Raw genomic sequence first — 71656 nt, 5'->3', positions numbered from 1 at the left:
TTTTTTGAAAATTGCATAATTGTTCTATACAGCTGAACAAAATTCCATTGTGTGTATGTACCATATTTTCGCTATCCATTCATCAACTGATAAGACATCTGGGCTGACTCTGTTACAAGTAGAGTGCCAGTGAACATGAATGTACAATTACCTCTATAGTAGGACACAGAGTCTTTTAGGATTATGGCCAGAAGTGGTATAGTTGAGTCATATGGTAGTTTTTTTAGCCTTCTGAGAAACCTCCATAATGATTTCCATAGTGGCTGCACCAGTTTACACCCCTGCCAATGTGACAGTGAGCTGTGATAAAAATCTCCTACGCTCTAAGAGACTAGAACTTTTGCTAGCTCTCACAGTCAGAGGTAATATTTCAACTTGAGATTGCTATCCTACTCTTTACTCAGCCTGTTTGTTTAACTGGGCTTTAAGAGAACAATCTAACAGCCAACCTTCCTTGCTTTGGGCTTCCCATGTGTGGTGGTTTGAATAGGTATGGCCCCCATATGTTCATATGTTTGAATGCTTGACCCATAGAGAATGACACTATTGGGAGGTATGGCCTTGTTGGAGGAGGTGTGGCCTTGTTGGAGGAAGTGGGTCACTGTGGGTCAGGCTTTGAGGTCCCATATGCTCAAGCTACAGCCATTGACAGTTGTTTCTGCTGCTTGTGGATCAAGATGTAGAACTCAGGCCAGGTGGTGTTTAATCCCAGCACTCAAGAGGAAGAGGCAGGTGGATCTCTGTGAGTTTTAGAGGCCAGCCTGGTCTACAGAGCAAGTTCCAGGACAGCCAGGAACACACACAGAAAAACTTTGTCCCCCCCAAAAAAATGTAGAACTCTCAGCTCCTTCTTCAGCACCATGCCTACCTACACGCTACTGTGATAATAATGGACTAAGCCTCTGAAACTGTACCAAGCCTCAATGAAATGTTTCCTTTGTAAGAGTTGCCGTGGTCATGGTGTGTCTTCACAGCAATAGAAACACTAAGATACCATGTAATCAGTTTTTACAACCTAAGCTAATGCACAGCTGTAAGCTTAAGTTGTGTATTTTTCCATGCCCCTGACTCAGATAATACACGTGTATAATTAGCTGAAAGCAGCAAAAATAGAGGTTGAAAGCAGTCTTCTGAAATGAATGATGAAGATCCACCATGATTGTTGAACACAACATTTGGATATTGGTTGGGATACAGTGATGTCTGGATACTGTTTATTGTCTGATTCAGTTGGGGTCGGCTGAGGTAGTGGCTTAGTCCTTTATAAAACTCTGTTAAAGATTTCTGTAAAGTGTCTTCCCCCAGGTGATGCCTTCTGTGCTGTTCAATAGATACAGAGCAAAGCCCTCTGTGAGGGACAGACATGCACACACAGAGAGTCATACAGACACACAGTCACACACACACACACACACACACACACACAGTCACACACAGTCACACACCGACACACAAGCACAGATTCACAAGACAGCCTCCAGGCAGGCACAGGTTCAGGTTTATGCAACAGACAAATGGAGGCTGTGTGACAGGGAGCGTGAAGTAGAGAATTCAAATCTGGATTCACTCTTGGTTAAATGACCCCAAGGGGGAGTGATTTGATTTCTTTCCTTAATACAAAACTGATACATTATTGGTGACTTGGATTTATTATTAATGTCTTTAAACCAACCACACACCAACCATGAGTGAGGGTTTCTCTCTCCCCACATCCTTAACAGCATTTGTTGTCCTTGGTTTTCTTGAAGATAACCATTCGGACTGGGGTGAGATGGAATCTCAAAGTAGTTTTAATTTGCATTTCCCTTGATGGTTAAGGAAGTTGAACAATTTGAAATGTTTACCAGCCATTTGTATTTCTGCTTTGGAGGACTTTCTGCTCAGATCTCTAGCCATTTTTTAAATTGGGTTGTTTGGGTTTTTGTGTGTGTGTGTGTGTGTGTGTGTGTGTGTGTGTGTGTGTGTGTGTGAAGAACATAAGTATTTTTATTTGTTCAATAATGTAAAATGAACATGTTAACTGATACACATTCATACATAACTCTCCCCTCATATTCATAACTCAACAGATGGGTGAATCTAACAGAACGACCATGATCATCATATGAAGCAGACTATATTAACATTTCCAAAGTTTATTCCAATCCATTTCTTCTTTTCTACTCCAAAACATCTTCATTATGTTGTTGAATGAGATAAAACCACAGGAAAACCGAGGTGCCCAAGGCCAGCCCAACTCTCAGCCAGTTAGGTTTGGCATTGTATGGCTCCCGGATGTAGAACTTGGACCATGCAGCCGCGAGAACGGAAGCAGGACCGAGGACGGCGCCATATTGCCCCACAGGCTCCGCCTCCTCTCGGTGTGCTTGTTTGTTTTCTTGATGTTTAGTTTCTTGAGTTCTTTGTATATTCTAGATACTAATACTCTGTCAGGTATATAGCTGACAAGGATTTTCTCCCATGATGTAGGCTGCCTCTTCACTCAATTGAGGCTTTCCTTTGTTATATAGAAACTTTTTAATTTAACAAGGCCCCATTTGATGATGATTGGTCTCATCACCGTAGTGACTGAAGTCTTATTCAGAAAGTCTTTATCTATGTCTCTATCTTGGAGTGTAAACAGAGTTTTTCTGTCCTGCCAGTCATCTCTGTCCTACCAACCAGTTCCCAAATAACCGCACAGAGACTTATTATTAATTATAAATGCTTAGGTCAATAGCTAAGGCTTGTTACTAACTAGCTCCTACAACTTAAACTAACCCATATTTCTTATCTACACTCTACCACGTGGCGGTACCTTTTTTCAGCACAGTGTGTTCATCCCCTCTTCCTCTGTGTCTGGCTGGGGACCCTCCCTGTGCTCTCTTTTTGTCCACAAGTCCCATTTAACCTCTACCTACCTAGCTACTGGCCATTTAGCCTTTTATTAAACCAATCAGAAGATGTCTCAGCAAAGATACATCTTTACAGTGTACAAAAAGTTTATTCCATAACATTGGAGTGTATACTCTACTTCTTTCCCCTAGGGGTTTAAGAGTTTCAGGTTTTATGTTGAAGTCCTCGATCCATTTGGAGTTGACTTTTAGGCAGGATGGGAGATAAAGATCTAGTTTTCTCCTCCCACATATGGCTGTTCTGTTTTCCTAAAACTCTTTGTTGAAGATACTGTCTTTCCTCAAAGAATGTGGTTTTGGCCACTTTGTCAAAAGTCAGACGACTGTAGGGGCATTGGTCTCATCACCTCTAATCCACTAGTCAATGCGTCTGGTTTTGGGCCAGTGCCATGCTATTTTTATTACGATGTCTCTGCAGTATAACTCAAAATCAGGTATAACGATGCACAATACCACCAATACACTTTTTGCTCAGGATTTCTTTGGCTATCTGGAGTCTTTTGTGTTTCCATATGAATTTTAATATTTTCCCCTATTTCTATGAAGAATAATGATGGGATTTTGATTGGGATTGCATTAAATCTTTAGATTACTTGTGATAGCATGACCATTTTCACAATATTAATTCTTCTGCTCCATGAGCATAGGAGGCCTTTTGTCTCCTCATGTCTTTCTCGATTTCTTTCTTCATGTTTTCATTGTGGAAGTCTTTCACTTCATATGGTTAGGTTTCTTCCAAGGTGGGTTTTTGTTTTTGTTTTGGGCTATTGTGGATGGGTTTATCTCCCTGATTTCTCTTATTTATATATTTATCATTCTGTAAAGGAAGGTGACTGATTTTCTGTGTGTTAATTTTGTATCCTGACACTTTGCTGAAAATGTGTGACACACACTGGTATTCTGAGAATTTTCTGGTGGAGCACTTAGTATCTCTTAATGTATGGAATCAATCATATCATCTACAAATAAAGATGCTTTCTTCTTTTATTTGTATCTGTCTTATTTGTTTTTCTCGTCTTATTTCTCTCACTAAGATTTCTGTTCTGATATTGTAAAAATTGAGCTAGTGGACACAGTTGTCTTGTGTGTGGGCATGGTTGCATGTGTTCATGCATGAGCACATGCCAGGGTGTGTGTGTGTGAAGTTCAGGGAAAACTTTCAAGAGTTGGTTCTCTCCTACTGTGTGTATCACGTGAATCCCGGGTATTGACCTTGGGTCATCAGGCTTGCTGGCAGGTGCCCTTACCCACTGAGCCACCTCACCTGCCTGAGTTTGGGATTATTAAGACTTGCTTGACATCCTGATTTATGATCTGGTTTAGAGAAAGTCCCATGGGCTGCCGAGAAGGATGTGTAATCTGTACTGTTTTGGGTGGGATGTTCTGGAGAGGATGAAGATTTAAGTCTCCATCTTTTTTGTTGTTGTTGTTTTGTTTTTTTGTTTTTTGTTTTTTTTTTTTTTTTGAGACAGGGTTTCTCTGTGTAGCTTTGCGCCTTTCCTGGAACTCACTTGGTAGCCCAGGCTGGCCTCGAACTCACAGAGATCCGCCTGCCTCTGCCTTCCGAGTGCTGGGATTAAAGGCGTGCGCCACCACCGCCCGGCTATAAGTCTCCATCTTATGATATAGATTTATCATGTCATAACAAGGATGGAACTGGAAGGAAGAAGGATATCAAAGGTTCCTTGGGAGCTGGAGCTGGCGTTGCGGGCTTGGGCTGGAGTAGCTACGATGGGCTGCATGGAAATGGATTAACACACATCTGGCCTGCAGCTTGAAAGCTGAAGTGGGGGCAGTTAATAAGATGCCTTGTGGACATCTGAGCAAAGAAAGAGCGATTTAAAAGGATGCTGTGTGACAGGGCAGGACAGTGCTGAGGCTCCTTCATCTTGTGCTCTGGCTGAGGCCATCTCAGGCTTAACTAGGATTTGATTCTCCTTGATGGAGAATCCCCTGGAAAACTATCCAACTCTATTCTAGGACCGAAGGCCAAGATGCCTAGCTAACTTATCTCAGCTTCTGCTAAATTGTTTGCTTATGTAAGCCTCTCCCTGCAGCTGCTAAGCGAGACCCCAGGATGTGGTTTTTGACTTTAAAAGCTTCTTGGTCTAAATCAGCAGTTCTCAATCTGTGGGTCGCAACCCTTTTAGAGTCCAATGACCCTTTCACAGAGGTCGCATATCAGATAGCCTGCCTATCAGATATTTACATTATGATTCATACCAGTAGCAAAATGACAGTTATGAAGTAGCAATGAAACTAATTGTATGGCTGGGCGTCAGCAGAGCATGAAGAACTGTGTTAAAGGGTCGCAGCCTTAGGAAGGTTGAGAACCACTCGTCTAAATGCTCCGGGCTACACTTAGGTGCTGAATACCTGAAAGTCCCAGACAACTGGAATAAAGGCTTTCTATTGATTGTAAACTGTGTCTGAGTGGTCATCTCTGGTGGGTTTTCCAACAACGGTTACAATTTATTGTTTGAAAATGTATCAAGAATGGAAAGCACCTCTCCCCACTCTCCATTTTTCTGTCTGTAAAGTGGAAGATAGTACCTTTGGACAGTCTGTTGTAAAGAATAAAGAGAAAATATTGGGTGTGAAAGTACACTCCAGTAACCCCAGCACTCAGGAGGTAGAGGAAGGAGGATCTTGAGTTTGAGGTTAGCCCAGGCAACAGAGTGCTACCCTGTCTCACCAAAACAAACAAAACCCAAAAGGAACTAAAATGAACTTAGGCTGGAATTGGTCCACAGGGAGTGCTCACAGGCCACAGAGGTGGCTGGAATTATCCTCTGAGGGACGGAGAGGAGAGAGGCCGAGGTGATAGCTAGGAAGCATCTTGCTGTGGGATGGTCTGTATGTCAAATGTGTTGTTCTGATTGGTCAATAAATAAAACACTGATTGGCCAGTGGCCAGGCAGGAAGTATAGGCCTGACTAACAGAGAGGAGAATTGAGAGAACAGGAAGGCAGAGGGAGACACTGCCAGCTGCCGCCATGACAAGCAGCATGTGAAGATGCCAGTAAGCCACGAGCCACGTGGCAAGGTATAGATTTATAGAAATGGATTAATTTCAGATGTAAGAACTAGATAGCTAGAAGCCTGAGCCATTAGGCCAATCAGTTTAAATAATATAAGAGTCTGTGTGTTTATTTTATAAGTGGGCTTCCAGGACGGGTGGGATTGGCGGGAGCTGGAGAGAGAACTCCAGCTACAGCATCTCAGTGTTGATAGCAGTGGCACCACAGGTCAGGTGCTCATTGTGCACTGGGCACACCCTCAAGTGCTTTATAGAAAGCAACACCTAGCCAAGCAGTGGTGGCGCACACCTTTAATCCCAGCACTTGGGAAGGAGAGGCAGGCAGATCTCTGTGAGTTCGAGGCCAGCCTGGGCTACAGAGTGAGTTTCAGGACAGGCGTAAGGCTACACAGAGAAACCCTGTCTCAAAAAACCAAACAAGCCAAAAAAGAAGGAGGAGGAGGAGGAGGAGAGGAGGAGGAGGAGGAGGAGGAGGAGGAGGAGGAGGAGGAGAAGAAGAAGAAGAAGAAGAAGAAGAAGAAGAAGAAGAAGAAGAAGAAGAAGAAGAAGAAGAAGAAGAAGAAAAGAAAGCAACACCTGAGCCCTCATGACCACCACAGGAGGTAGGCACTGTCAACCCCACTGGTCAGACTAGGACTGAGGACAAGACCGAGGAAGGACCAGTGACACAGAATCAAGCTCCCAGTTTGACTTCAGCTCTCGTGTTTTCTTGAGTCCTGTGTCGTGGAGTGCTCCCACAAACACACAGAGATATGTTGGGTGTTGGGGGAGAAACGGAAAGGAAAGGAAAGGGCGGATAAGAAACCGGCATTGTCTGGGAAGGACGTGTGTGAGTAGACAGCCCTGGATGAACAGAAAATGTCCAGAACACCCAGGGCTGACGAGGAGCCTAGAGGAGTGCTGCATCCTAGCTGGAAAAAAAAAAATAGTTTGTGCTCAGCTGAACATCCTTGAAAAATTTAAGGTTTGATCAAAATCCCTCAGGTCATTAGGAGCTCCAAAGATTTACTTTGAAAAATAAGATTGCTTTATGTTCTTTGAACATGAAGAAGGCTGAGAACTGGTCACTTGACTGTATTGTGTGTCCAGTGATTAGTTTTGTCCATAGATGAGCTTTTCTCTCAAGTAGCACGTGTTTAAAGATCCTAAGTGCCTTTTCCTCACACCCCATTTAATCTGCGTGGCTTTTACCTTCCTGCACAGATGGCAGGCTTTTCCTCTTCCTGAGCTGAGTTCTCCCTGAAGCCAGGGAGTGCAAAGTGCCCAGGAGAAGCCTCTGGAGTGCAGGATATGGGACGGGGCGTCAGATGGTGCTGTTAGTATCAGGAACCTGCAACGGAATGGTTCTGAAGTCATGAGGTCATGCATAAAACATAAAGAAACCTTGTTGGCAATGTAGTTGGGAATGGGAAGCTTCAAGTGATGGCAATTGAAAATAAAATAGGAAACTTGTACATTAGCCTGATTTCCAAATGTCAGAATTCAAAATGTGCATGAATATAAAAACCTTACATCTCTTAAAGGGTCTGCTTGTGAAGAAATGAGGAAAGAGAAACAACCCCTTATTCACTTCGGTTGGAGTGCAAACTTGTGCTGCCATTATGGAAGTCAGTGTGGAGATTTCTCAAACACTTAAAAAGTAGGGGGCTGGAAAGATGGCTCAGAGCACTGGCTGCTCTTCCAGAGGACCTGAGTTAGGTTCCTAGCATCTACCATGGGAAACTCACAACCAGCTTTAACTCCAGCTGCAGGGAACCAAGCCTTCTGGCCTCCACAGATCATGATTTACCCACACACACATACACACACACACACACACACACACACACACACACACACACACACACGAAAAAAAATCTAAAACTAGAACTATCATCTGATATATCTAAACCACTCTAGGGTGCATACCTAAGGGTCTCTAAATCAACGTACTGCCGAGGTACGTGTACACTCACGTTCATTGTGGTACTGCTCACAACAGCCGGGAAATAGAGCCATCAGTAGATGGATAAAGAAAATGTGGTTCTTATGCAACTGTAAAGAAAAATGAAATCACGAAATTTACAGGAGTGGAAAACATCACATTACACGAAATAAACCAGATTCAAAAAACAAATACCGAGTAAATTCTCTTGTGTGCAGGACATGGATTTTTTTTAAATACATGTGTGTATACAAATGAGTGTATTTATTTATGTTATTAAACTGGAAAAGGGATCGTGGGAAGGGAGGAAGGAGAAAACCCGCAGTAATGAAATACAAATGATGAGAAAGAAGAGGGGAGATTGGGGGAAGGAAAGGAACTAATGACGATGTATAACGTATAATTAAAGACTCATGATGAAGCTCGCTACTTTGTATGTTAACTTAAAATAGTAGTTTTGACTCACTGTCTAGGGGAGGCATGCTTTTGATACATCAGAGCAAAGGCTCATGGGTTGTTACCTGGGATTAGGAGGCACTGCCCCCTAGAGGTCATCTACATGATGTAAGCAGGCTGGCTTCCTAATCCCACTAGAAAATTGCAGAAATTAAACTCGGATGGAGGGTTCATGAGAGATGTCAAGCTGCATTTTCTGATTTGAGGGGATACAGGAATTCAGTTGGAAGTGATAGATAATTTATCTTATAAGCGATCGTACATTCGAGCTGGATCTAACCTGAAAGCGTCCTTCATGCATTCTAGTTTCCTTGGTACCAGAAAATACTATGCAAACTGCCAAGGGAGGGAAGCAACACATAGTCCTACCAGCTGCGACTCCTATGGACCACAACAATGACCGGCAGAGCAAGATCTCTGTAAAGGTGCAGAAGTGCCTCTTACATGTCGGTGGTAACCAAGAGCTGTCTAATTGGACTTAATGCCCTCTCAACAGGAGGGCAATCATGCCTGGCACTGAAAATCTAGCTGTCTTCCCAGAGCTAGTGAGGGTGTGGATCATAGGAAAGCACCTACTATCGCCACTCTGCTAGATAGCATAATTCCTTCCTACATCCTAAATCTTATCCTTGTATCGACAGACAACGGTGGCTGCCAACTCCCACCCAAGAAGGCTCTCTTTACAGCAAATGGAGACCGTTCCAGAAAATAACAATGGGACAAATGCAGCCCCAGTGGAAAATCTACATCACAGTTCCTGCACCTACAGATCAGGAAACATCAGGAAGAGTGTGTGCAAAGAGCCTGAATACCAGGAGGTCGGCTGTGAAACAGCCTCTCCTAGAATGACTGCATAAACAAAACCAGAATGGCAGTATCAATGGACATGACAATGGGGAAGGGGAAATTTCACAGGGTCCATTCCTGGCAAAGAACTCCAGGCAACTAACGACTGCTGAAAAAGAGAGAATTAGCTTCTCCCAGGGATGAGTCCCCTCACTGGCTGTCCAATGCAGCGTGTATTTGTACCTAACAATAATAAAGAAAAAGAGGCCGCCAAATTGAGAGTGGGAGGGACTTAGGAGGGGTTGGAGGAAGGGAAGAAAGGAGGAAGTGATGTAATTTTATTTTAATTGAAAGAAAAAGGAAAAATGGATTCTCCAATGTGCAGAAAGTTTTAACGGTAAAAGAGAGAGCCTCCCACAAAGCGGGGAGAGGGAGGAAGGAAGAAAGAAAAGGAAGGACAAATGAACTAAGGAGGCTTTGAAGAAAAATTCTTTTTGGTTAAATGTGCAATCTAATGAAAGCTTCAAGAATGAAAGGAGCTGGCATTTTCCTGTATTGTTAAGGAGAAAAGATGTCTTTAATGGTGTCAAAGACCTTGATGGTGTGGGGCGTGACTCATCTGTGGCAGCCTTTTCCTAGAAGAGCTGCTTGGAAAAGCAGATGTGCCCAACCTACTAAGAACGACGCATGACCCAGAGCAGGTGGTAGTCAGTGGACAACAGAGTGATGGCTTTGAAGACCAGGAATGATTGAAGTGATAGCCATGGAGGTGGGGACCTCTGTCCCAGGCACCTCTGATGACACAGGAGGCGGTGGGTTGACCTCTTGTCCACTGCTGCCTTCTTTAAAATTGCTGCTCTGGATCCGTGGGCTTCGGAACCAGAATCGTCAGTAAAACAATGCCCAAAAGCCTTTGGGAAGAAGATTCTGGAAAGATGACAGACTAAGAAGCACCACCACCATCATGTCTCCCGGTTCAGACAATCATCTGCACTCACTATCTAACCAGTCTGGTGGTGGCGCACACCTTTAATCTCAGCATAGGCAGAGGCAGGTGGATCTCTGAGTTCAAGGCCAGCCTGGTCTACAGAGTGAGTTCCAGGACAACCAGGGCTACACAGAGAGACCCTATCTCAACCTGGAAAAGAGAGAGAGAGAGAGAGAGAGAGAGAGAGAGAGAGAGAGAGAGAGAGAGAGAGAGAGAGAGAGAGAGAGATGCAAGATCCATTAGCTAGGTGTGGCTGCACACATTTGTGACCCCAGTACTTTGGGAGGCTGAGGCAGGATGGCAGGATTCCAAGATCATCCTCTAGTAGAGTGCCAGGCCAGCCTGGGCTTTGCAAGATTGTCTCTAAACAAAAATAAACAAACAAACAAACAAACAAAAACTCATGGAGGGTATGAACAAAAAAGTGTCTTTGAAAACCATTTAATGAAAAAAAATGAAAATTTAATAGTAGATCTACTAGACTCAGACTTTCAAACCCCTGCCTTATGAGGCAGGCATCTTATGGCCAATGGACTAAAAGAGGATATGTAGAATCTCACAAACAAATAAACCAACACCCACACCAAAAACAATCGAACAAAACAAAAATATTAATAAAGAGATAGAAATTTAAAAAGAGACTCTGGAGCAGAAAAGTACAATAAATAAAAGAAAGAAAATAACATCGGGGTTGGGGGGCTGTCAAAAATACATTTGAGCAAGCAGAAGAAAGCATTGGGGAGCCTGCAGATAGGGCGAGGGGTAGTGCAAGTCCTGGGTATAGAAAGAAAACATTGGAGGAAACCCTAGTGAGTATTAGGAAGAAAACCTGGAGTCCAAGGACCCATCAATACCACACTAAGAACATAGAAACAAAGAAAAGGAGGCTGGGAGGGCAGCTTTTATTTACTTCTGCCAAAGGATGTGGTGGTTAGTTAATGTAGCAAACACACAGAGCCGGAAATGTGATGTTTTTTTTTTTTTTTAAATATTTTTTTAAACTTTATTTTATACGCATTGGTGTGAAGGTGTCAAATCCCCTGCAACTAAAATTCCAGACAGTTGTGAGCTGTCATATGGGTGCTGGGAATTGAACCTGAGTCCTCTGGAAGAGCAGCCAGTGCTCTTAACCACTGGGCCATCTCTCCAGCCCCGGGTTTTTATTCTAATGTGAGGAAACTGTGCCTTTATAGTTTTTTGAAGTTGGCTAGCTTTTTAAAAATCTGAGATATGGAGATGGAGGAAGGGATTGGCTGCTTCGGCTGCTCCTGAGCATCAGGTTTCAGGAACCACCAGAGAACACAGCAGGAACATCGCATCGCAGACAATAAGCTTGACGAGGTGGAAGAGGTTTCGAAATAGCACTACAAAGTCACATTCCTGGGGTCCTTCTTTTGATATAAAAGATTTTGATTCTTTCTAATTATTTCCCTCAATTACCCCCTCTTTATTATACCAGCAAATTCTTCTTCAACTTTTACCGTCCGTTCTTGCCTCTTTTTTCTTTGTCTCTGGTAAGGATGGGTGACTTTGATGAGGAACGGGAAGGAGACTGTCCAGTCAAAACTGTTTCTGAGAGTCTCTGGACTAAGTCAGGAACACTTAGGGGAACTATGTCGCATCCTCCGAGAATCATGACTCCAACTGTTACATTCAAGGACAGTAAAATGACATCACTTTCCCCTCCCAGTGACTGAACCATTGTGCCACTAGATAGGAAAGGGGTCACCTCTCTCTGAATTTTCTGCAGGTTCATTAGGGAGGTCATTGGGACCTTGGAGAGCCTTCAGTCATGGTCCCATCTGGGATGCAAGTACAGTATTATCCTCCCAGCATTACACAGAGGCCGCCTTCTAAAGTCACTTCTAACATTAACCTATTCTCCCAAGCCGTTTTGCTCATGGGGCCAAGTGGCTCACCTATTCCTCTGACAGCATCCCAGGTATAGTTAACAAACCTTTGCTGGTTGTGATAAATAGAGCTAATGCAATCTACACTTTTATTAATGGTCAACCTTACCCACACACAAGGTCTGCTCAAAACCAGCAGCCATTTGGTTTCTGGCTTTGAATTCATTTGTGACCTCCCAGGTTACTCCTTTAGTATCTATGTGCATATGGGGATCGAATGACCCACTCCTGGGGTCAGTGGCTCTCCTGGGTTGGGTTGGAATGTCTACATGCACAGCGAAAGGGATCGCCAACTAGACTCAAGTACAAGCCATGCTGCAGCTGACAGGCAAGACTTCAGATCAGGGCCCTCCACCTCACTTCCGGATGTCGGCTCCCGTGACCACCAGGGCTGATCGGCTAGTCATCACTCTAAAAGACTGGCCTTCACTGCTCCCAGTGACACTGTTCACTGGAGTCAATTGCTCCCCCACCCAGGGAGAGCATGCGAAGTAATTTTATTCCCGGGAGATGGCGACTCTTTCAGGGGGAACGGTAGGACTCCGCCCTAGGCCTCTTGGTCTTGGGAGAGAGCTCACGCAGTGCGTGCCGTTCCAGTTGGTCCCATTCCTGGGAAGGGAACTATGTGAGCCTTGGGTCTCCCAGCACGCGTGCATAGCAGTTGCTTTATTGAGTGTGCAAAGGAAATATTTCATCCATTCAGCCAAGCATTTGGTCTCCACGCCCTGCCTCAGGTCTGTTTCAGGTCTTTAACTATAGCAATTGGTACCTAGGTGGGGTCATTCCTAAAAGGCTTGGGAACATTTTTGGGTATGAGAGAAAGGGGAGGAGCCAGAAGTGGAAGAGGAGAATCTGGGGACAAGAGAGAGTCATTGACGTCTCTCTCCTGACACACCAAGTCCTGACCTTTGCTGATGGTAAGACATCATTTCTGCCCAGATTTTTCCAAACATTTGGGCCACTCTAAAAGTGTATTTGGAGTCAGCTTGGTTAAGAGTGAATAATTCACACATTTGTGCTGACCAGGTATTAGGTAGTTTGCACAATTCCCTGATGACTAACTCTTCTCCATCCATCATGGGACAGTCATTATGACTCTTTCCCTTCATGACTCAGGAGACCCAGCTGTGAAGAGCTTGAATCCTTCCTGGAATAGAGCTCCAAGATCAGGCTGGACTAGGGTCTGATATCCATCAGGACTGTGCTCCAAGGGTCTCATTCCCTGCAGAGAATTCAGCAGGATTGAGGGAACTGTGGATAGTAAGGGATCAGGTCATTTTTTTCCTACATATCTGAGAACTCGAGCCAGCCAGTCAACCATTTTTCCACCCTCTGGTTGAGGATAACGCTAACCTGGTGGTGAACATTAACCATCAGGAGACCCCCAAAAGTCAACTTTTTGGCTAAAAGGTAATGGCTGCCGTTGACTGGATACATCCAGGCCGTCTTCTGGTGACAGGGTCTAGGAGTTTAGCAGTAGGCTGCCTTTCCCCCTCCCGTGTTCTTGAATTAAGATCTCAGAGCTGCTCCCTGTTTATATCACAAACAAGGGGGAGGGTCTTCCAAGTGAGAAGTGCTAACACGGGTTGAAATAAGAGGTTGTTGAAGATCCTGGACTTGATCTCTCCTGGGGCCATAAGAGACCATTGGGTTTGCCTTCCAATAAGGAGATAGAAGTTCTTAGTTCTGGGGACATAAGAGTTTATCGACGGGACCTAAAGAGAGAAGCAATCTGAGAGAGGCAAAAAAAAAAAAAAAAAAAAAAAAAAAAAAAAAAAAAAAAAAAGAGTTTATCGAGGGACTGGAGAGAGAGCTCAGTGGTTGAGGACCCAACTTCAGTTCCCAGTCGGTCACAACACACAGCAGTTCACAACCTCCTGTAATGTTATTTCTAGGGATCCAACGCTCTCTTTTCCTCCACATGCACTCTTGTGCACGTACCCATACACAGACATACCACACAAATACAAAGAAAAGAGTTTATCCAGAGTTTACAATATCCAGCTAGTCCCTGGAATTTTCTACAGTCTCTTTGTTGTAGAAGGAAGAGGTGAATTGGCAATCCTTTCTATTCATCAGGCCCCAACCTTCATTTTCCTTTAATGATTAAGTGTCCCGAACAACAAACTTGATTTTCAACAAATTGTCATTTATTCTGGGAGACTCTTAAACTTTGTCGATCCAGAAAATTAAGGAGAGCAAAGGTGGCCTGAGTGGTCCAAGTGAGCTCCTCCTTGGTGGCCTCTGACAACCAAAGATCATCTCCCTGTGGGATGTGGCGAACTGGAGAAGGGAACGCTAGCTTTTCTAACAGTTGTTCCAGAATTTGTCCAGATAGGTTAGGAGAGACAGTAAGTCCCTGGGGAAAGAACTGTCCATCTGTGCTGCTTTTTTACTGAGATGGTTGGTCCACTCAAGGGCAAAGGGTATAAACTTGGTATAAACTCTAGACTCGATCCAGAGACCTAGACAGGGGTGAGCCTTCTGAGGTCACTGAACACTCAGAACTGCGGCTCTCCATAATCAGTTGCACATCTCATTCACTCTCAGCTTCTCGAATGGCCAAGGCAGTACTCTGTCATTCCCATGACTTTTCTTCTTCTCTTCCTCCTCCTCCTCTCTTCCTCTTCCTCCTTTTTCTTCCTCTTCTGTTTTACTAAGAAGTCTTTCTGTGTAGCCTTGAGTGCCCTCAAACACACTGAGATCCACCTGCTTCTGCCTCCTGAGTGCTGAGATTAAAGGTGTGGGCCACCACACTGGACCCCATGGAGTTGTCTTACCTTGGTCTGTGCACAGAGTTGCCTAGTAGCCGGGGTGCTTGCTTGGGCCCTCCCCTACATTGCTGAGAGTTTTTCTCTTTCTGGATCATTACCCTATTGTCTTAGTTAGGGTTTCTATGGCTGCAATGAAACACCAGGACCAAAAAGCAAGCTGGGGAGGAAAGGGTTTGTTCAGCTCACACTTCCTCATCACTGTTCATCACTGAAGGAAGTCAGGACAGGAACTCAAACAGGACAGGAACCTGGAGGCAGGAGCTGATGCAAAGGCCATGGAGGAGTGCTGTTTACTGGCTGGCTTTCTTATAGAACCCAGGACCAGCAGCCCAGAGATGGCACCACCCACCCTGGCCTGGGCCCTTCTCCATCAATCACTAATTGAGAAAACGCCTTACAGCTGGATCTCATGGAGACATTTCCTCAGCTGAGGACTGATGACTCTAGTCATCAGTGTCCAGTTGACACAGGAAACCAGCCAGTGCACTTATCTAGGAAGTACCGATTGCCTATGCTGGGGTTTCACCACAACAGAGTCCTGGGACATGTCTCTCAAAAGCTATGATTCTTTACTTCTTTGCAGACAGAATTAGGATCCTGGATGAACCCCCAAATTGTTGTAAATAAGATCTGGTGCCAAGGATCCCACTGATAACGTGCAAAGAGTACAAGTACACGGGTTCTTTTGTTTCGGCAACCTGACATGATAGAGTCACCTGGGAAAGGGGACCCTCAGCCGAGGAACTGCCTCCATCAGACTGGCCTGTGGGCATGTCTAAGGCTGTCTTCTTGATTAAGGGTTGGTGAGGGAGGGCCCAGCAGACTGTTGGCAGGGCCACCCTTGGGCAGGTGGTCCTCAGTTGTAGAAAAAAAGCAAGCTGAGCAAGTCGTGGTGAGCAAGCCAGTTAACAGCATTCCTCCGTGCTTTCTGCTTCAAGCTCCTGCTTTGGCTTCCTTTGATGATGGACCCTCACCTGTAAGATGTAACGGCTCCTTTCCTCCCCAGCTTGGTCAGTGTTTCTACAGCAACCGGAAAGTGAAGTAAAATGATGGGAACAGAGCGAAAAGAGTCCCCAAGGCAGCTTTTACTTTGGCAAAGGGGTGGTTGCTTCAAGCACATGGAGCAGGACAGTGATTCGTTTTTTTTTTTTTAATCCGGATGTGCTGGCACTGTAGCTTCCTTTTCCTTGGTGGCTGGGGTCTAATCTCAACCTTTCAAGGTTGGGTAGCTTTTTAAGGATGTTGCGAAGGAGATGAGGGAGAAATGGGGGGCTGGGTTGGTTGCTCCTGGCAGTCAAGTTTGGGGAATGCAGAAGCTGTGTAAACAGAAATTTTTACAAGGTGGGGAAGGCTTCAAAATGGCGTTACCGAGGTTACATTCCGGGGGTCACTCTTGTGATAGAAACCATTCGGATTCCTTGTCATCATTTCCTTCACGGTGCTCGCTTCAGCAGCACATAGACTAAAACTGGAACAATACAGAGAAGATTAGCATGGCCCCTGCGCAAGGATGACACGTAATCATTTCCTTCACAAGGTAGGCTCTACCACCAGTCTTCAATAAGGTAATTAAAAGAGACAAATTAACAGGGAAAAGCAGAGAGGGAGATTTATTCTGTGTTGTCCCACTGGGAAGAGGGACAAAGAGATTCTGTGGCCACCTCTTTCCCTGCTCCAGTTTGGTTTTGGGGTCCTGACATGAGATTTGGACTGAAATAGAAGACAAGAGGTATGTGTAGTTAAGAAGTTACATTTGGGCTGGAGAGATGGCTCAGCGGTTAAGAGTACTGGCTGCTCTTCCAAAGGTCCTGAGTTCAATACCCAGCAACCACATGGTGGCTCATAACCACCTGTAATGAGATCTCTGGTGCCGTCTTCTGGTCGCAGACAGAACATTGTATGCGTAATAAATAAATAAATCTTTTTTTTAAAAAAAGTTATAGTCGATGGGCAGCAGTGGTGCACATCTTTAATGCCAACACTTGGGAGGCAGAGGCAGGCGGATCTCTGTGAGTTCAAGGCCAGCCTGGTCTACAAAGTGAGTTCCAGGACAGCCAGGAATACACACAGAGAAATCCTGTCTTCAAAAACAAAACAAAACAAAAAAGAAGAAGCAGTTATAATCAAGGTATGTGCCCATCCATCCATTGTCTTGACTCCAGTCTCTTCAAGGTCCTCAGACAAGGTGAGAATCTTTCCTGGAGGCAAGTCCACCCTCTGTCTGAGTCCAGGCCTTCATGAGATTCTTGGTGAAATTCCAGTTTCTTTGGGTCCATTCTTTCAATGGCCTGATAGTCAAAGGGAGGGTCCAAGTATTTCTTCAGAATATCTTTCTGCAAGGATGGTTGCAGAACTCCTGGGCCACCATGAAGCAGGTTAGTGTGAGCATTATCAGAGCCTCAGAACGAGGACAGAAAAGGGAACACAGAAAATACTTGAAAAGAAAAATAATGACCAGAAAAATTCCAAATTTGACGAAAGACATGAATATAAATATCCCAGCAGCCTGGGCATTCCTCAAGATAGAGACTCTCAGGCTGGAGGGATGGCTCAGTGGTTAAGAGCACTGGCTGTTCTTCCAGAGGTCCTGAGTTCAATTCCCAGCAACCACATGGTGGCTCACAACCATCCATCCGTAATGAGATCTGGTGCCCTCTTCTGGCCTGCAGGCATGCATGTAGGCAGAACACTGTAGACATAATAAATAAATAAATAAATAAATAAATAAATCTTTTTAAAAAAAAAAAAAAGAAAGAAAGAGACTCTTGAGGAAAGACAGAGAGGACAGAATAGAATTAAACTGGTAAAAGATGAAGACAGAGAGGTGATCGTGAAAGTAGCTAAAGGCCACAGCTTGTCCCATGCCAGGCAGCCTCACCGTCAGAACCAGACTAGATGCTGCCCAGGTCATGCACATCTGCCTCTGTGTCTCTCCTTCCTCATAGCTGATCCTGTGTTCAGGGCCCATACCTACATGCAGGCGGAATACCTATACACATAAAAATGCAGATTTAATTAAATTAAAAAAGCAAAACTTTCAGAGCTGGAAAGATAACTCAGCAGTTAAGAATACTGGCTGCCTTCCAGAGGTTCTAAGTTCAATTCCCAGCAACCACATGGTGGCTCATAACCATCTGTAATGAGATCTGATGCCCTCTTCTGGCCTGCAGGCATACATGCAAACAGAACACTGTATACATAATAAATAAATAAATCTTTTTTTAAAAAAACTTTCAGTAACCACCCACTGCCTTGGTCTGAAACCCTAACCCAGCCCTAGCAGTGTGAGTGGCCCTATTTGTTAGTAGATGCTCTACAGACAGCTGGCTAGCTTGGGTACCGCACCTCCATGAGATTTGCCAGCTTCTCTGTCTATTATCTGTTCCCTGAAGTCTCCAGTACTGCATTTTCTCCAGAACCTTCGTGTCTGGAAGAACCATGGGCAACACATAGACTTTCCAGATCTCCCAGTGCTCCGAATGGCATAAGGCATAAACACAGCAGTAAGCATGTGGAAGGGAGGGCTCTGGTAGGCGTTTCTCCCAGAGTGCACCCCTGCAGGTGTCCCAAGCAAGGAGACTGAAACCCTAGCTAGAGCCATCAGTCAGCTAGTCATCACTTTCCAAGTGTGTTTACCCCACCAAGACCTCTGTTCCCTGCCTATCTCAGAGCCCAACCTCAACAGTCTAATGATAGGAGGCAAATTCAGTATAAAATGTAATTCAAAAAAATAGGAATAATCAAAACATTGGGGTAGGCATGGTGGTATACACTTGTAATCCCGGGGCTTGGGATGCTGGGAGCCCACCTGGGTAACATAAGAAAACAAGCACACACGTGGAAAGCGGTAGCAACAATAAAACAATGACAGCCAAAGAGTGTGAACAATAAAAATATTGGTGAGGATGGAGAAACTGGAACTCTTGTGTGGTTGGCAGACATACGGACACCTGTCGGTCCTTGATACGCACACCGGGTGGCCAGATGACAGGTCAGTGTGGGCCTTCAGAGAAACTACTTTTTACAGTCTCTAAGTTACAATTGGGAGTAACTTACAGCAGGGCACAGCCTGGCCTCAACAGTCCACCTCCTAAGGGTTGAGAGTTCAGGTCTGTATCACTACACCTGGCGTCCTAAGTGGTATACAACTATTTTGGACAACAGTTTGACCATGATTGTCAAAAAACAAAAAGAGTTGTCATGTGACCTAGTAATTCCCCTCAGTATGTGCCCTAAGTCAAGAGCACAGTGCCCACAAAATCTTGTACCTGAATATTCACAGCTACACAGGCCAGAACAGTGGAATCAGATCTCTATCAGCCGGTGAATAGATGAACAAATGTAACAAATTCACACAAGGCATGCCACCCAGCTCTACAGAGGATGACATAGTCCCAATAAAGAAATGATGAATGTTTGAGGTGATGGACATGGTAATTACTTAGATTTCATCATCATATTACAACACATATTGAACAATCACACAAAATTTTTGAGTCAATTTGTTGCTTGTTGTTTTTGTTCTTTTGAGGGGCCTGCCACCCAGCTCCCAAATAAATCACACACGAAGGCTTATTCTTACTCATGAATGCCCAGCCTTAGCTTGGCTTGTTTCTTGCCAGCTTTCCTTAAATTATCCCATCTACCTTTTGCCTCTGGGATTTTCCCATTCTCTTACTTCTGTAAATCTCACTCTTACTCCGGGGCTGGCTATGTAGCTGGGTGGCTGACCCCTGGAATCCTCTTCCTTCTCTGGCTACTTCTCTTTTTTTCCCCTCCCAGATTTCTCCCTCTGTATACTCTCTCTGCCTGCCAGCCCCGCCTATCCTTTCTCCTGCCTCACCATTGGCCATTCAGCTCTTTAGTAGACCATCAGGTGTTTCAGACAGGCACAGTAACACAGCTTCACAGAGTGAAACAAATGCAACATAAACAAAAGCAACACACCTTAAAATAATATTCTACAACATCAATTAAATTTTTCTTTAAAAAAATCGATAAGGGGGCTGGAGAGATGGCTCAGCAGTTAAGAGCACTGACTGTTCTTCCAGAGGTCCTGAGTTCAATTCCCAACAACCACATGGTAGCTCACAGCCACCTGTAATGAGAGCTGGTGCCCTCTTCCGGCTTGCAAGGACGCATGCAGGCAGAATACTGTGTACATAACAAATAAATAAATAAATAATCTTTTTTAAAAAAATCGATAAGGACTGAAGTTTGAGACATGCCACAATGGCGAGCTCTCAGAAACACTGTGCTAACTGGAAGATAATAGTAACAAACGACAGGCACTGTTTGAACTCTCTTATGTGAAACATCCAGACAGATAAATTCATAGAGGACATAGATTAGTAGGTGCTGGTGTCCCACGCTTTACCGGTGTCTCTTTCCTGGCTTTGCAGCAGAATTCGTCACAGGGGGAAGTTCTCTGTCCCTTACTCCTCGATGCACACAGCAGGTGACCAGATGACGGGTCGGTGTGGGCCTTCTACAAAACCACTGCTTTATATAACTGGGGGTAACTTACAGCAGGGCGCAGCCCGACTTCGACACCCCCCTCCTCAGGCCTGCAGCGCTTCTCCTGGCTCTCACGATCGTCCTGATCCAGTCAGTCCTTATTCTCTGGGCTTCCTACATGAATGGATGAGGATGGGGGAAGCTCGCTGCTTTTACAGCTCTTTGCTATTTGTCCTTTAAATGTTGTTGGTAGTTGGCAGCTGCTTAGACACAGGGCCAGGTTCCTGGATCTAAGGGGAAATTCCTGTGAACTCTGCAGCTGGGTTTATCTGTTTTTATGTTTATTTTTTTATTTTGGTCTGATGAATGTGGCAGGGAGCAGAATTTTACAGCCCAAGTTAACTTTAACTTTCTCACTAACTTAATGACATGTATTAGGCATGTAGCCTAATCAAGAAGCAAACTTAGATTAAAGGAAACTGCTGATGTTCTGAGGAGGTTTGTTCATTTGTGGATTGTGATTTGTTTGGTCAGAGCATAAATAAGCCAGTTTCGAATGCCATGGGAATTTGTTTTAATTAAATTCCCATACTATGACAACGTGGCAGAAAACTGCTACACAGCCGGACGGTGGTGGCGCACACCTTTAATCCCAGCACTCGGGAGGCAGAGGCAGGCGGATTTCTATGAGTTCCAGGAAAGGTACAAAGCTACACAGAGAAACCCTGTCTCAAAAAGCAAATAAGCAAAACAAACAAAAAAGAAGAAGAAGAAAAAGAAAGGAAGGAAGAAAACTGCAACACAAGGTAGTATGTGGCAGAACACACGGGTGGGAGTGAGACCCGTGGAACAGAAAGTGGTTGTTAGAGGGTGAAACATTCTTCACAGTGTGCAGGCAGGCTTGGGGTGGCAAAGCCTTCAGATGACACTTTCCTTTCCTGAAGTCATGTAAAAGGCATGTGGCTGAGAATATGTAACCTTACAGGAGGAGATCAGAAAACAGAACGTCAGTCTCGCTGCTGGGTGACGGCTGTTTGACAAGGTAGCATGAGGAAAAGATGGAGCTAAGCGGGTGGCGCACACCTTTGACCCCGGCACTCTGGAGGCAGAGGCAGGCAGATCTTTGTGAGGTGGAGGACCGCTGATCTACATGCAGAGTTCTGGGCCAACCAGGGCTACAGAGGGAGATCTGATTTCAAACAACAATAAAATTAAATTTAAAAAAAAAATTGGGGAGGAACTCAGAGAAGAACTGGCTAGTTTGCAAGCCAAAGGGCACAGAGCGTGTCCACTGATCTAGAAATGACGTTCAGCACTGCAGGCGACAGCCATTTCTGTGCCTCGGCGGTAAAGGGTGGCACGCAGGAATACTCCGATCCCATCACACGTTCCTACAAGAAGGATCAAGTCAGGGTGCCGCCGCCTCGGGACGCTTGGTTAACGGTCTCCTTGGGGATGAAAACGGCACCTGCTTTAGCTTTTTGATCGGCTTAAATGGTTCAGACTAGAAACATGAATAAAAACTAACGATGTGGCTCTCCCTCTGAAGTGAGCCCCAAAGTCACGGCTACTAAAAGGAGGGATGGGAGCGGAGAGGGGAAACAGAAAAAGAAATCGGGCAAATCCACAAAACACCGAGGATGATAGGAGAGTTGTACTTGGGTTTCAAATGAGGAGATTACATAAACACGTGACAAGTAGAAGTAAAAGAAAAATATCAGGTAGCCGACAGACGGAAACAGCAGATGAAGAGCAAAGCATCGTCAAGTCAAGTGCTTGCACCATCCAACAGAAACGCCCCGGGGAAGCCTTGCTGGAGCTGCTATCCTGGAGTTCCCAACTAAGGGTTTCCAGAAAGCGTTCTGTTCATGGGTGAGCGTCCATTCCTGTTCCACTGCAGGTGTTTTATTGCCGTAGAATAAACAACTGCCGACCCTGCTGCTTACCGTTGGCTGTTTGCCTTACCCCTTCTCCCTGCCATAGCTGCGGGAGCAGCCTGCCCCAGGAAAAGGCCTCGGAAACATAGGATAGACAGACTTGAGTCTGAGATCTTGCCCTTGGGGTCAGTTCTCCACAAGCGTGAACAGCATGTGATATTTAACAGCCATGTTCAATGTTACATCAGCCAAAGAGAAATGAAAATCAATGTACATGTGAAAGCTTTAAAAAAACGTTTACAGCGACATTATTCATAATGGCCAAACATGTGGAAGCAACCCAAATGTCACTTGACGGATAGGCAAATGAAACATATTCACATGGTGAAATGTATTCAACAGTAAACAAATTAAATGCAGACACACCAACACACAGATGAATCTTGAAAACACCATGCTAAGTGAAATAAGCCGCCTGTGTAGTGTGTGACTCAGTTTCTATAACATATCTGTAATGGATAAATAAAATAAACAAATTAGATTGGTGGCTACCTATATCTCAGGGGTAGAGTGAGGGTGGGATGGGGTGGGGTGAGGAATGGTGAAAGTCTATAATTATTGATTGTTGTACAATTTTGTGACTATACCAAAGCCTACCGAGCTATATTTTTTAATGGTTGAACCATTTATACAGACTGGTATATACTATATCTCACGATGCATCTGTGAATGTGGTTATTGGCAGAAGGGACCGACTGAACCCCTCTGAGAAGATTTCTGAGTTTTGGGGAGTTAAGTTGATAAATGACCTACTAGCCTAGAAAGAGAGAACTGTTCAGAATTGAAAACAAGCCTTGACCTAGCCCACTATGAGTAGGAATCGGCTAAGAAACCTTCCTTAGCCACAGTAAAGGTGTATTTACTATTCCCATTTCTAATGAAGTCAAGAGACTATCAGAAGGAAGAAAAAAAAAAAAACAGAATCTTGATGAGTGTTTATTCAAGGGCTGTGAAAATAAGTGGACTGAGGAGTCTCCTGTGGAGAAGAAGCAGAGTGGGAACTTAATTAAGAAATTTACCCTACCTCATGGTTGCTAGCCTTCCTGCAGGTGGCCCGGCAGGATTTTAGCCATGGTGTGGACTCTGACTTCCAGAGCGGGCAGTTCAAACATTTCCGCTGCCCCTGGTGCCCATGAGCCTGGTCCATCAAGACCTGGAAACCTGTCCTTTATGTCTCAAGACTTGGAGAGGTGTTACATCCAGACCTTATGTTATACGGTGGAACACCATCCTTCACACAGAGACCAGCACACAGCCGTCGCTGTCTTAGATTCAAGTGTGCAGCACAAGGAGAGCCTTCATGGTTTGTGTCTCTCGGGAAATGGGGAAAAAAGCAAATAGCTGGTGACCAGCAGAGTGAAAGGTGTTTCGTCTGTATTTCCAACAAAGAACAAATAACTTGAATGTGCAGCAAGTCTCAGCAGAACTGAGCCATTGAATTTGGGGTGTTCAGTGGTTTGAACCTGAAATGTTCCCCCACAGGCTCATGTTTGGAACACCTCTCCCCTGGTTGGAGCTAACGGTGAACTCCGTGGAGCCTTGCGGTGGTGCAGGTTGGCTAGCTGAGGTAGATAACTAGAGACGGGCCTTTGAGGGTGATACCCACTCCTCATTCCAGTTCAGCTCTCTCTGTGTCCTGTCTCCCAGAAGCCTGAAGCTCTCACTACTGAGGAAACGGCCTGGGCATTGCACTTCTCCACCATGGCGGGCCATGACTCTCCGAAACCGTGAGCCAAAAGAAATCCTTCCTTCCTTGAGTTGCTTCCATCCCAGTAGTGAGAAAAGTAAAGGAATACAAGTCTTTGGTTGCTATAGTACCACCCTCTCTGATACACGGACTAAGATAAACGGATCAAAGTAAGCAGAGTATACACTAGCAACCGAACCCCGTGGTATGAACTAGGTAGCATTAATTAAGCTGTTTCCAAAGCAGGCGATTTTTGTCCCACCGAAGAATCACCTAAGGGAAGGACATCCCGATACATGAAGTTATTCATTCACATGCACAAAAGACCTCCATCTGGGCAGGAGAAACGGCTCAGGGATTAAGAGTGCGTCCTGCTCCTCCAAAGGACCTGGGTTTGCTTCCCAGAACCCGCGTGGCAGCTCACAGCTGTCTGTAGCACCAGTTTCAGAGGACGCCCTCTTCTGGCCTCCTTGAGCACTTCATACTCAGACATACATGCAGGCAAAACACACATAAAATTTAAAAAAATAAATCCTTTTTGGGGGGGTAGTAGGAGAGGGGGGATTGGGTTTTGGTTTTTCCAGACAGGGTTTCTCTGTGTTGCTCTGACTGTCCTGGAACTCACTCTGTAGACCAGGCTGACCTTCAACTCATAGAGAAAAGCTTGAAGAAAAAAAAAAAAAGATCGCATTGACCTATGATTCATCTCACTATCTCTCTGACTATGACTCTGGATAGTCCCAGGCCACTCTTTTTCATTTCACCAGGCTTATATAATTCATTTGTGTCAAGAAAGGGCATGAAATATTGAATACATTGTTTATCACTCAGTAAGGTTTTGTTGTTGGTTGTTTTCACTCTTTGGGGGGGCCGCCACCCAGCTCCAAAATAAATCACACACAGAGGCTTATTCTTAATTATAAATGCCGGGCCTTAGCTTGGCTTGTTTCTTGCCAACTTTTCTTAATTTAAATTAGCCCATCTGTCTTTTGCCTCTGGACTTTTACCTTTTTCTATGTCCCTACTTCTTTCTCTCTTACTTTTTTACTTGCTGTGTGGCTGTGTGGCTGGGTGACTGTGTGACTGTGTGGCTGGGTGGCTGGGTGGCTGGGTGGCTGTATGGCTGTGTGGCTGGACCCCGGTGCCCTCCTCCTCCTTTCTCTCCTAGATCCCTCCTCTCCCAAATCTCTCCTTCTATATCTCCTCTCTGCCTGCCAGCCCCACCTATCCTTTCTCCTGCCTTGCTATTGGCCATTCAGCTCTTAGTAAAGAACCATCAGGTATTTTAGACAGGCACAGTAACACGGCTTCACAGAGTTAAACAAAAGTAACATAAACAAAAGTAACACACCTTAAAATAATATTCTACAACAGGTTTAATTTGTTCTTTCATATAATAAGAGTTTGTTGAGGCTATAATATGGGCTGCTACAGAGATATTTTTAAATACAAATTTGTCCTCAACAGTCTATTTTTAAACACCATTTTTGATGATTTTCCAATTTCTGCAGCAAGCTGTATTTTATGAATAGCACAGGATTTTTCATATTGGGATACAGTTTAAAAAGTGTGTGCCCAATTTAATGTGCTGGGATTACCTTGGGAAGAGTGTTTGGAAGGGGTTTCTGTTTTGACCAGATGTCTCCGAGTTCTCCGTGTCCTATTCAAAGGTTTAGGAACAGGCACACAGCGAGGCACCAGGACATCTTATTCAAAGGAAAGTGCAGAGAAGACATGCTGCTCGAGAGCCCTGGGACTCCTTGTCAAGGGGTCCAGGATAAGGAATCGGTTGCTAAAAGTGGGGAATGTGTGGTTTTCGGTTTTGATTGACAGGTTGGGGTTATGCAAGCTTGCCCATTCCCATGATGCATCTGACTTTAATACTCTGCATGCCCAAACATGCACAGGTAGAGAGGATGGTAAAGGAGATTTTCCCTAAATGTTTAGTCAGAAGACACAGTTGCCTTTCTATAGATGAACCCTAAACCGGTTTAGACTGAATTAGCTCCCTGCCTTTAGTTTCCGGATTACGTTCTAGGACATGTTTAAATGGAAGATAACCACAAAAGAGTAATTACTGAAGGTTTCTAGGAAGGCGCTGTATTGTTCTACTGTATTGTAAACAGTACGGTATTGTATTACCGTATTGTTTGGAGTCGAAGGTACATGCAGCTTGATGCACAGGCTGGAGTCCTAGGTTGAGGAATGGATTGTTGGGAAAGGGATGTGTGTGATACCCAGCCAAGTGGAATGTGCACATGCTAAGCTTTCCCTCTGTTTGTCCCAAATCTACAGAAGGTTCTAGATAGCATCTTATTTAAGAAAATAAAGTAAAGGCCACTGAGATGGTTCAGTGGGTAACGGTGCTCCCTGCCATGCCTTACAACCTGAGATCAATCTCTAGGACCCAAATGGTGAAAGGAGAAAGCCAGTTTCCAAAGTAGTCCTCGAACCCTCCACATGCTGGCTCTACATGTTCGTGCGCGCGCACGCACGCGCGTGCACACACACACACACAGAGACAGAGACAGACAGAGACAGAGATGACAGAGAGAGATGGAGACAGAGTCAGAGACACATAGAAACAAATAATTCTTTTTAGAAAGAAAGCTTAACTTTGAAAATTATTATTATTTTAAACAGTATCTCACTATGTAGTCCAGAATGATCTTGAACTTGCAATCCTCCTGCCTCCAGCCTGAGAGCTGGTGCACACCACTCTGCCTAGCTTAACCTTTCTCTTTGTAAAAGCCCCTTAGCCATTTTCCCATGCCACACTGGCTTTCTGCCCTGTAACTTTTCTCCTTCCCCTGCTTGCCACTCCCAAACCTTTCTTTTTTTTTTTTTTTTTTAATAATTTTATTTTATGTGCATTGGTGTGAAGGTGTCAGATCTCCTGGAATTGAAGTTACAGACAGTTGTGAGCCACCATGTGGGTGTTGGGAATTGAACCCAGGTCCTCTGGAAGAGCAGCCAGTGCTCTTAACCGCTAAGCCATCTCTCCAGCCCCCAAAATCTTACTTGTCCACATTTCCCCTCTTCTTTGCCGCCCCCTTTAGCATACTCTCTAGTTTTCCAAGCTATGTTCAGCAAAGAAATACACTCTTTTCCTGCCCAGAGATCTTCTCCTTGAATTATACCATCAAGTCCAGGAAGCTGCAGATGGTCATTATCTGACGGTCCTTAGCAGGGAGGCTATAATGGAAGGAGGAAAGGAAAGCAGGTATTGCTGAGGAGATGGGGAGGTTGCAGCCTTCCTGCACAGCTGGTATGAATATGCAAAGCTGTCGCTGCTGCAGGAAACAAAAGCAGAGGTTTTTCAAAACGGTAGAATTGGCATGTGAGCCAGCCACGCCACTCCCGCAAGGAGAAGGCAGATGTTCGTATGCCACTTTTCCATGTAACGTTATTATTTTTAAAAATGTTTTATTACTATTATTATTATTAGTGTGTATGTGCAGGATGTATGTGTGGGCTCACAAGTCACCAGGCTTTTGTGTGAGGGTCAGGACACAGCTTGGTGGAGTTGATTCTCTCCGTGGGTTCCAGGGTTAGCGCTCAGGCTGTCGTCATCGTCAGGCTTACGTGACAAGCGCTTTCACCCCCCTTGAGTCCCCTCGGTTTCCTCACTGTAGCACTATTCACCACAGTGAAGAAGTAGAAAACTTCGACTTTGCCCACCCACAGGTGAGTAAACAAAATCTGGTCCCCACACAGACAGACGAATGTATTATTTACCCACAGAGAAGAATGGAATTGTGAAATCCGTTACAATACGGTTGAATCTAGAAACACGGTTGACACAAACCAACACGATGGCATTCACATAAGTGCCTGGAAATTTAGAAAGCTGAACGGAGTCACCGTGTGTGTGAGCTGCTTTCAAAATAACCGACAGAAGCCACTCAGGGGAGGGAGGTCTCATTATGACTTAGGGCGTGAGGGACAGAGTCCATCATGGCAGGAAAGGCGTGTTGGCAGATGGTTCCACAGCAGCAGAAGCATGCACCCGGGACTCTTCACCTCCTCACGTCTCGGGAGAACAGAGAGACGAGCCAGGACAGGATCTAAGCCTCAACCCCCAAATACTACAACTCCCTCCCTCCGATTAGGCCCCACCTCCTTAAATTATACAGCATCATCGCCACCACCCAGGGGCCACATGTTCAAACACCCAAGCCTGTGGTGAACTATTTTACCTCAAAGCAGAAAACCTACCTAAGGGAAGGGAGGCAAGAAGTTACTCTTTAATGGAGTCTAATTAGATCTTGTTGGGGGCGATGGAAAATTCTTAGGAGTCGATAATGGGGATATGTACACAACATTGAGAATGCACTTCATTCCACTAAGTGGCACACCTGTGACTGGCATAAAATGATGAATATTTTGGTATCTGTATATTTCCACCCAGTTAGGACTGCTCCCATTTCAGAGGTAAAACCTCATACTCACATAGCTAGGGCAGGGATGAGCGTCAACTGCCCATGGGGATTCCCTTTAACCCTTTGTTGCTGGACTAAATGATTACCCTCTCATATTAAATGATGACTTTTTCTGTTTTATTTTTAAAGATTTATTCATTTTTACTTTATGTGTATGGGTGTTTTGCCAGCATGTACATGCAGTGCCCATGGTGGCCAGAAGAGGGCATCAGATCCCCTGATAGAGGAGTCGACAGCCACCATGTAGGTGCTGGGAATTGAACTCAGGTCCTCTGGACAGTGCTCTTAACTACTGAGCCATTTCTCCAGCCCAAATTGCTGTTTGATCCTAGGCTTGATTGAAAAAAAATTTTTAAAGTTTATTTTATTTATTTTTAAATTTATTTATTATGTATACAGTGTTCTGCTTGTGTATATCCCTTCAGGCCAGAAGAGGGAGCCAGATCTCATTACAGATGGTTGTGAGCCACTATGTGGTTGCTGGGAATTGAACTCAGGACCTCAGCCATCTCTCCAGCCCTTGATTGAGAAATTCTTAAAGGGCAGAAGAGCCTTCACCATCTTCAGATGCCTGATGTTCATCTCAGAGACTGACATGTTGCCTGTTGCTAAAGGTTTGGCAAGACCCAGCTGAGGACTTGGTCTGGAAAGTGCTAGAACGGAGGCCTTCTCTAACACAGTCAACATTAGCATGGCACCTAATTCTGGTGCCTCTTGATGCTCTTAAACCATGGCCTCCATCTCTGGCCCCAAAAGGCTCATAAAGCAAATGAAGCCTGCCTCTCTCCTAGAGTCCTCATAATTTTTACGGTTCTAACACTTCATAAAATCAAAGCTTATCTGGGATTTGCAGCCAAGTCTTTGTTTGTTTTTGTTATTTGGGACAGGGTCTCAGTAGGTAGTGTAGGCTGCCCTAGAGCGACAGTCTTCCTGCCTCAACCTTCCAAGTACTAGAATTACTATTGTTGTTTGGTTTTTGGCCCTTTTTGGGGGGCCGCCATCCAGCTCCTCCCATACACAGAGGCTTATTCTTACTTATGAATGCCCGGCCTTAGCTTGTCTTGTTTCTAGCCAGTTTTCCTTAACTTAAATGATCCCGTCTATCTTTTGCCTCTGGGCTTTTCCTGTTCTCTTACTTCTGTAAATCTTACTCTTACTTGGGGGCTGGCTGTGTGTGTAGCTGGATGGCTGGTCCCTGGAGTCCTCCTTCTCCTCTGGCTGCTAGATTCTAGATCTCCCCTCCCAATTTTCTCCTCCTATATATACTCTCTGTCTGCCAGCCCCACCTATTCTTTCTCCTGCCAGTTCTTTATTAAGCCATCAGGTGTTTCACACAGGCACACTAACACAGCTTCACAGAGTTCAACAAATGAACAAATGCAATATAACGAAAGTAACACCCCTGAGAATAATAATATTCTCCTACAGATTACAGGCTTGCAGCAGCCTGTGTGGCAAAGGCAAGCCTTAACTGTGAGCCTCTGTAATTTAAAAAGCCAGCTACACACTTCCAACATATAGTGTCACCAAGTAGATCTTTCCTCCCCTTTGGAGAGAATATCAATAAAGGAATGGTCCAGAGCAACACTGAAGACCAGAGGGAAATACATTAAATCTTGTAGCTCCATTTCTGACACCAGGTGTAGGTGGGGTAGGTATGTGATGGTGTAGGTATCTAAGTCTGGCCACTCTTGTTGTAGCCCACATGGTCTGTTGTGTGGGCTGGCTCTGTTGACCACCTAAAACTTTCCCCAGCAAACGGTCTATGTCTCTGGCATCTTGAACTAGCTGCCTGCCCGCAGGAATCCTAGCCTTGCTGCACAAGGCCTGGATCAGCTTTTCCTTTGAAATTGGTCTTGAATTCTGCCTCCATGAACCAGGAGCTCTCATAAGTCTGCATCTCTGCAAAACCAGTATCCTGTGGGTAATGCCATGTCTGCCACCAGCTCAGGCTTCTTGGACCCTGGTTGCCATGGCTTCTGAGTACTTGGATGGCTGAGCACTTAGAAACATTTCCCCTGGTGGCCCTGTGTGAGCTGAGAACCCGAGAGAGCTCTTCTCAGAGCAGTCTTCCCGTGCTAGAGACTGAGATGGCTGAGTTCCAGGAATTCTTGAGATGATAAAACCTTTCCATTCTTAAGACCGGGGTGGGTAGAGTTCCAGCAATTTCTGAGATGTGTACAAGGCATGTTTTCATGTTTTCTGTTAAACTGGTAAACAATACTTGGCTTCTTTTTAATGGTTTTAATCTTTTTAGAATTCGTGTTTCCTTAGCCCCAATTTTTCAAATGCTCCTTTTCTAAGTTAAATATAATGGTTTGGGTTGTTTTTGTTTTTTGTTTTCTCCCATATATTTCTGTTCTGCTTTTCTTCCAAATCCTCACTGTAAGCTTGTATAAAGCCAGCCAACAATAACCACTTGACAGCCTGAAGGCCAGTGTGCTTTGAAATTTCCTTCACCAGACCAATAAGCCCTCAATCTTCTTTCTTTTTTTTTTTTTTTTTTTTTTTTTTTGGTTTTTCGAGACAGGGTTTCTCTGTGTAGCTTTGTGCCTTTCCTGGAACTCACTTGGTAGACCAGGCTGGCCTTGAACTCACAGAGATCCGCCTGCCTCTGCCTCCCGAGTGCTGGGATTAAAGGTGTGTGCCACCACCACCCAGCTTGATCTTATTTCTTTATCGTTCATTTAGTCAGGGATTTTTTTTTTTTCTTTAGACAGGGTCTTGGTAAATAATCCAGGCTTGCCTTAAATCTAAGACCCTTTAGTCTCAACATGCCAAGTGCTGGGGTTACAGGTATGTGCCAAACAGGGAGAGGTGGGGGGGGGAGACCATACAGGTATGTGCCACCACACTCAGATCAGTCTGTCTCATTGAACTCAGCCTCACACAGTCTCAGGACAGAGACCAAATGCAGATGAGGGTTTGTTTTGTTCCCAGGTCCTAGCGTGCATGCTCTCTTACCCAATTCCCATGAGAGCCCTGCTCCTAACTGTCCAGGTTCCTGCAGGTGGTGTGTCCCCCCCATTCCCACAGACTCACTGTCCAGGTTCCTGCAGGTGTGCCCCCCCCGACTCCCACAGACTCACTGTCCGAGGTCCTGCAGGTGTGCCCCCCCCCGACTCCCACAGACTCACTGTCCGAGGTCCTGCAGGTGTGTCCCCCCCCCACTCCCACAGACTCACTGTCCGAGGTCCTGCAGGTGTGTGTCCCCCCCCCACTCCCACAGACTCACTGTCCGAGGTCCTGCAGGTGTGTCCCCCCCCCCCGACTCCCACACTCACTGTCCGAGGTCCTGCAGACTCCGACTCACTGTCCGAGGTCCTGCAGGTGTGTCCCGCCCCCACTCCCACAGACTCACTGTCCGAGGTCCTGCAGGTGTGTCCCCCCCCCGACTCCCACAGACTCACTGTCCGAGGTCCTGCAGGTGTCCGTCCCCCCCCCCGACTCCCACAGACTCACTGTCCGAGGTCCTGCAGGTGTGTCCCCCCCACCCACAGACTCACTGTCCGAGGTCCTGCAGGTGTCCGTCCCCCCCCGACTCCCACAGACTCACTGTCTGAGGTCCTGCAGGTGTCCGTCCCCCCCCCCCCCGACTCCCACAGACTCACTGTCCGAGGTCCTGCAGGTGTGTCCCCCCCCCCCCCACTCCACAGACTCACTGTCCGAGGTCCTGCAGACCCCCCCGACTCCCACAGACTCACTCAGGTCCTGCACCCACTCCCGACTCCCACAGACTCACTCACCACGCTCTGCTTAAAGCAGCAGCTTTGGGATTTCCCGGCCTATTTTCCGCAAACTTGTCTAAATCTCTCCACACCCTTTCCCAACTAAGCCCTGAGCCCCACGGTCAGGCGGCTGCAGCAACAACTCTTGTTCTCATCCACTTTCTGTGTCTGTCACTTTCCTGCTGCTTTGCCAGAAACCTGAGGAAGAACTATGGAAAAGCAGGAAGAATTGGCTTTCACTTTTTTCTGAGGTTTCCCTTCAGCACGGTGGGAGTGTTCCAGGCCCTCACCTCGTGGTGGCCAGGTAACCACAGGACAAGGTCATTTTAGTATTTACTTTTTAAAGATTTATTTACTTATTTTATGTGCGTTAGTGTTTTGCCTACATGTATGTCTGTGTGACGGAGTCAGATCCCCCGGAACTGGAGTTACAGACAGTTGTGAGCTACCACGTGGGTGCTGGGAGTTGAACCCAGGTCTTTGGAAGAGCAGCCAGTGCTCTTAACTGCTGAGCCATCTCTCCAGCCCCAGTATTTATTTATTTATTTTTTTTTAAAACAGGGCCTCGGATCTCTGTGAGTTCGAGGCCAGCCTGGGCTACCAAGTGAGTTCAGAAAGCGCAAAGCACACAAGAAACCTCGAAAAAACAAAAAAACAAAAAACAACAACAACAAAAAATAGGGCCTCACCATGTAGCTCAGGCTAGCCTTCAACTCATGATCCTCCTGCCTCAGCCTACCAAGTTCTGGAATCACAAGTGTGTGACACCAAGCCAGGCGAGCCTGTCCCTGTATTACAAGGACTGGAGCCAGCTCTGAGACTCTCCCTAACAGATCAGTCCATGTCCGGTCTCCTTCACCTTCTATAACCAGTGTGGGCCTTCTCTAACTGAACTACGCTGAGACAGAAGGATTCCTAAATTGGAAGTTTTCAGAAACTCAGTCACCCTGTCACTTTCCAGCATCCTTGGGACAAGAGACCAACACTGAAATTGGGACTGGAAAACACCTCTCTTCCTCAGAGCCTGGGCTGATGAACTCGGGGTTCTGCATGCTTATCTGCACCCCATCAAGCAGACTGGAGGAGTGGATAGAGACAGACGTCGACTGGCACTTGAGGCCAAACTGTATGATACTTCCAGTTTTACAGCTGAAGAAAACCATAGAAAATAGGCGACGTCCTGTGGGGTCTGTGTTTTACATGTGTGTCAGAATTACTTTTGTGGACCTCAGAAGTACAAATTTAGGATAAGTTTTGTCCTACAAACACTGGAGAACTAGAACATTGTCACTTCTTTCTTTTTTTATTTTCGAGACAGGGTTTCTCTGTGTAGTCCTGACTGTCCTGGAACTCGCTTTGTAGACCAGGCTGGCCTCGAACTCACAGAGATCCGCCTGCCTCTGCCTCCCGAGTGCTGGGATTAAAGGCGTGCACCTCCACCGCCCGGCCAACATTGTCATTTCGATCTGCCTCTGTGCTTATCCAGTGTATATTTCCCCCTCCTCTCCCTCCTCCTCCTCCTCATCTATCCCCATCATCATCACCAGCAGCAGCAGCAGCATCTTGAATGCCCTGTCTGCCACTCTCCTCCTCTTTCCATGGACCATCAAACATGTTGGTAGGGTAATAAAGCAAATACAGTTGCTGTTTTGTCTTAGCTGTTTTGAACTTTAGGCGGTTAGAGGACTAGGTACATGTGGTATTGTGGGGCTTGCCTTTTTCACTAACGCTTATTAGAAAAATAACTCTAGTTCATTTTCAGAGCTACCCAAATATTCCACTGTGTGAGACACACAGTGACAGGCACTTTATTTAATATCCCAAATAACCCAGAACATGGGATGCTTAATACTTTAAAGGTCCGAGGGGATTAGTACCATGGGATTGAATCTGGACTTCTGAGCTCCGCCCCTCATAAGGCACAGCTCGTTCAGGAAAAAGAGGGTTGAAAAGCATTTTCTGGAGTTGGAAAGATGGCTCAGTGGTTAAGAGCACTGGCTGCTCTTCCAGGGGATCCAGGGTTTGATTCCCAGCACCACAAAGCAGCTCACAGCTGTCTATAGCTCCAGTTCCAGGAATCCTTTGGGCTCCTTGGGCACTACACACATGTGATACATAGACACATATACAAGCAAAACATTCATACACATAAAACAATATTTGAAAAAGAAAAGGCATTTTCTTGGTGAGGGGTAGAATGAGGCTCTCAGTACAGTGTTCGCACATAGCTCGGAATCATGGGAGTTCCGGTCCACTTTGTTACAAAGCATGCCAGTTGAGGCACAAGAAGGCTAAGGAGCTTGCTTAACTTCACACTGGTGAGGAATAGCAAAGGAGAACTCGAACTCATCTCCCGGCAGCCGTAAGGTCACACTGTCCCCCACGACCAGAAGAGAGACAGGGGAATAGGGACATGGAGCACAGAATGATTGCTGCTCCAAGAGCTGGAAACCCTTCTCCCACAAAGACAGTAGTAAAATCTTATTGGAAATTCGAGTCTTTGGGGCAAATTCCTGTCTGTATGTGCTTTCTTTTCCTGAGAACAAAGATTGCTTTTTTTAAAAAAATGTAATTCATTGTCTGTCCTCCACAAGCAGAAGGAATGTGCGCTTGCTTCCTTGCTTTCGACAAGGGCTGTCCATACTAAGTGTTTCCTTTTGGAGCAGTTTGTGAGAGAAGAATGTTTCAAATGTATGAGGCCTTCACATTTCCAGCAGAGATTTTCATATTCCACATATTTCCTTCTTTGGAGCTTTCTATTTAGGGATTGGTTTAAAAATACAGTCCCTCCGTCTGGAGCAGAAGGGTGGTGAACTGTGAGCTCCACCTCTCCTGAGGCTCCAGTCACTCCAAAGGAAATACAAAGCACACGAACAGAAAAGGAAAAGAAATAGTTTCTTTGGGGTTTAGACTATAACATGAATCCATGGTAAACTGCGATAGATGAGAGAAACCATCATAACATTTAGCAGAACAGAGCGACCATGTTTCCTCTTGAGAAAAAAACGAATGGTTGTTTACTGGGGTGCCTCCATGAAACCAGTACCTCCAGTGTAGTTGATTTCTCTCATCGCCTATTATTGATCAGATAACTCACTTCAAAAAATGATGTCTGGGGCTGGAGAGGTGGCTCCATAGTTAAGAATCCCTACCTCTCCTTCAGAGGACCCAGATTTTTTTCTCAGCCTCCCACACGGGGTATACATACATACACTCAGGCGCGCGCGCGCACACGCGCACACACACACACACACACACACACACACACACACTAAATAAGTGAATATGTTCGTTATGGGCAACTATTAGCGGCTTAGAGAGGGAGAATTAGTCTTCCCCAGGGATGAGCCTCATAACTAGTTCCCCAGCACCATGTGGTCAGCCCTGAAATCGTTACATCCAGTCAACACTAACGTGACTCAGCAGGCTTCACTCACAGTATTATATATTAACAGTATCAACTGAAGAGGCCAACTAGAGGGGCGCTGGAGGTGTTGGAGGGATTAAAGGGGAGGAGGAACTGATGCAATTATATTTTAATTTTAAAAATTAAATATATATGTAGGTGTATGATTTTTGTTGTATATTCAGTAAAAATATCAAACTATAGTCCTGAAAGTTCATATATATAAATTATATATAATACAATATCTATTTATAAAGTGTTATTTTTATATATACTATAAAATTAATATATAAATAATATATATAAAGTTTATATATATATTCAAGATCCAGAATATTTTCCCAAATCCTCAAGCAATGGATGACTGTGAGGACCGGTGTATGATGTCTTCAGAACTAGCTGTAATTGAAGGACAGGCTTTTTATTTTATTTTTATTTTTTATGGTAGACACCTATTCCTTCCTGCCCAGGTAATCCTCTTTTTTTTTTTTTTTTCCCCCTTGGATTTCTCAGTATAGCTTTGCGCCTTTCCTGGAACTCACTCTGTAACCCAAACTCACAGCTGGCCTCAAACTCACAGAGATCCACCTGGCTGGGATTAAAGGCGTGCGCCACCACCGCCCAGCTTCAGGTAATCCTCTTTAATGACATCATTGTTCACTGAGGATCATGTAAGATTTTGTGGTGTTTGTGTCTGTTTTCTTCACCTGTTCCGTAGTAGAGATGGCAGGAAGGATTTGCATATCTACTGGGCAACCAACCCACCAACCCGTTTGCCCACAGGAAGACCCAGTTTCCCTGGGAGCTTTGGGGTCATCAGAAGGCTATTGGGTAGTGCTGAGGTAAAGGCAACTGGGTCTAGGCAGGAGCTAAGGGCACATCTTGCTAATAAGGTAAAGGGACCCTGGGCTCCACAGACTTAGGATTCCGGCCATCTGGAGGGCTTACTCTGAAGGAATTTGGAGCTGGAGCTGGCGCATGTCTTCTGTAGGGCCCAGGGTGAAGGTGGGCCTTCATGCCCATTGTGGAAGGCCATTGAGGGGCTAAGCTCAGACTTCAGACATTAGCACATCACTTCCGATTTAACCTAATCATAGACTGGGCTCTATTTCAGAGATGTCCAATCTACTCCGCTAGAAAAATTGAACTTAGCAAAACTCCTTTCAGGGTTAAGTACTGTGCGTGGCTAGGAAAGACACCCAGAGAAGTCACCTTGGAAAGGTGAGTGTAGGCAAGACCCCTAAGAGCCGAATGCAAAAGGAAGCACATGGCCAGTAAGTACACTGTCGTCTCTGGAAGGTAAATCCCGGGGTCAGCTTCAAAGCTTTCATTTCTTGAGCATAGGCAGATTTGAAGGCAGAGCTGAAGCCCGCTGGGGATGGAGAGGCAACAGGCTATTGCATATGGTTTGGAAGGGCAGACGGACTCCCTCAGTTCAGCCCAGCCTAAGGAACTGGGGAGGAAAACATGAACAAGGTGACCTTTTGAAGTTGCTGCAATAGGGCTTGCGATGTGAAACCTTCCTTCCCAAGCTAACTACTTGAGGTTCCGAGTCTCCAAAATCACTTCTTCCTAGAGATGACAAGAGACAGCACGAGGGAAGAAAAAAAAAATCAGAACATTCTTGTGTCACTTGCTGATGAAGTTAGATTCCTAAGGAACAAAAGCAGGTCACGCTGACTGCCAACGTTTACAATAGGAAAGCGCACAGAACTAAGGCAACAAGAAAAGACACACAGCAGAGGGATTCTGGGAGCCCAGCACAGCCTTCTGAGACATTTCTTATCCCAGACCACACAGGGGAGCTCTTTTTCTTTTTCACCTGACTATGGGACACCACCGGAGTGTGAAACCACCCGACGGGAGTCTCAAGTTTCCCTGGGGGAAGGGCTGCTTCCAGAGGAACACTGCTGTGCAACTTGGCAAAAACCAAGACCCCCCAACAATGAAACCAGGTGCGTATCATGAAAATTGGTGTTCGCGCAAAACAGCCTGACCAAACCAGTATGGCGTGTCTGTTACTCCAGGGTGACTGTCATAAAATGCTCAACGCTAGCATAGCTTCACAGTTGGTGAGGACAGTCAAAGCTGATAGGGACTTGAACAAACCGTGCATGGAGTGGGGGTCAGAGGTGGCTTCTGCCACCTGGAGGCAGATCATGGGTTAGACGGGAAAGCACCCAGCTGTAATAATCTCCAGTCTCTAATTTTATGACATGTGCTGTATTTATCTTGCACGCATTTACTAAATTCTTGCTTTAAAAATGTGAGCCTCGTTTCAACTATAAGACTGAACAAGGGGCACTGGTTCTTTGACTATTATATGGAGTACATTGCTGAACTGTAGATACTGAAGTCGTGAAAAGAAAGGTGTGACATTTATTGGAAAGTGGTGGAGGGGGTGATGAGTCAGGCAAGTCACAAATGCAAGCTGGTGTCCTTTTTAAAAAGGCAATCCAAAGAACAGTTCATTGCGATCATGGGACTGTTTTATTATCACATGTACGGGGCGATGTCTTTCTTGCCAGGAGCCACTCACACTGACTGGTAGGGACGGAAAGGGTTTTCGTGGACACTCAGGAACAGCACATACGATGGAACACAGCTGTCACCCTTCCTAGACCATCACCATCACCCCCTTCCTCTAAAACCTGTTCACACCAGAGCTAGCTCCCGGCAGCCGTTTCCGGTCTCCATGGTCTCCATGGTCTCCATGGCCTGCCACCTGTATTTGAAGAGATCAGGGTACAGGCTTGACTCTACTGGCCAACTCGTTTATCTGGAGAAACTGAGGTGGTTGAGGGCCGAGACTGACTGCAAGGATCTGGAGTGAATGTTCCACGATTGTCACTGGTCTCTAGAACAAGCTACTTTTGGGACCTACAAGGCTCCATTTGTTTAATCCTCTCAAAAGCCCCATCCCAAAGTTCTACCAGCTGCTTTCTGGTTATGCTAAGCCGCAGGTTTCCTTCACCTTCCTTCCAGAAATGCAGCCAAGTCCTCTCCAGGTGAGAGGCTGTCCAACTCAGGACACACAGCCTTTAGGAATAAGTACGCCCTGAATGTTCCAGGGGCTTTGTGGAACCTCTTGGAAATGGCTGGCTCACTCATTAGGGTGCCATTCCAAACTGAGTGGACCCACCCTTGTGTATTCCTAATTTTAAATAAGTTGGTACTTAAAATTGTAACATAAAAGAAAGCACCATCTCAGAACCAAGGGTGACAAAGCAGTCATCCTTCCCATGTCAACTGCCCAGGAGGGGTCAATGAATGCCTGGTCAAATACCCAAGAGTTCTGCCACTTTGTAATCACATTGCAAATCCGGACAGTATAGTTTTAAGGAACCTTCTCAAGCCACTCTGCTTTATGTGCCCTAAGCCTTTAAGGCTCAGGCCATACCCGAGTTATCGGAGGTGACCTTTCAGGTTCCTAAGAAAGCCATGCTGTCTCACACAGTACACACCCATCAAACCAACCTAATGGGAAAGATTCCTGAAGTGTGCACCAGGGTAGCTTCCGAACACCAACCGGCACTGCTGTAGACTCTGCCACGCTAGAAAAGGGTGGTTATCTCCAGCAGGGGAGCCTGAATCTCTAACTGAACCCTGTAACCCCGAGATGCTCTATAAGACCCAAGTTGTCTTCCATAACTAGAACCACGTTAGTGTGGGCACTTCCTGAGTGCCAGGCAGTTTTACGAGGGACCTGATAGGCCTCATCCCACTACCCGAAAGAAAAGAAGGCTGTTTAGGATTAAGCATGTATTTATTTTAGTTCAGTTAAAACAAACATACATTGTTTCATTGAAACCGGTGTAGCACTCTTTGCCAACAAGCCACGGCCGCCTGTTGGCCTCTAACAGTACAGGGGGACATGTACATTATATACACAACCAAGGTTCTCCCATCTTCCCTTGTGGTCACATTTGATGATGTTGATAGCATGTTGTAGCTACTGCATTTTGAAAATTTAGACCTCATTTAAAATGTAAATGAGATTTAACTTAAACTGATGTCCAATTAGCTTATTGCAAATGCAATTTAAACAAGTTATTTTCAATTTCAGTATTTATACACAGTGTCAATTTTTAATATTGTATTCTCTGTACAAGTACTCTGGAGACTTATATATAATGTAAATTCATCAAAATGCAGTTAAGAAACTTACGGGAATATATACATTTGAACCCAAGACCCAGTTCCAACAGTAGTATATACAATCTATTTACAAATACATATGGACAATGTATGTACAGTTTATCATAAATATTGAAAAATAGGTTAGCTTTAATGGATTAATGCTGCTCTATAAATAACAGTACAGTTATAACTGAAATGTCCATGGAAGACTGCAATGTAAAAACGAGGTGTCAGGACAGTGGTTTTAATACTGAAGACTGCTCGTGAACGGGAATTCAGTTTGGGATCCTCAAGGCAGGTCAAACAGCCTCAAGCGTTGGAATTTGGCCTAAAAATTCATTTTGAACCTTATCTTGTGCTCCCTCACAAAAAGGTTTGGAAAGTCCACACGAGTTGGCTGTGAACAGGATTTTCTCCTCCACTTCTTCCTGGTTGCCATGGCACCTTCTCTCGGATGCTTGTTTCTCAGCATCCCTGGCAGGTCTTATCAGCAACTCTTTCCAGGACTTCAGGCGGAAATGCTAATTCCTGAACTACAGGTGAGGTTCTGGATTTGAGAAATGAAAGCAGCGTGGTCGAGTGTCTTCCACTGCCTCTGCTCCTAGACGGTCCCCAGAGGTTTCACAAAACGGACCATTGGTCTTACCCAATGTAGCACGCCCAGACGTCTTCCAGTCTGCCAGGGTCTTGAAGAGCAGACACATCTTGGCTAGGAATTTAGCCACATATACAATACAAGACTGTGTAACAAAAAACCATGTGCGCCACATTTCTGGCCCTTGCCTCAAACTAAAAATACTCAGTTCAAGAGATAATCTCAAGAGCCAGATGGCCAATTGATGATTCCACTTGCTTCCCTTAACCACTTAATGGAATTATGTATATTAGATCTTAGACATTATGCCTGATGAGCAAAGTACCACATTATTTAATAATATATTCACCATACACCGTTAACATACAATAAATGTGCTCTTAAAGCCAAGCTTGAAAGTAATGTTCTCACTTTTAACTGGAATTGAAATGGAAAGGTAAGCATGCAGTCGGACCGGGAACTAGAGCACAACCAGGTTGTACTAGTTCCTCTTAACTAATCATTTGTTCGATGTAAACAAACAATTCTGCATTGTACAAGAATGAGATGACAGTCCAGCGCGAGTTAAGAGGCTTACTGCATGGGAAACCCAGTGGTCTTTCTGCCGAGAACTCGCAGTGTGCTGGCCGCGGCGCAGCCTGTGGGTCAGACCTCTACTGTGGTCACAGCAGGAACACAGCTGAGCACGTGTTGTCAAGTAAAGCACGCTTCCAGGAGACGAGCACTGGAAAGTTGCACTTCCCATTGGAGAATTCTGGCCTCTTCTGCCATTGGATGCTCATCTCCACTTCTGGAAGCAATGTTTTAAAGGGCTGGCCCAAAAGCACGACCCAGAGCTGACAATACAACTCTGGACCCAGACGCAACTGAATAAACCCTGTTTTACCCAATTGCACTAACTATTTGGTACCTCAAAATCAGTTATTTCATTTCCAACAGAAATATCTGCACTGTTTCCCAGCCTCGTAGGTTGAAGACATCAACATTTTAGTTTTAATGAACCAGTTACCTGGAGGCAGAGGGCGATGAACAGAGTTCACCTGATTTGGTGCAGCAGTTAGTTACCAAGTATCCTTTAAATGAAATTTGAATGAACAAAACAAAACTATGCTAATTCATGGTACAACTTTTCTTAACATTTTCCCGAAAATGATTTTGGGTAAAAAAGTATTTGGCTTATAATGCCTACAAAAAAGGCAAATAATTTCATAATACTAATATTCATTTTTAAATATCAATGAAATTGTTTTTTACGGAGTTTATTGACAACTGGTTCTGGATAAAGTTCAAATAGTGCTTCTGAGGTCTTTTAAAGTATTTTTTTTTGGTACAAAAAATAAGTGTTTTTCTCAATGCTTATTTCAATACTTTGCTGTAAATTAAGTGTTTTTCACATCGAATGGTTCCATTAGGCACATTCAAGTAAAATCACAAAATATCCAAGTTAAACAATGACAGAGCCAAGCATGTGGCTTGATAAAAAGTTAAAAGTTCGTCCATTCTCTGGAATGGAATAAATAATCACTTCCCTTAACCCAAGACTCGTGGTTTTGCTGTTAAGATCCATTCCCTAACACACAGATAAGTTTCTTTAAAAAACAACAAAAACAAAATACAAAAATAAAAAAAAAAAAACCCAAAAGAATAACAACAACAAAAAAACCAAAACAAAAAAAGAAAAGTTCCACTTATTCTGCATCCAGAAGAACCAGCGAGGAATCTGCACTTCAAAAGGAAGTGAACCGAAAGCGTCGGGTGCCATCTCTGAGCAAGCCGAGTGTTGACTCAGCGCGGGCGGGCGGGCGGCAGATGGACCATCGAGTTTGAGTGGTGCCATTAGTGGCCACCTGTGGAGGCGTTGTGTACCCAATCCAGGACGATCAAGGCTATGCTTCCGATCATCACCACTATGCCACTGAGGAGAAACAGCAGGGCCTGCAAGAAGTGGAGAAAACTCGGTCAGCGCGGGAGGTGCCATCACGTCCCCCCCAGTTTTTACCTGACTGAATCTTAACGGCTTTAAGTGATCAATATAGGCCTAAGAGGCCTATATTGTTGAAGCCTTTTGAACTTCTGTGATTTTTCATTTTTTTCCTCAAGCAAAAAAAAGCTTTTCTGCTGAAACCGAGTTGGACTGGTTTTTTTGGATGTGCGGTTTTGGTTTTTTGAAGCAAATATTAAGTCACAAAATCAAGCCTAAATCTGAGTGTTGGAGGGAACACGGACGGACATTTTCTTCAGTGCAGCTATAATTCCTTGCCCATGTCCCTGTAATTAACTCATAGATTTAAGGAGTTGGACTGTAATGAGTCTTTTTCTGTCCCGCCAGCTGCCAAATAACAACGCAAAGACTTATTATGAAAGCTTGACCTATAGCTTAGGCTTGTTCCTGACTAGCTCTTGTAACTTAAACCATTTATATTAATTTATGTTCTATCCCATGGCGTCACCTCTCTCCCATCTTGCACCTCCTGTTTCCTCTCCTCTTTCTTTCTCTCCCCAGAAATCCCGCCTATACCTCTTGCCTAGCTATTGGTAGTTCAGCTTTCTATTACACCAACCACAACAATACATACACCTTCACAGGGTGTACAGACACCCCACATTAGACCTTAGTTTGCAGGTGCCGCCCGTGCTCAATAGTTTTGTCTCCCCAAGAAAAGTTCACCCCCATTTACTCCCAACCTCATTCTTCAGACCAGAATAGAACAGCAGCGGGCAGGTAGGGTTGGTAGTCCTCCATCCCTAAGTACCCCGCGCTAGGATGCTGGGTTGTGCTTAGCGTGGTCTCCCCTTCGAAACAAGATGCAACCCAACCCATCCATAGTGAACCTATTCGGACGGAGAAGGCACCCACAACTCTACTCAGGAACGAGACTGACCGGTCCCACTAAACAGACCTCACCTTCCTGTAGCCTACACCTGATGTGCACACTGGCACCCATCATCCGGGGCACGAATAATTATGCCAATACCTTTACACTGTGCATCAGTAACTTCCTGCGATTACGTTAACTGCTGCACAGCTAACTTGGACTTCCGCTTCCCATTTCTTCCGCTAAGCACTTCCGGACTCTAACTTCCGGAGAGAGATTACTGCAAGTACCCGCCGGCTTTACAGTCCCCTCTCACTCACCCCAATCTTCTGCACGGATCGCATCGACTCTTTCTTCACCAACTTGATGTAGAAGGCAGACGGAAGGATGAAGATCAGCATGGCCGCTGCCGACGCACCTGGGGAAAAAAAAAAGACGTTGCTCCTTTGAGAACCCGGATCTGCTTCTCAAGCCTTCGTATTCCAGGCACGTGAATCGAAAACTTACCAATGAAACCGAAGATGTCCCTGATGGTAGGGACAAAGATGACCAGCAAATTGGTGAAGGCCAGGATAGACACGGTGATGACGCTATGACGCCACCAACTGAACTCTTTCGCGGCACACAGTAGATGTGTCACAGAACTCCGGATCTGGGGGGGGGGGGGAGAGAAAGGTACCATTTTTAGTATTTAACAATCCACCAAGTTTAATTAATGCAAAGACTTCACAAGTATTTGGCAATGTACCAATGACAGTTTTTCTAGAGAACTGATACTCCCTCCCTCCCATTTTCTGCCCCACGATCACCTGGAATCCACACTGTCTATTATTCACCCCTGCCAACCCATCCCCAGTGTGGCATTACCGTGAGTTCCCTTCCTTACACCTCCACGCCCGGACCCATGCTAGCTGCTGCAGGAGCGGGTGGTTACCTACCGGGAAAATAACCACTGGGACAGTGAGGGTGACGGCCATCAACACGGCCAGACGCACAACAAGGAGAAGGATGTCAGTCCCCACGACTGAAGAGTAGGTATGAAGCAGTTCCGACTCGACCTGTCCTGTGGGAGACAGGGACCAGGGAAAGCTCTCAGCGTGGTTTCCTCTGGGGACCGAGGAGCAAAGCTACCTGACAGTGAAATCTGCACTGAACTTATTAGCTAGTCACAAAATGACTGTAAACTAAGCGGCTAATAAGATTAATCTGGAATTATGGTTAATGCAATTAAAGTAACATTGGAGGAAAAATTTTCTAAATACCGCGATTTAGCCACATGACCTCCAGTAAGAACAGGGGCTAAGTGCCTAAATCCCACTCTGGCTTGTGTGTGTGTGTGTGTGTTGTGTGTGTTGTGTTGTGTTAGTTACAGCTAAAGGTAGGAGCAGAGACAGTGTGAGCGCAACAGAGACAAGGCTATCACAGAAACACCACCAAATGGCTCCCATGTGCTTCTGAATCTGGACCCCAGGAGATACCGATTAAGCCAGACTGGAACTCTTTAAACTATACACACGATAATAATACCAGTTTCATTCCAACACACGCACCTCTCTTTTTCTTAAGTGAGGCATCACTTACCGTAAAATGTCAGGTATCCAAAGAGAGCAGCAAGCAGATACATGAGGAACATGGCGAAGAAAGAAATCTTGGACACATTCATCATCCTCCTCCGGCTGCGGCTGCACAAGGGAGGGAGAGCAGAGCGTGGCCGTCAATGGCGTGAGCACGTGACAACCTAGTGACAACCTACCGTCTCAGGACGTCCCCCACCAACGCTGTCAGATCAAGTACGTACCCTTTCAGCTCTTCGTAGATGGGAAGCACGGCAGGATGGCAGACGAAAGAAAAGGTCAGGATTGGCACGGCGTACACCGTCTGAAAAAGACGGCACACCCTTGTCAGTTCCCAGCTAGGCTTCAGGGGTTCAAAACCAAAGCCCACATTCAGTTCACTTCAGTGTAACTGACCCCCGTTCTTCAGTTCTGTTGACCAGGTGTGACCAATAACTGACATCTGCGACGCACGCCACTTTGACGTCATGGGCTTATTTCACTTGTATTCCTCGTCTAAGGGGGAGAACCCGACACTACCGTCTACTTCTCCTTTTCTTTTTCCTAAAAGGCATCTATTACGGAGCCTCCATGTATCTCAAGAGATATTTTAAAATTCCAAATGGGCGGTTTCTTCTTATATCCTTCCCTCCCTGAAAATTTCCTCCCAGGACACAGGGACTGCAACTAGTTACCTGGGAGTTGAAGATGAAATACTGCGGCCTGCAGCAGTCGGCGACGGTGGCGTTAGATGTCACGTTGGATGCCAGGAGGGCCAGGGCCGCCTGTGCTGATGTGCCGTTCACCGTTTCATTGACCATCAAAGCCGCCACCGGGCAAGGAATCTGAAACTTCTTGCAAATCACCTGAAATGTATTTTGCGTTTGTTAAGCGGAGTAGTTTTGACGAGAGCTTTAAAAGGGTGTTTTTCTACCCAAAAAACCATCACCTACCACAATCAGAAAGAACATCATACACAGCAAAGAGAGGCCACTGGTATACCCCAAGTACCCTGGAGAGGAAGGAGAGAGAGGCTTTGGGTTAATCAAACAGGGTTGGAGAACAGAGCGCAAGATGCTAACTAGGGCCACCAATGGGGTGTTATGGCCAGCAGGGGGCTCCACCGCTGCATTTTAAAAGGGTCTTGTCCCACTGCCGTTCCCAAAGCAGGTGCTCAGAGAGCCTTCTTCTAGCCTTCAGTCATTTCTGGTAGACCAACTGCTAAGTCCCTAGTGAGAGGGTCCCTCCAACACCCTTTAGAAACTCCTTGCTTGCCAGGCAGGCGGTGGTGGTGCACGCCTTTAATCCCAGCACTTGGGAGGCAGAGGCAGGCGGATCTCTGTGAGTTCGAGGTCAGCCTGGGCTACAGAGGGAGTTCCAGGACAGTCTCCAAAGCTACACAGAGAAAGCGTGTCTTAAAAAAACAAAAACAAAACAAAACAGAAAACCCAGAATGCGTTTGCGTTCGGCTCACCTAGGTTCCTCAGCAGCGACAATGGAAGGATGAGCACCAGAGACACCAACAGGACCAGGTAGTCACCATTCAGATACCACAATCTGAATAAGAGGAAAACCAAAAATCAACCCCGCGTCTGACTCGGAAATCCGACACACCGCACGTGAAAAGGACGGTTTAGGGGGGAGAAAAGAGCACCCCTTACTGGAGACAGGGCTGACTCTGTAACCATGCTTCGTGAGCAGTCAGGGTAGAGGTGGGGAATGGAAACCCTGGCTTCTGCAGCGCTCTGTGCTCTGGGCAGACTGCCAGCTCATTCATAACACGAAACGCGCCTTAGAGCTTGATACCAACGTTAGGGAACAAGGCTGCTCTGTGCAGCCAGTGGGCTTATCTCTCGGTGCTCTGAGAAACACTGGACACCCACGTTCCCGTCCTCGCTTGTAATGTCTACCACTGGAAAGGAGGACTACGGGAAGACTCCTCAGACATTTGTGAGCAAGTCTATCCGTGAAGCATTTCAGTTAAGTTTCCACTTAGGTTAAGATGCACAGGCAACCATTCTCCTCCCCCAAATTTAGACTGCACCAACCCCCCCCCCACCTCAACCAGAACTTATTTCAGGTTATCATATAGTAACACCTTGACCCACCTTGATGTCAGAAAAAATAGTCAAAAGGTTATTTCTGAAACTGTATGTTCCCTAAGTTCTAGGACTGTTTTGTTTTTTCTCTTTGTAGCCAAGGCCTATTCGGGCTGGGTATGGTAGTGGCATGCACTTCCATGTTCCATCCCAGAGGCAGGGGCGGGCGGAACTCTTTGAGGTCGAGGCCAGCTGGAACGGAACAGGGAGACCCTTTCAAAAATAAAGCCACTCCTTTGTATAAGCTCCATCTTCCAAGTTCTAACTCGCCATGGGTTCCACTGCACTCACGGCAGTAACAAGGACCCCACAGGAAGACAATGCTGAAAGATCAGCGTGTTCAACTAAGACTCTAAGAGCACAGTGGAGATCCACACTTCTCGGCTCTGAGGCTGCAACTCTGTGCAAGCTGGGAACAAATGAGCCTTGGCTGTTTATATTAGGCCCTGCTCCTCCCTGGGATGAGCACTGCTGGGAAACTTAACATTCTACAGCACAGCTGGACAGTTGCTGGTTTTCTTAACTATTTTAAGCATGACTGGGTTTTTTTTGGGGGGGGAAAAAATGAAACCTGTCTTAACCAGCAGCTATAATAAGCGTCAGTATCAACAGAGATGAATTCAAGCACTATTAAGGTTCTGCAGCCAGGTCTGCCTATTTGCCGTTCCAAGTTAAGAGCAACTTGCTGCAAAACTCATCATCAGTTTGTGGGGCACTACTTGCCAGAAGTATTGACAAGAATACTTGTGGAAAATTTATTGATGAACTGTTAATCCAACTTTGAACAAAAAAAAAAAAAAAGGTATCTGCCATTGTTTCCATGGAGTAACCTTACTGAGCACCTACCCATTCGTATCTTCAATGTTCATTAACGCCTTGATCACCAAAGGTAACTCATATTTCACTATGAAGAGGTAGCTGGACATAGCTAGAGGAAAACAAAATTAAACCATTACAAGCGCAAAACGCGGCCTGTGACACTCAAGCCACGTGTCACCACCTTGTGCTGCTACCAGAGGAAGCCTACCCCACGTGCCCTTTCCAAACGTACCTCCAATGTTCTGCATGGTGATCGACCCAGAGGCTGCCAGCTTCCCAGCCAGTCCGAACGCCTTGTGCCCTAACTGTTCATATAATAAAGATCCTGCATCGAAGAAGAGAGGAATCAAACGCTCTGGAAGCTCTGCCCCATCCCAGATCAGGACAGGCAGAAATTACGGGGGTGGGGGAGTAGGGGGTGGAGTGGGGGGAGATCAGGAATGCTACTGTACCTCCTTCATTGGCAGTCTTCAAGAGGAGATGAACAGAATACAAGGAAAATATCGACACAAATGTCAAGAGAATTCTGAGAAAAGGAAAAGGCACGTAGTTAATAACAAGCAGGGCTAGCCATTTGAAAACACCTCCCGTCTAGAGCAGCGCTGGCGGTGTCCCTCCTAACTCTTGTCTGATCTGACACTAACTCACAGGCCTCAGGTGCGCCTCACAGTATTAAAAGCAATGTCCGTTCTGTGCCAACCACAGGAGACTGCGAAGCCCCCAGTCTCGGGGAGGAGAACCTTGTATTCTGGCTCCGGTACCGTAATTATCTACATGCCTGCCATGGGTTTCCAATGGTTTCATTTAAAACTTGCCATTTAAACCTGGTCCACATGGCTTTTTATGCCACTCAATACATGGGTCCGGAGAGGCCAAGACCCCATGGACCAGACAGAGAAAACGAGACAGGTGGAACTAACATGTCGTCACACTATAAAAAAATGTACTAACCAATCAGGGAGGTGACAGCCGTGGAGACACAAATCGCTACACACACCCCCCAGTGAAAAATCCTGAGCACTAGAGTGAGTTATCAGCTCCACCCTCCTTCCACTTGGATTGGAAAACTAAAGAAGGACTAATGGGATCTCTAACTGCACTGTTTTCCTCGAGGGTACAGGTTTCTCAGTCAAGTTCCACTTTCCTTCTACGAAGGCAAACAAGGCAGCGATTAAAACAGAAGGAAAAAAAAAAACCCAGCAGATATGCAAATGAGATAGCCACATGAATGTTGACCTTGTATGGGCAAACTGTACACTCTGTAAGGTGCCGGCTAAAGAAAACAGAAGAAAAAAAAAGTCATCAGCACACAAAGTACGGGCTGTGACTTCCATCCTAAGGTCAGACCGTTAGGACACCCGGTTCCCGAGGTGACACTACGCACTTGACTTCTTGGAAAAAAGTCGATTTAAAAAAAAAAAAAAAATTTAAAACATATTAGGTACTATGTCTTACACGGAGACGACAATGGATTCCATGCCCTTCGAGGTCACTTTCCACCTCAAGATTTAACTCTCTTTAAGAGGTCAACTAGCCATCTCAGAATGTGGCTTTAACACCTTTACGTATAATTTACCTTTACATATGATGTAAATAAAAACTCACATAATGAATAAAAACTCACACAATCTTGGTATCATTTAGCCATTTATTAAAATGGTTAATCAGACACATAGTAAGCTACGAGTTCCAAAAGTTCAAGGGTAACACGGTAAGTTTTACTTTCAGTTATGAAACAAGTTACCAATAACCACATTGGTAGCATTTTAAAGCCTGTTTTCCAGTTTTCATGGCAAGAGCTAGGAAGGGTTTCAGACACTTAATTTTTGATTCCAGCCATTTAGAGTCCCATCAAAAAAAACTGAAATCTCAGGATGTGCTATAACTAAAGTTCCTGAGGCTTCATTTTGGCAAGAAATGCCCCCCAAATCCTCACCCTAATGTTTCTAGTACCCAAAGCCAGGCTTAACATTAGTGTGGAATTTCACAAAGCTGTGCTTTCTTCCCATGAACTTTTTATCATGCTGGAGAAAGTAACTTAAGTAGAAGGTAGCCATCGGCCAACCAAAACAACTGTCATGAAGGGGGGGAGTGTTTCTTATTTGTGTGTGTGATTAATTTGGCATCAGAGGGGCTTCTACAGAAACTGTGTCAGCCACACATCCACAGGCAGTCTGAAACTACACTCAGTGAAATCTACACACTTGGACCTGTACATGCTTTTGTCCTTGGAAATAACTTTTCTGGCTACCTGTTCTCACGTCTGATGGTGCTGGGAATCATACCCAGGAATCGTGTATGCTAGGCAGGCACTCTACCACTGACTGGTACTTTTAGCCCATTTCTCTTCAGTCACATTCCCTAGGGGCCAGTTACCCCAAAATGAGTAAGAACCATCTTCCAACCTCTAAACATGAATTCTGGAAAGCAGAGGATCAACTCATTAACTTTTTAAAAAATGAGTAGGCTCTTATTTAGGCATCATACAGATCTGGAAAAACATCATTTAAAAAAAAGAAAAAGTCAATTTGCTTTTTAGCATCCAGAAAATTATGACTCACTTGTCCTAACACCAATATGTTCTGGGCTAGGTAAATACCACCACACCTTTATCCAGAACTTTCTTTTCCTTATGTTTGTAAGGACCAGAGGTTTTGGGGGAGACTGTCCACTTGAGAAACCCACTTGGAACTTCACTTACTGTAATGTTGGCTTCTGTTTTCAACCAAACGTTAGTTACTCTAGACTCCACGGTTCTTTTACTGACCCTCACCTGTCTGTTTTAAGCGCTACCTTCTTTTCTCTCTAACTTGCTTTCTTGATGTCGTACAGTAGTATGTAGTAAAACAGTTTCAGATTTCTTAGATCAACTATGTGAACTGCAAATTCTGTTTTCTGGAGCCAAAATATGTTTATCGTATTAACTGCCCTGCATGGCAGACTCGCTACTTACACATACTTACATAAAAAGAGCAATTCCAGTATTAGCCATGGCATAAGAAAGCCCAAGGATTCCACTGCCCACAATCGCATTGCTCAGATTAAATACTGACATTCCAAAGGAAGTAGTACCTGGATGCTACATAGAGGGAAAAGGATAACCAAACATATAACAATAATTAAAAGGAGAAAACCAGCTTCGGGCAAGTTAGATTTGAAATCTAAAAGTAACACTATTCTTTTACTCCATAAAGCCAGGCACAGAATAGTATTTGCAACTTACAAAGTCTGTTTCATACTTCTTCTTCCCCAAATTTGATTCAAGTAAAAAGTTCTGGTTTTCAGGATCCACGTCCACATAATGGCTGCAAAAATTAAAAAAAAAAAAAAAAATTAAAAAAGGCCCTTGTAACCCCGACTAAGGAATCCGCAAAAATCATGCTTTAATGCACAAGAAGTCAAACAGCCCTTGAGTTCTGCTATGACACCTTTTAGTTAATGCATAAGGCGTCATCACCCCGGCTAGGTCTTCCCCGAGATACCGTCGGTCATGCAGTTAACAACAGGGTAATTTAGAAGGCTACTCTCTCCTGGGGCTAATGTGAGCAGGAAGCTGGGGCCCCAGGCTAGCTTCCCGGTTCCCGGGTGTGAGCGTCACGAGCCGTTGCTCCAGCCCCGAGGCGACCATGTGTGCAAAGCCGGGTTGCTTGTTTATTTATTTATTTACATTTACGGATTGCAAAGCGCACTTCTCCCACCTTTTCAGAGCAGCCTGCTTGGTGGGGTAGGAGTAGTTGAAGTCACTGTTGGAGCTGTAGCTGCTGCTGTCCTCATCCGGGGAGATGTTGAACCTTCCCATCTCGGTCTTCTTCATCGCGGCTCCGGGAGGAAAAAAGTGTGCTCGGCGGACGCGCGGCGGCGGCTGGCTGGCTGGCTGGCTGGCTTCCTTTTGTCCTTGGCGGCGCACGGGCTGGCCCTCGAGGCGGCCTCGCCTGCGAAGGTAAGAAGGCGGCGCGTCAGGACTGCGGCGCCCGCCCCCGACCACGTGACGCCGCCGGGCGGCGCAGCGCGGCTGATTCATCCCCCGCCAGGCGAGTGGAAAAGTACCAGGCGCGCGAGGGGCGGGGGCGCGGCGAGGGGCGGAAAAGTACCGACGGCGGGGCCGCGAGAACAAAGATGCGCCCGCCGCGGCGCCCCTCCAGCCGGCCGCGGCGCCCAGCCCGGGCCGTCCCCCGCCCCCCGATCCCCGGGCCGAGCTTGTTGACCGGCGCACGCCGAGCCCTCCAAGCCGCCGCGGGGACCCGGCCCCCGGCCCCTCCTCCGCCCCGGGGAGGAACTGATGCAATACCGAGGGGCGATTGTCAAAGCCCTCGCGGCTCGCCTTTCCCCAACCCAACCCCATGCCCGGGCTTCACGTTCGCCGAGTCCCCAAGATCCGGGGTTGGGGGGGTGCTCGCTGCAGCCCAGCGACCGCGCGCGCGGCTCGCCCTCCCCTTAACGGGAAAGGTTGCGGCCGGCTGCCGCCCGCCCGCCCGCCCGCTCGCCGCACACCCCGGCTCCCGCCGCCGCCACCACCACCGCCGCCGCCGCCCCTCCCCCGCCTCACCTCGGTGCTCTTCCCTCCGAGCTGGCCCACCTCACGGCAGCGTCACCCCCGCTGGCGGTCTCGGTCACACCGCGATCGTATTTAAAAACAAAAAAAAAAAACCACGAGACGAGAAAAAATAAAAAAAAAAATAACAGCGACAGATGCGCTCAAGATTTCCCCCCCGCCCCGCAATCCAACAGGCAGAGAGGGCTGGTTTTAATGAAAAGGATGATTATAGCTTTGGATCTTTGTTGTCTTTGTTTTCTTTTTTGTTTTTGTTTTTAAAATTTTCTTTTAAGAGCGGGGAATGGCGGCCGCGATCCTCTCCGGCGGAGACCGAGAGCAGACGGTGCGGGCGAGCGGGCGAGCGGGCGGCGGCGGCGTGGCGCGGTGTGGAGCGGGGCTCGCGAGCGCTGAGTTATAGCGGCGGAGGCCGCCGCGTCAGTGGGCGGGGCGGGGCCGCCGGGCGCTCGCTCGCTCGTCTTTGTGTATCAACACCACCACCTGGGGCTCCGCCTCCGGCCCGCGTCCCTCTCCCTCCCGCCCGGCTGCCCCGCACCCCGGACTCCAGGGTTTGGGGGGGTGGGTGGGAGAGAGACGAGGGAGGCCCATCGCACCCCTCCTCCCCGCGCGCGGCTCCCGCTGCACCGCTGCAGCCCCGTGGGTGGCCGCCACCCACCCACCCCCCGGTTTGCGTTGCCGTCTGGAGCCTGCTCCCCTAAAGATTCCCTCCCATCCCAGGCACCCAACACGGCGTTTCGGGGGGACACATCCGGCATGGGTGTCCTCCCCTCCACCACCACCCTACCCCGCAAAGAAAAAAAAAAACCCTTTTCCAGCCCGTGACTTGAAGATGTGCGTGAAGGGTTTTTCTCCTGCACAACTTGAGCCCCGCGCTGCCTGGCTACCCTGGGGGGTCGGCTTGTGCTCTCGATCTTTCCACCTAGATCTGCTTTCACTCCCCCCGAACCAGCCTCTGAGGACGAGGGCGAGCGGCTCGCCCGTTCGTTCCGTTTCGGGATAGACTTTTGGGTACGCACGTGCGACAGCGTTCCTGGGGAGGTTTCCCTTGGAACAGAAAGCCAGACCCCACGTAAGAGGGGATCGGGGATCGGGGCTGGGGGACCCAGCTCTCCCGAGGCCGCCTAGGAGCGGTCCCGTTCCCCCGGTGGCTGACACTTTCTCTCTTGCCACCCACCCCACCCCAAGCTGGGAGCTGTGTGCTGTTAGCCACCTCCCCGGGCTTCCACCCAGCGCGCCCTGGTTGGAATGCAGGCCTGGAGCTTTCTCTCCAGCCCGGATCGGTCGGGGTGCTGTGGTCTGGCATGGGGTGGGGGGTGGTTCGGGCGGCTCAGGGGGTCCCTCAGACTAGAATATTCCTCGGTGCTGCCGGAAAGGCGAGGGCCCTTCCTTTTCTGCCGAACAAAGACCCCCGAGGAGAGAGACATGCTAGTTGAATGAAGGAATAAACAAACGAGTTTGACCTAGTGCTCTCTCTTCCTTTGGGGGACGTGGGAGAGATTGGGCTGGGCACAGAGGAAAGGACTGGGTGTGAGCGCAGTTTTTGCCTTCAGTGTTTTCCTGAGGAAATCTGTAACGCTGCCTATTTCCGTGGCACGGAAGACTTGGGGTGCCTTCAGCCGGTGCCCGTGTTCGTGATGGACGGGGCAGGACCCTATTTCCTCTGTACACCCTGTGTCCCTCACTCTGAACCTTCTGCTCTCGTCCAACCGGTCACACTTAAACAATAGTCTTAACTTCGACGCTGCACGTCCCCACGTCCCTCTCAAGTGCCGCTGTCACCCCAGGCTTAGTGGTTAAGACCCAGGAAAGCCTTTTTCTTTTTCGGCCTGCCTCAATGCTTCCCTCCTCAGACCTCTTTTCGCGTGCAGGAGGACTTTGTAAACCTGTGCTGTCTTGTACAATCCTCAAATTGTTCACGTTTGTTTGTGGTCTTGTGCCGACAGTCTCCCCATGGAGACCAAACTCTCTCGGAGGAGAGGTTAGGAATTTGACATATAATCGGGGCTGGAAAGTCTTGGTTACCTTCCTTCCAACTACACTCCCTACTAACACCGGCTCTACTCTTGTGGGGGGGGGGAATCCTGGTGGGGGGCTCCAGAGGGGTCCTGGGAAATTCCTTCATATCAGGTTTTAACTGATAAAAATCAAAAGGTCTTAAGCCACGTTTTCATTCCAGGCAAGTCTCTTGCCCTGTCAGAGGTGTTCAGGAAGTTCTCCAGTTCGGTGGTTATGGCTGCAATTTGCAGTACAACTAGATCTATTGTCCTTGGACTTGTTGGTGGTTCACATTACAGGATAGTTAGGGAAGAGCCAGACCTGTGAAATTAAGAGTGTGTGTGTGTGTTGTGTGTGGTGTTGGAGGCTTGTAATCTGGATCTGAATTTCTGGATACTCAGAACCAGAACGGTACATGAACCAAACCAAACAAAATAAAAAGTGGTTTTTCTATCACCAGTTTGATTCTTCCTAACAGCCAATCAAAAATACATGACTGGTTAAGAACACTTGCTGCTCTTCCAGAGGACCCAGGCTGTGTTCTCCTCACTCACACGGCACTACTGTGATAGCCAGGCCTATTATTATTAATAATAATACAGGCCTGTATTATTGTCCAGGAAGACCCCACTCGAGCCCAGACACTCCCACTTTAATTATTAATGGCGCTTCTTTCCAAAGTGGCCTGGTTTGTGTAACAATTTACACATTCAAACACTACCATTTATAACTCCAGTTCCAGGGACTCCAAAGTCCTCTTCTGGCTTCTGTGGCCCTGGCTGCAGCATACATGTGGTGCACAGACATAAATACACCTAAAAATAAACCTTAAAACCAAATACCTAACACGAGTGTTTTCCAACTGAGACCTCTACTGCTACTGTGTGTTTGGTTTTTTTTTTTTTTTTTTTTTTTGCTGTCCTTCTTTGGGGACACAAAGAAACGGAATCCCCAAATGCTGTAAAGCTGATGGTCTGCATTTTTCAAACTGCAGAAAGGGACCAAGTGCTTGAGGCTGATGAATTCAGTGGGTGAATTCAGCTTACATTCTTTAACGGGTAGGATAGAATGGGGGAAATCACTCTCTCGTCTGCAGCAATAATAAGCATTTTTGCTGTGATACTTGTATTTGGACTAAATACGATGCATTTTGAGTTGTGATGTAAGATGTACTTGGGGAGTGTTTTTGAACCAACATTTCAGAAAAACGTGTCTGGGCTGAGCTGGAACTCAGGATTCAAGCTCCTCAACTCCTGGAGTTGTAATTTCAACTGGAGCTGGGACAGCTGTATTCCACCCCCACACTGGGTTTTGTGATGTAAAAATTCATTTCTTGCTGGAACCAATGAAGTCTGAGAGCAATCTGATAGCCTGTCCTGTGAGGGAAAGGCAGCCACACAATAGCTCAGATTTTTCTGGAGTTCATTGTCAAAGAAGGTTGTTGGAAGTTTTGTGGGGTTTTTGTTTTGTTTTGTTTTTACGTTTGTTTTGGTTTCGCAAGACAGGGTTTCTCTGTGTGGCCCTGGCTGTCCTGGAACTCACTCTGTAGACCAGACTGGCCTTGAACTCAGAGATCTGCTTGCCTCTGCCTCCTGGGATTAAAGGCGTGTACCACCACCATCCAGCACCATTGTTGGAAGTTGTTGTTGTTGTTGTTTTTAGCAAGGGCTGATAGTTGCCTTCTGCAGAATTGTTTGACCCTGATAAAATAGAGTGCTTTTTGTTTCGGAGAGGAGGTAATTAGTTAACTTCTCCAACCTTGTTAAACAGCTGGACAGAAGTGTGACCCTCAAAAGTTTGTTTATTCAGTTCTTCAGCCCACAGTGCATTTGTTTCTCCCTACTTTCCATTTTCAGCCAGTCTCCTGCAGAGGTTGGCATCCATGACCCTGATGTGGCCTCGCCTGTAAGTCTACCCTGCCAATAATGGACCCTGTGAATCTTACTTTCTGGTCTCCTATCCTACCTTTTAGAAATCCTCTCTCCATGAACATGGACTGGGCCTAGTAATGTGGCTGTACTTGGCAAAAATAACAGCACATCACTGTTTGAAAAAATAAAAAAGGACTTATTTTCTTATTTATTTGAGTGGGGTGTGTGTGTGTGTGTGTGTGTGTGTGTGTGTGTGTGTGTGTGTAGTGTGCATGTGCTCACAGAAACTAGAGGGATGAGATCCCCTAGAATGGTAGTTAGAGCCTATTGTGAGCTCCTGACATGGCTGCTGAGAAAACTAGTGTTCTGTAAGAACAGCACATAATTTTCACTGCTGAGCCATCTCTCCAACCTCCTCACTTCTGAAACTTGGTTACAAAAAGACATTGGCTTTCATGAGAGCTGGAGAGATAGCGCAGCACTTAAGAGCTCTTGTTCATGCAGAGGACCTAGGCTTGATTTTCAGCACCCTCATGATGGCTCACAACAATCCACAATCCCACCATTCAGACCTGATGCCTTCTTCCAACATCCATGGGCACCAGGCATGCACATGGTGCATACACACACACACACACACACAGAGAGAGAGAGAGAGAGAGAGAGAGAGAGAGAGAGAGAGAGAGAGAGAGAGAGAACACCATGCACATAAAATAATCTTTCAAACAAGTCCATGGCTTGCATCTTTCCTGTTCTCTTGCCAAACTTCCTCTCTTTTGCTTCCTTCTGCATTTCCGTCAAGGGAAACCAGCCACCATCTCTTGAATTACCCGTGGGAAGATCCGTGTGGCAAAAGCTGTTATCTCTGGCAAAACCAGGGAATCCCAGAAGCCTGCCAGAGTCAAGAATGAGCTTGGAGGCTTCTTCCTGCTCAGTCCATCCTTAAGATGACTTTGTCCCCAGGGGAAACCTTTGTCACAGAAATCTGGTAAGCCCAGCCTGGATTCTTGGGCCTCCGAAACAAGTGACAACTGTCCATTGTTTTAAACCACTACATTCTGGCATAGTTTACTACTTATCAATAGATAATCAATATATTCCTTTCATGCTCGGTGCTTTTGCCAAAACGTACTGCTTACTGTTTTCAATTACAAATCACTCCTACTTCTTAGAGTGTTCTTCATGCTCCGTTTCCTTGCCTTTCCTACAGATCTAAGTGTTTTGTTTTCCTTAGAGACTCAACTTAAATGCCACATCTTTCATTAGCACTTCTGGATTTGATGATTTCATTTGAGAGTGGTCTTACTCTAGCAAGAGCTTTTGGATGCTCCTTTTAGGGTTGTCTGTATACTAGTTTTTTGTCTGGTACCAGTGGAAAAGCTCTAATCTTTTCAGGGCAGCCTTGGTTTAATCCTATCTAGCCCAGTCACTTATAAAAAGGAAGCTCTTTTCAAATATGTGTATGAATGAAATGCTTTTTTTTTTTTTCATTTTAGCACCCATTGCCACCTGCAATTATGTTACATTTATGTGTGTGTGTGGTTTTTTTACCTGTTGCCCTTACTGGAGTGTAACCAGGTAAGAGTGAGGCTTAATCTAATTTGATCACCATATCTCCTGAATCATAAACGCAGAAACAAACAATGCTGGGTTTCTCTAGAAGCAGAAGAAACTGATTATCTAACCTGACTCAAGGGCATCTACCTTCTCCCTTACACACCACAGCAGAACTCTTGAGTTCCCTATGAAAACTGTTCCTTTTCTACCCCAGCTAATTTGAAGGAATGGCAGTAGTCGATAAAGGGGCTCAACCCGCAAGCCACATACTTACCTTAAACTCTCATTTAAATCTGCTTTTCCCTCAGCCTATCAACAGGTCATGCCCATTGTCCTCCTAACTCCCATCCTAACCTGTATGTGGACTTCCATTCTCTGTGCTCACGGTCCATTTCCTACCCAGCAGTCAGAAAACCTTCTCTGAACCTAAGTAGAATCTCTCTCTCTCTTTTTTTTGGTGGGTAGGTGGGTGGGGTGTTTTTCCATACAGGATCTCTCTGTGTAGCCCTGGCTGTCCTGGATCTCTCTATAGAACAGGCTAGCCTCACACTCAGAGATCTGACTGCCTCTGACTCTCTAGTGTTGGGATTAAAACGCTTGCCCCACCATGCCCAGCTCAAATTTCTTACATAAAGCGAGAAATCATTTATTCCCTTACATAAAGCCTCTAGAAACCTCGAATTGCAATCAGAATAAAATTGTGTTTCTTATTTAACATTACACCCCTGGCTGTGCCCTTGGCCATCTCAGTCTCCTCTCTAGCACTCTCTCTCCATTTTATATCCTTAAATAACATAGCCTCAAAAATATTTGCTTGAGCACTTCAGCCTAGGTTGATACTGTTTTATTTTTATTGTGTTTCTACATGAAATGAAAACATGATGTGTGGTGTGGGATGCTTTTTGTTGTTGTTATTGTTGGGTTTTTTGTTTGTTTGTTTTTTTGAGATAGAATTTCTGCATAGCCTTGGCTGTCCTGGAACTGACTCTGTAGACCAGGCTGGCCTTGAACTCAGACATCTGCCTGCCTCTGCCTCCCAAGTGCTGAGATAAAGGCATACATCATTACATCTGGCTTGTTCCTTATTTTTAAATATATCTTTTACTTATTAGATGATTTCATACACGAGAACAATGTATCTTGGTCATATCCACCCCAACACCCCTTTCCACTTTCTCAGGCACTCCCATGTCCGGCTTCCCTCCTTCATGTCTTCTCTTTCTTCTTGTAATCCACTGAGTTCCATTAGTGCTGCTTGGTGGAATGGTAGTTGATCTTGTTGGCTTAGTCTTGTACATGTTTCAGGCAGATGTGCAATGAAGGACCACGTCGTGTCAGAAAGACAGTGTTGCACAGCGCCCCTTCCATTCTCTGGCTCTTAGATCCTTTCCGCCCCCTCTTCTTGATATTCTTCAAGTCTTGAGAGTTGGCGGGGATGATACAGATGTTTCCACCAGGGTTGGATACTGCTTGTTTTTGTTGTTTATCTGCTAATGATCTTTGATTCTCTGCATCTTCCCCCTCCCACATCTCTTTCTGCATCGCTTCACTCCAGTATCCTACGTGATACGTAGGTGGCCAACAGCAAAACATTTGCTGAATTTATACATTTGATTTTTCCCCCTTACCTGTCACACACACCAGACTGATTGTTGTAATGGTTGTGATGGACACTCTTGTTTTCTCTTTTTCTCAGACCCACTCTTCTGCAAGCACAGATATGAGAATAATTGCTAAGACTTGCTTTCTAATAGCTTTGTTTCATCTATTTAAACGACAGCCTGATTCCCTTGTCCCAAGACAGGGTTACTCAAAGTTCAAACTTAAACACTAGCATTATAGAAAGATAATAAAATTACTTTTCCTCCCCTCCCTCTTCCTCCAAACCACACCCTTTCCTTTATTCCCATGAGTTCCATATTTTCTTATTTTATTTTTAAATTGTCCAATAAAATTACATATTTTATGAAAGACATTTTGAAATGTGTTTACATATGAAATGACTCGAATAAGCTTAGTAGTATCTGCATTTGAGTATTCAAAATAAAATATATAGTTATTAGGTATAGTCACCATGATGTACAATATCCCTTGTAAACTGACTAACTGAAATTTCCTATTCATTCTGTGTGTGTGTGTGTGTGTGTGTGTGTGTGGTGTCGATGTGTGGTGTATGTATACCCATGCTTACACTGTAAAGGCTAGAAGTCAACGTGCTGTGTCTTCCCCTATCACTTTTCACTTGATCTTCCGATCACATGATTTCCTAGGGAATCTGGTGCTCGCCGATTGGCTAGAATGACTGGCCCACAAGCCACCGGGATCCTCCTGTCCCTGCTTCCTAAGGCTGGGATTACAGGTGCGGGCTGCCATACTCTTCATCTTTTTTAAAAATGTGGGTTCAAGCCGGGGCAGGGGTGGCACACGCCTTTAATCCCAGCACTCAAGAGGCAGAAGCAGGTGGATCTCTGAGTTCGAAGCCAGCCTTGTGTACAGATCAGGTTCTAGGACAGCCAGGGGTATACAGAGAATCCTTGTCTTGGGAAAAAAAGAGAGAGAGAGAGAGAGAGAGAGAGAGAGAGAGAGAGAGAGAGAGAGAGAGAGAGAAAGAAAGAAAGGAAATGTGGGTTCTGTGGCTGTAGACTCAAGTCCTGGTGCTTGTACAGTAAGCACTTGACCTTGCCATCTTCAGATTTAACCACGATATCCCACCAGGTAGTTCTATAAGCTCAACTAATTTAAATTTCACATGAGATCCTACAGTGTAAGTCTTGGCTTATTTCACGTATTAAAATGGCTTCCAGTTTTATTCACATTGTCACATTCCATGTTTTCTCAATACTAATCTCCTCCTCTGGGTCCGTTAGAAAATCCTTTTCTTGACCCTCCTCCCCCATTGCTTTGTACATGCTATTCTTGGGATCATGTATAGAAGGTGCTCAATAAAAGAGGACTTTAGCTTCTGTAAAATGGCTAAGTCCAAAGTAACAGAATTGAGGATCTTGCTGATCGGGGCATGTTTCTGAGGCTGGAGGATACTCCGTTAGGTTTCGATCACTGCGTAACAAATTATCCTTGCTTACTGGCTGAAAACAGCCGTCAATTATTAGTTCTCAAGGTCTCTGCCAATCAGGAATTCAAAAGTTCAGCTGGGTGCTCTGCTTGTGGTCGACTCCAAAGCTGCAGTCTCTAGTGGGGCTGTAGTTCCCTGCTGTCTCCCTAAGGGCTGCGACAGCCCTTTCAGCATCCTTCTCTCCCACTGTGGCACGTCAGTACGGCCAGTTGGTTCCTCTTGAAGGCTCCTCTATCAGTCCCCACGACGACGACGACGTGGCTCCTGGCTTATCCTAGTGCAGACGACTGAGGACAGACCAACGCAGAAGCTGCCTTTATGACCTGCTCTTCAGACACACTTCTTTCCTCTGTCATATTGTGTTTACCCACAAAGACAAGTCCTGATTCAACGCAGAAGACTACAGCTAAGCGTGGATGTCGGCAGGAAGAATCGTCGGGCGGCACCCGTGCTGGCTACCACAGAGGGTTCGTCAACCAGGCACAAGTGCAACAGATGCTCATTGCAATGAAAAGTGCCGTAGACTACAGCACATACACATAGTAGGAGCTTTGCAGAAAGAGCAGTTTTGAGGGTAACTTTTGGCCATGATAGTATTCTCTAAAACTAGTTGCAACTCATGTCCCCCCACTCCGCCCCAATTCTGACCTCTTTAATATCCTGGGGGTGCCTCCCAATAGGACTACAGGCTGACTAGAATGGTTTTGGGGGTCAAAGGGCAGACATCCACTGGAGAGGACAGAGGTGTCAATTCTGAGCCAATTTTATTAAGGGGGATAACATTCCCTGGCAGAGCTGCTGTGATGTTTCATGCTCCATTGACCGGGACCAAGTAACTCAATCATGTATAAAAAGGGCATTATGCAGTGAAACCATGTATTGGTAAGCATGTTCAATGCATGCTTTCCTCCACAAGAATAAAATTCTGGTGCCCCTTAAAAGACAGCCTTAAAAGACCTTTTAAGAAATATTCGGGTAGATTTACAGATACTTTAGTATAAATGTTTAATGTTAGTGAGACTGGGAAACTCTCCAGGGACCCAGCATCAGCACCCTTTCTGTCTCCTCCCTAAAGATGAGGGATGGCTTGATTTAGGTGCTTTCTGTAATGCTTATCACTGGCATTTCCGAGTGGCCCTGCCTGTGGTCCATTTAGCCAGGTGTAGGAAAGAATGGCAGAGAAGATGAAGGATTTATGGACCTAGTTCTCTTCCCTGACACCTGCCCATCAGCAATGAATGGGTTGGAAAGTGAAAGCCTATCACACCTGTTCTCACACATGTCCACAGGTTTACGGAATGTTCACACTCAGAATGAAAAAGTAAGCGAGAAAACAAGGAGTGTGTGCACGTATACAGATGCACGCTTTGTTGATTGTAACAATTGCTACATTCAGTTGTTTTGAAAAACAAAATCTCAGATCATTACAATTTTCCAAAATGTGACTTTTTTTTTTTCCTTTTTAACGTATGAGCAGTCTTCTTGTTCACAGAGAAAGGACAGGGGTTTATCGATATATTGGACAGACAACCTTCTTGGCCTTCAATTTCCCGATCTTTCTTTGCCCAAGGCTATGATACTGAAATGAGGATTTATTAAAATTAACATACTTGCAATTCTGGTTGGGGAGAGAGATTTATGGGCTTGGTTCTGAGATCTTTACTCACAGAAACTCTGTTTTGGCAGAAATCTTTGGCACAATGCTGTCTCATGTAGAAGCCTGCATCTTTGGGGACATGGTGTGGGGACAATTGGAGCTAATGCCACGCCACTGCACCGGATGCCTCCGCATTCTGCAACACTCACCCGTGTCAACCGAGTCATTTGTTTTCTTGAGGCGAACCGCGCACACCACAACACCCCGTTTACAGCCCACGGGTGTCATGGATGGGGTAGCCATTTGTCACCCCTGGGTGGGTGAGGTCAAGCTCCTCAAAACGGCTGCTTCGGGGAGAAACTCTGTGAGGCGTGTTTCTGGATGGGGGGAGGAGGACGACTTAGTGTTTACGTTCCAGGTGGGTGAAGTCCAGGACGAGCTTTGTTTAGGCGACCATCGGTTCCCCTCGCGGAGCCCGCAAGACGCCCATCCCTACCGCTCCTCCCTCCGTCCCGCTCCATCCAGGAGGTGTGGGACCCGACCGACCGTGGAGCTGGGGTGGCGGCGGTGGAGGCGCCAGGGCGCCGCTCCTCGCCCCCTCGGGATGCCAGGCGCTCGCTCACACACGAGGTCGCCTTGCAGCCGCGCCGGCGGCCAGCGCGTGGAGCTACGGGGAAGTCAAGGCCGAGCCAGGGGAGGGGGGCGGGGTCGGCGCTAGCGGTTCCCCGGGGAGGGCGGGGCTTGCGCCGCAGCGCGCGGGCGGGGAGGGGCTGTTCCCCGGGGGGGTGGGTGGGAGGGGAAAGGAGGAACCGGGCGGGAAGGGAGGGGCGTGGCCCGCGCCGCGCAGCCTCAGTTCGCCTCCTGAAAATTTTCCACTGAGGCTGCGGGGCGCCAAGGCTGGCGAAGCGCGCGCGGGCAGCCGCTGCGCGGATGCGTTCTGCGCAGCCCGCCTCGGATTTCGCTCCCCCCCCCAGGGCCCACGTGACGGTGACTCACTCCGCTCGGTTCCGCCTTCCTCCCGGGCGCGTGGCGGGAGGGACGGGGGGGTGCCGCCGCAGCACCGGGGAGCCGGTGAGACGGGGAAAACCTAGGCATTCCCGGACGTCGGGGCTGATCCCGGGGGCTTGGAGGAAAAGCCGCACGGGGCGCGCGCGGCGCTGCAGCTACGCACGTCCCGAGGCGGGAGCGAGGACAGCCGCCCCGTGTGCCGGTGCTCGCACTCGTGGTCCTGACGTGGGCAGCTGTGCGGTGCAGAGCGTGTCGTGTCCCCCCCCCTTCCCCATCCCATCCCCCGGTCCCCCGAGCGAGCAGGGGCCCGCGGGTGCTCGCAGTGGTCACCTTAGATTCCCCAGACCCACGAGGAACTCCCCGAAGCCTCGCGGGGTGATTTCCAGATGGCGAGGATTTGGAAACGGTATACCGAAGGGTACACGGCACTCCTAGGCTGCTTGGTCGAGGAGACATCCCGTAGACTCCCCGCCCTTATCTCGGCCCTCGGGAGGAAGCATGCCGTGCGGCCATGCTGCGACTGTTTTCACTCGTGGCGTTTTGGATTCTTTCTAGTAATCGTGAGCATTTTTCTTTTGAGTCATTCCACCAAAGTCTTGGAAAGGGAAGAAAAAAAAAAAAAAACAGCAACAGGGAAGTAAACACAAAGACAACACGCACGCCTCTGAATTAGGAAATTTGTATCTTGTCTGCTGACTTTCCTGGGAAGAGTCTTCAAGGTGATATGCCGTTGAGTTCAGATTTCTTCACAGATGTGCCCGGGGCCCTCTTCTGTCCCCCAAGTGGAGCAAAAGGACAGAATGACGAAAGTTCGTGAACCTGAGGGATGCCTTCTTCCCACATTTGTTCTAACTTCTCCTGAACTATGCATTTTATTTGTTTGGTTTTTAGAATTTCCTGGAATTAGAAGCATTGTAATTAATGAGACTAGATAATACTTAGTCATCAGGGTGGTCACTATTTCAAATTCCTTATTGTTTCTCTTTTCCCCCTAGCCAAGGTCTTATATAGCTCATGCTGTCCTTGAACTTTCTAGGTAGCCTTGGATGATCTTGGACTCCTGATCCTCCTGCTTCAGTCTTCCAAGTGCTGGGGTCACGGGTATGCAACACAGCCCCAGGCTTTCAAATCCCCCATAATATGCATATTTAATTCATCAGCTCTGTGAAGCAGGGACTGTTTATCACTCATTTACCTATTACAAATAGAAACACGAAGCTGGGCATGGTGGTACACACCTTCAATCCCAACACCGGAGGCAGAGGCAGGTGGATTTCGGCCTGGTCTACGGTGTGAGTTCCAGGGCAGCCTGGGCTACACAGAGAAACCCTGTCTCGAAAAACCACACACACACACACACACACACACACAGAGAGAGAGAGAGAGACAGAGAGAGAGATATGGAGAAGTTAGCTAACTTGCTAAGGTCATATAGCTTGTAAATAGAGCAACCTGATTTTGACTCCAGACTGTCAATTAAATCTATGCGATGTTGCTAGCCTAGAAGAATTTCCTGGAGGGCTGCATAGGGTAGCTGTTAACAGCACACTGGCTGTTGCTGCTGAGGACTCAGGTTTGATTTCCAGCACCCATGTGGCAGCCCACACCTATATTTGCAATTATAGTTCCAGGGAATCCAATGCCTTCTTTTGTCCTCCTCATGCACCAGGCCTGTATGTGGAACAAAGACCTACAAACAGGCAAAACACTAATACAAAAATAAAATAAAACAGTGCACAAAGAATTTCCTATTAATGGATTTAATCGCATTGAAATATTTAAAGTTATATTTTAGTGTGTTTTTTTCTCTTTTATTAGCCTTTCTGAAGTTTATTTTGGAGAGATGTCTAGATTTAATTTGGATAGAAAAATCACAATTTAAAAAAGAACTTCTGAAGAAATGTTGTGTTACAAAGCAGTATTATGTTTTTCTTATGTGGAAAATTATTGAAGTCTCTGACCTGGGAACTTATTTTTCTCCAGGGACGTGTTTGTCTTCCTGTAACTTCAGCTTCTAGCACATGGAGAATAACCCAGGAAAATGAGGCACTTGGATTTTCGGCATTCAATAAATTTATATTGATTGATGTGTACTCAAGAAGTGAGCACCCTTGAAAAGGTCAGTGATGTAATGCCAAACACAAGGAAAATTTCCATGAGAACATACATATGAGATAGATTCAATAGGCAGATAGCATTTTCTTTCCTTTCCTTTTCTTTTTTCTAGAAGTTTCTTTTCCTGACTAGCCTGGGCTGGGTTAGAAGTCTCTTTTGTGTGCTGGCACCTTTAGAAGTTTTTACCTCAGAATTTTTGTTACCTGTCTATGGGGCTGATTAAGTACCCCAGAGGGCAGGCACACATGCTCCACATGATGTCCTGGAGTTTATCACAGTTGTCTGTCCTGAAGCGACATGAGTTACAGGGTCCACAATACTTGTTGAAAGGATGAGCTAACACAGTTCATCAGCTTGGTCTTGTTAGGGTATAGTGTAGATTCACTTCTAACCGAAACCACAAGGGGAATGTCCTCATGAATGAAGTCCTTGCTTAGTTTTGGCTCATTATGACTCTCACCACCCCAACTTCCCCCTTCTTCACACGTCCTTGTTTTCTGGTTGTTCGTCTGTCCAACTGTCTGTCTGTCCACTCTTTCACCCATTCATCCTTTCCACAGTAAGCAGCTGATGTTGGGATATAACTATATCCAGTCTGTATACATCTCACTTCCTATGTTGTGTTTTGCAGATGACAGCTCTTCTTTTACATGGTGGTTTTTAAAGATCTTTGTGTGTATTTGTGTGTGCCTGAGTATATGTGTGTGCCGTGTGTGTGTGTGTGTGTGTGCCTTGTGTGTGTGCGCGCCGTGACAGCAGAAGTCAGGAGAGGGATCAGATCCCCTGAAACTGGAGTTCCTGGCAGTTGTGAGCCACCATGAGGGTACTGAGAACCGAACCCAGGTCTTCTGCAAGTGCCTTAAGTGCTCTTAACAGCTAATCACTCTCTTCAGTCCACCCCCTGATAGTTTTTGATGTTTGTTAAATAAGAAAAGCAATCTCTGAAAAAAAAAATTGCTTTTTCTGAAGAAAAATTTATATCCAATTACCTAACTTCATTTGAGCTCCCAATCAATGGCTTGAGATTTAGCTACAACCTATGGGCAACAGTTATAACTTATACTCACAAATTGGTCTTTAGACCAGGAAAACCAGATTTTTTTCTATTGCTCAAAGAGACTTGATTATGGATGAATTAAAACTAAAACAAAAAATTAAATTCTTGATTAGCACTAGCCACATTTAAGAGCTCAGCACAGGCCGGGCGTTGGTGGCGCACGCCTTTAATCCCAGCACTCGGGAGGCAGAGCCAGGCGGATCTCTGTGAGTTCGAGGCCAGCCTGGGCTACCAAGTGAGCTCCAGGAAAGGCGCAAAGCTACACAGAGAAACCCTGTTCGAAAAACCAAAAAAAAAAAAAAAAAGAGCTCAGCACATTTAAGTATTTCTGTTGCCCATGTTCTATTGGGCAGAGCTAATAAGTTACAAAACCGGCAAAAAACTATTTAATTTCATTAGCTTATTTATTTTAATTTTAAATGATAGTTTTTTTTTTTTTTTTTTTGGTTTTGTGTGTGTGTGTGTGTGTGTGTGTGTGTGTGTGTGTGCCTTTTGGGGGAGAATATGGAGAAAATGAAGTATTCCCACGGACCTGGATTATTTGGGCTTTTAGTTAATGCAGTTTGTGGGAGTTACATTCTTCCAGCACATTGGTTGTGGGGATTAAACTCCGGTCATGAAACTTGGTGGCAGCTACCTTTATCTGCTGAGCCTTCTCACTGGTTCTTATTTATTTTTTGAATGAGGGTCTCATTGTCCAGGCTGGCCTTGAACTTGCTCTGCAGTGGAGGAAGACCTTGAATTCCTGATTACCCTGATTTTACCTCCTGAGTGCCAGGACACAGATGTGGGCCACCCAACTGGGTTTAATTAGCTTAGCTAGCTCACCACTCCTAAACCACGTTTGCATGCTCAGCTTCAGCACCTTTTAGAATACTGCGGTCCTAGTTTCAGTGTCTGTCATCTCATAGAGGACCACAGTTGCCTCTCAACAGTGGTGTTGTAGTTAACTCATGGTTTCAGAGAAGTCTTCTTTGTATTCTTTTCAAGTGATTATTCATCCTAATTAATCCTTTGTGAATCAGTTTTCTCTTTTTTTTCCTGTTCAGAAGTACTGTAGTGGACTTGAGTCGCTGTACAAGTTTGACATTCATTAGATTTGGCTGTGCCTTTTAAACTTACATATTGAGAAATGAAAATACCGGGCAGTGTGGGTAAAGGACAAATGCCAGAGAGTTTTAGACAGACCAGACATATATTTAATGACATCATGCATGAATGCAGACAGTTCTCAACTTACAAAACACCCTGCTCAGAAACAGTCTAAATATAAAACACACTGGGGGTACCTTTTTAAAACTTTCAGGGCTGGAGAACTGGCTCAGCAGTTAAGAGCAGCATTGGCTGTCCTTCCAGAGGACCCGGGTTCAATTCCCAGCACCCGCACAATAGCTCACATTCATCTGTAGCCCCAGTTCCAGGAGAGCTGATGCCCTCACCAAGATGTACATGTAGGCAAAACACCAATACACATAAAATAAAAATAAATATATCTCAGCTGGGTGTACTGTCGCATGCCTGTAATCCCAGCACTCGGGAGACAGGCAGGCGGATCTCTGTGAGTTCTAGGCCAAAATGGTCTAACTATTGAGTTCCAGGACAGCCAGAGCTACATAGGCGAGACCCCATCTTGAGAAAACTAATAAATAAATAAATAAATAAATAAATAAATCTATCTATCTAAATTAAAAAAAAAAATCCCTCTAATTTCCAAGATACCCATTGTACAAAGAAATTAGTAGATTGAAAAGTAAGGCCAGTAAGATGGTGTTTGCTCACCAGTCTGAGGACTTGGGTTGGATCCCTGGAACTCACATGGTGGAGGAGAGAATCACTTCTGAAAGTTGTGTGAGGACCTCCACCTGGCTAGGTACACGTCCCCCCTCCCCCACTCTCTCACACACTCACTCACACTCTCATACACACACACACACACACACACTCACAGACACACAATACCCACACACACTCACAGACAATACACTTTAAAAAAGGTCTAAAAATTGTAATTCCAGCTGTATGGGTTGAGCTGTGGTGGTGCAGCCCAGAAGCCGTGGGAGACTCGGGGGAATCTGGAGGTTATTTCCACACTAGGGCCCATTTGCTTATGTGGTAACCCCCTGATAAAATTAGTTTAGTTGTAACTCCACCCCACACCCCAACCCGGGCACTCTGCTTCCTGCCGTGTGTACCCAGGCTCCTATCTCTTTAAATGCTCCAAGTTCAGGAGTGTTTCAGTTTCATTCCTGTCTTTTTGGTTCTGTGGTTTTGGGTAGGTTTGCTAGTTTCTTTGAGCTCCAGCTTTCCAAACTGTAAAATAGGAGCAAGAATTAAAGAAATAATTAAAATGTTGATTTAAAAAGTCATAAATTCAAGAGATTGTGAGTAATCATAGAATTTGATTATTATAAATCATCCTAAAAATCTCAGACCTGCTCCTCTTCCAAGATCAAATGGCTCTTAGTCAAGTGCGTGCCATAGGAATCTGGTCCATCAAAAAAGCTTCTGATGGCTTGAGTTGTTTACCATTGGAAAGAGGGCCCTTGGGTAGGTCAAAGATTTCATAAAAGGAGATAGATGTAGGCAAAAACCAAAACAAAACACAAAACCAGTTCCCACTGGAAGGCACTTTGGGTAAATAGCACCTTTTCCTTTAAGGAATGGAAAAAGCTTGCGTTTTCTCTCCACTTCCTCCCGGTCCATTGATTATTCCTAAGGCTAGCTTTTCTACTCTACATTCAGATTCATCTGACGTAGCATGTTTTTTTTAAAAACTTTGCCTGGCTCATTTTGATTTTCTAGTTGTCATTTGCTGATGGAGCTGCTGTGAAGGGCAAATTCACGGCGTCGTGGGCTGCTGGAGGGCAGTGGTAGGAAAGTGGTGCCTGTGTTTACCTCAGCTTCTTTGGCCCCCTCTGAGGCAGAGGCAGCAGAGAGCTTGGATTTGGCCAAGGCAAGGAAGCTGAACAAAAACCCAAGGCGGGCGATGGGGGGAGGTGGAAAAGGAGACAATGGTGGTGGCTGAGCCTGACCCTGAAGAGGATGATGGGTAGTGTCTTTAGTTGTTTTTTTTTTTGGGGGGGGGGGTTTCGAGACAGGGTTTCTCTGTGTAGCTTTGCGCCTTTCCTGGAACTCACTTGGTAGCCCAGGCTGGCCTCAAACTCAGAGATCCGCCTGCCTCTGCCTCCTGAGTGCTGGGATTAAAGGCGTGCGCCACCACCGCCCGGCTGTGTGTCTGTAGTTCTGAGTACTGTGCATGTATCAATCATTTCCTTCTTCGACAATCTTAGAGCTAAGTATCCACAGAATGACCGAGGGGCGGTGTCCAGTCACACAGTGGCGGAGGAGACTTGACTTGGCAGTTGGCTCTGGAACTTGGCCTTTTGACTTTTATACTAGCAATCCTCAGACTTTATGGCCTCGGGAACCCCTGGCGTTCTTCAGAGTTTTTCAGGGCCTCAAGAGTTTTGTTGATGTTTACTGGATTAGAAATTAAGACTGAGGAAGAAAAGAGTTAATTCATTTAAACACAGCAATGAACCCACGCTAACATAAATAGATGAAAATAGGGTGCATTCTCATGCTTTGTTTAATCCTCAATAGACTGGATGTTCTCTTCCCCTCACCCACACTCATAAAACCTTTGAGTCGGGTCTGGAGGGATGGCCCATGGCTCAGAGCCCTTGCTGCTCTTACCGAGCATCCCAGTTGGGTTCCCAGGACCCATGTGGTGGCTCACACTATTTGTAACTCCAGTTCCAGGGAATCGGATGCCCTCTTCTGATCTTTGCAGGCATGCTTGTGGCACACATGCATCCTTGCAGGCAAAACACTCAAATACATGAAATTTAAACAAAAAACCAAGACAAAACAAAAACCCAAACCGCTGAGTCGCGGGATAAAGTCTGAAGTGGGAAGGATTCTGAATTATGGATGGATGCATTTGGGGCTAGGGAGGCGGATCACGTACTGTAAGTTGAACTGCAGGTTAGTGGCAGGAATGGAGGGAGAGGCTGGCTGGGCCTCTCGCCTGCTCTTGCCCACTCATGTCATGTCATGGACATTCGTAATAGAACTTCTCAACCATTTAAGAAACTCATTCCTACTAGAGGACATGTGAACTGACAATAAACTCTGTAGTCGATTCACGCGCCTCATCAATGCCATTGTGAAAACTGTCCCCTCCTCCCCAGGTTACTGTTGGTTTTAAATGCTTTATTAGGAGGAGGTGGGGGAAGACAGAAGAGAGTGACCAGGCCTGTGAAAGGCGTGTGAGGGGAAGACAGAGAGGTGGGGGCGGGGGCAGAAGAGAGGGAGGGGAGGAGTCTGTGACGGGCTTTTTAAGGATTTCCCTGCACATGCGCATGTGGGTTTAACCGAGCTATGCCAGGCACGCGCAGATTGCGTGAGCATGCGTGACCATGCTGTGCATGGATGACATAAGTAGACATGGTTGGCTACTGAACTGCGCATGTGCGGTCGTGCAATCGGAGGAGTGGCAGAATCCTAACAGTTACTGCCTCCCCAAAGCTTGGTCTGTTGCCTATTTTGTTAGGACTTGTTTCAATACAAAGGACTTCCTTTGTATTGCCCTTGGTCTCACAAACAGTGACAAGATGGGTTTGATACTGGAAAGAGGGTAAGCATATGAGAGCTGGCAGCTCTGTGACATGTGAGAACACCGATCAATTCCTGTTATCTGCAGGATCTGCCTTTCCTAGGGATGAGCATATTTTGGTCCTCAGGTTTCCAAGATGAGCACATTCCTGCCGACACAGTCCCTGGACAAACTGTTCTGGTGTTTGAACTTGCTACTGAAAAAGGGTGACGTCCAGGACACACACACACACACACACACACACACACACACACAGCGCACCATGGTTGCCTGTGCGAACACCTTATTATACAACTGTTCCAGAAGAAAGTCATTCCAGATGGGCCATCAGCAACTACCCAGAGCTTGTGCTGACAACCCATTAGGCTAAAATCCATTTGCAGAATTGGGAGAAGCCCAAAGTTAATTAATGCACTAGTAATCCTTAGTCACTTCAAAATATTGATTCTCCATTTACTGTAACTTATAGTATTTCGAGTTAACTTCAAACGAGAGGATCTTGATTGAAGCCATATAAAATATGTGCACATATACAAGTGTATTCTCACACATGTATCTTTGACAATAAATAAGAGTTCGTATGGCAAACTGGCTTAGACGATTAGGTTCTGCTGTCCAGGAAATTGCACTTAGAAAAGTTAGCTTCTGTGTCTAAGAGAAAGTAGTCACTCGCTGTGATTCCAAAGAGTCAGTTTCGTGTGTAGGTCTTGGCTAAGGACTTCCCTCCTTTAAAGAAAATTAAATCATTTTCCTTCATGATCT

The 71656-nt window shown here is 46.0% G+C and overlaps 1 protein-coding gene and 1 pseudogene across 2 annotated transcripts; one reads left to right on the top strand and one right to left on the bottom strand.

The window, feature by feature from the left end:
• The first annotated feature begins 16210 nt into the window (after positions 1-16210).
• On the top strand, positions 16211-16303 carry LOC114685181 (annotated as a pseudogene).
• Positions 16304-39176: 22873 nt separating this feature from the next.
• On the bottom strand, positions 39177-52390 carry Slc38a2 (solute carrier family 38 member 2). Of its 2 annotated transcripts, XM_028859789.2 has the most exons (16): positions 51998-52390; positions 51150-51383; positions 50675-50756; positions 50415-50530; positions 47904-47977; positions 47684-47776; positions 47479-47560; positions 46008-46090; positions 45487-45545; positions 45229-45399; positions 44779-44858; positions 44562-44662; positions 43919-44043; positions 43488-43632; positions 43301-43398; positions 39177-42099 (listed from the first exon to the last, which is right to left on the bottom strand). In XM_028859789.2, exons 2-16 carry the CDS (start codon positions 51263-51265, stop codon positions 42001-42003), a joined length of 1524 nt encoding a protein of 507 aa, XP_028715622.1. In that variant the 5' UTR covers positions 51266-51383; positions 51998-52390; the 3' UTR covers positions 39177-42000. The 2 variants fall into 2 exon arrangements, with proteins under 2 accessions (XP_028715622.1, XP_028715623.1); XM_028859790.2 differs by lacking the exon at positions 50415-50530.
• Positions 52391-71656: the final 19266 nt, after the last annotated feature.

Source organism: Peromyscus leucopus, chromosome 20, assembly GCF_004664715.2.
Source record: "Peromyscus leucopus breed LL Stock chromosome 20, UCI_PerLeu_2.1, whole genome shotgun sequence".
Lineage (NCBI taxonomy): Eukaryota > Metazoa > Chordata > Mammalia > Rodentia > Cricetidae > Peromyscus > Peromyscus leucopus.
The sequence above is the reverse complement of the archived record's forward strand: the minus strand, read 5'-3'. Positions and strand labels throughout refer to the sequence as shown.

Bases quoted from the DNA above. Each gene is read 5' to 3' on its own strand.
- Slc38a2 (XM_028859789.2), bottom strand. From the start codon at position 51,265: ATGAAGAAGACCGAGATGGGAAGGTTCAACATCTCCCCGGATGAGGAC. The intron at 47,777-47,903 runs GTACAGTAGCAT...TCTTCGATGCAG, and splicing joins GAAGACTGCCAATGAAGGAG to GATCTTTATTATATGAACAG. The intron at 44,663-44,778 runs GTACGTACTTGA...TCCCTTGTGCAG, and splicing joins ATCTACGAAGAGCTGAAAGG to CCGCAGCCGGAGGAGGATGA.